At 44.5% G+C, this 61,961-nt stretch overlaps 2 protein-coding genes across 3 annotated transcripts; one reads left to right on the forward strand and one right to left on the reverse strand.

Annotated features, from left to right (window-relative positions):
* Positions 1–8,094: 8,094 nt before the first annotated feature.
* Positions 8,095–18,643, reverse strand: LOC126049520 (astacin-like metalloendopeptidase). Its single transcript, XM_049826011.1, has 12 exons — positions 18,542–18,643; positions 18,285–18,309; positions 15,973–15,989; positions 15,198–15,222; positions 14,186–14,257; positions 13,050–13,184; positions 11,684–11,801; positions 10,706–10,884; positions 10,496–10,580; positions 9,975–10,102; positions 8,829–8,944; positions 8,095–8,406 (listed from the first exon to the last, which is right to left on the reverse strand). The coding sequence occupies exons 1-12, from the start codon at positions 18,608–18,610 to the stop codon at positions 8,095–8,097; spliced, it is 1,281 nt and encodes a 426-aa protein (XP_049681968.1). The 5' UTR covers positions 18,611–18,643.
* Positions 18,644–37,551: 18,908 nt separating this feature from the next.
* SYT13 (synaptotagmin 13) lies at positions 37,552–54,028 on the forward strand. 2 transcript variants are annotated; one of them, XM_049825170.1, is made up of 6 exons: positions 37,552–38,054; positions 43,148–43,370; positions 45,297–45,437; positions 47,024–47,337; positions 51,210–51,339; positions 51,605–54,028. In XM_049825170.1, exons 1-6 carry the CDS (start codon positions 37,872–37,874, stop codon positions 51,907–51,909), a joined length of 1,296 nt encoding a protein of 431 aa, XP_049681127.1. In that variant the 5' UTR covers positions 37,552–37,871; the 3' UTR covers positions 51,910–54,028. The 2 variants fall into 2 exon arrangements, with proteins under 2 accessions (XP_049681127.1, XP_049681128.1); XM_049825171.1 differs by having other exon boundaries at positions 45,303–45,437.
* Positions 54,029–61,961: the final 7,933 nt, after the last annotated feature.

Here is a 61,961-nt window from a genome sequence, read left to right on the forward strand (position 1 = left end):
AACATCCCCAACACCGTGTCTCCTTTCTTCACATCCCCCACGTCCATCACTTCAGACTATGAAGAAAGGAGAAGAAGGAGGAGAGCATGAAAGGTTTTGGGTTAGGGTGGGAAGATTTGGGGTTAGGGCTGATGGGGGAGGAGCGGTGTGAGGCAGCGAGTGAAGGTACGTTCAGTAACACCTGCAGCGCCCGCAGTCTCAGGGCAGGAGCTGCGAGACACTGTCACGCAACAGCCGTCAGGAGCTGTGAGAGACTGAGGTATCCATCTGAAAAAGGATTAAAATCTGCCTAAAAAAAACATCGGTTCATGTTTTCGTAAGGTTATGTAATTTTTTATGTGACTGACTTGGATATCGGGTTAAAACTGGATACCATACGGTTAATGTCACAGCAATTATGAACCAGAAACTTGTGTCGGAAGTCAAATTATATTGATCTCAAGATAGGTTTTACCTCGCAGCTGCAACATGTGGGGGGAAAGAGCAGCTCTCAGCTCCTTGAGCACAGGAGGATCAGTTAGAGAAAGCAGACCGCTACAGAGGAAAGCATTGTTTGTAAAGAACTGAAATTTGTGGAGGGACGAGTGGCATCCAGTATATCATGAGGCTGATGTAAATGGCAAAAGGTGATTAAGACGATGACTGTTCTTAGATCTATCCTAAAACCCAGCTAAATGGGGTTGGCATAAGTGGCCATCAGTGTGGAAGTCTTGTTTGCTTATTGATTGGCATGCCTATAGTTGGTTAATTTTTACTTCTATCTTTTTAGGCAAATAGCTATCTATTTATATATAGTATTACTCTCTATAAGTAACGCTTTATACAGTTTTATTAAGGTGACATCATGAGTGTGTGCATTAGTCCATATTCCTCCTATTATCATCTCCACATACCCCCCTTAAAAAGCAGAAAAAGGATTTTCTGTTTTATCCACTGGTTTGCTACTATCCAGCAAGCCAAATTTTCAAGATATTAAAAAAAGAATAAGCACTTCTCCAGAACAGTCTTTTTCATGCAGAATGGCTGTTTTGTATTTACAGCTTTTTGAAGAACCCGTTTGAAGGAAAAGGATTTTTATTATTGTCATTGTTCATTTCACTGGAATTGCCTTTTGAGTACAGGGCCACAGTTTAGTCAGGTTACTGTATAATTACAGTACCTTGACTAAATAGTAAATGTAATATATGATAAATATAATGGAATTAGGTCAGTAACTTTAAAATGTATGGTTTTCCACATGCTTGCTCCAGGAGTTTATAAATAAATATGAAGCTTACCGTAATATAATACTTCTCAGCTGTAATTCATGGATTGCTTGTGGATTAGAACACTTGCTGCTCACCTAGTACTGGTTGTCAGTGTTTCCAGATGCTAAGCATACAGGCAAAGCTTCGTTACTCTATGAGAATTCAGAAACAACAGTCACTCAAAAATTGTGATATAATCCGCAATATGCTATGCCGAAGTAAATGGTTCTGTCTCACATGATGAAAGCCTAAATGAATTAAGAATAAGAGGAATAAAATGTTTGTGATTTCTTTACGTATAAGCAAAGAAAACATGATAATTAAAATGGAAAAAAAAATCCCAAACCCAAGAAAAGAATGTTCCTTCTGATACTGGCTTTACCATTTTCCTGAAAGAGATATAAAACAGGCAAATTCAGGCAACATCTATTTTGCCCATGAATGCCAAATAAAAATATTTTATTTTTATTTAAATTGTCAGGTCTCTCACTCTTACATCCATCACTTCCTTTAAAAGGACAGGTACTCATTAAAGATACAGAGTGACATTACTGTTTAATGAACTTCTGAATGTGCTTTGAGCTGTAACTATTTTCCTAGATTCTCCTGGTAAAGGATGATACCAATTGCTTTGAAGCTAGAATGAGATACAGAATAGTTGCTATGAAAGACTGTATATGCTAGAAATGCGGGGGGGGGGGGGGGGGAGGTTGTGCTTGTTTGCACTTTTTTTTTTTTCTTTTAAGCATTCAAAGTAGTGGAAAAGGCAGACTAAAAATTACCACTTTTCTATAAAGCAAAAAAAAGAGTTATCCTTCATATAAAATAATAATGTGAAAGGTATTTGTAAAGAAATTTAAGAAATTTTCCTTCTCAACACAGGAAGCCTGTGAGTCAATAGAACTTCCCCTTGATGACCAAGCTAAAATTCTTTCAGATGTATCACAGTGCATGCATCAGTATGTACCAACGAGAAAAATTCAAGGGGAAGATTACAGAGAAAGTGCAGTATAACCTCAAATGAAAATGTAATCTCTATATATAGAACTGACTTTCATTTTTACTATGAAATCCAGATTTTTCCAGTTTTCGTTTTATTTAGTGCTCCATGCCAGACTGTTTACAGAACTTATTTATCCCTTGGGCAGTTAGATAAATTTAGAAGGGTGTTTGTTCTTTTCTAGTTCAGTTAGGTTTAAAAGGTTTATTGAAAGGTTAGCATTTGATCTATAATACAGAACTACTGGTGGTGTGTTTTTTTTTAATAGACATAGTCTGCATATTGATGCTAAGGTATAGAGCACTGCACTACATTTCCATAAAGCAGTATTTCAAACTCCCCCTTCAAGCAGTGTCTTAACCCAAGTGGCAGCTGCTTAAGAAAGACTGGCTTTCAATAAGGTGACACTTTCCACAGAAACTAGTTGCCTGGGGGGGGGAAGAAAAAAAAAAAAAAAAAAAAAAAAAAAGAAGCTTAATCATTTAGTGGAGACTTTAACCTAAACAACTGAATGGAAAGTAAAATTGCAAATAGTGCCAGCCCCACCTTGTGTCTGCGTGTTCCCCTGCCTGGATGCCTGTAGGTGTCTGTGCTTCCTGCAGGTAACACAGAGGAGCCAGAACCTCTCTGCAGGCACCTCTCCACTCTCTGGACACCTATGGTGAGCTCACTGGGAGGAAGGATGCGGGGCTGAACAAGGACAGAATTGGGGTGGGCAAGGAGCTCCAGGGCAGAAAAGAGTAGAGGGTGTAGGTAAAGGATCCCCCACTCTGCGTCGTCACTGCCAGCACGGGCAGCGCGGCAGGATGGTGCCCAGCCCAGGCAGTTTGCGTGTCCCTCGGGACTCTGACCACAAAACCCCCCAGCCTGGGGTTCAAGGTGACGGTGGAATTGTCCCGTGTCTGCATAGTGCCTAGTAAAGAAGAGTTCAGACCGTGGCGGGGAACTACCACTGATACAAGCATGGGAATCACAGCCTTGCGCCTCCCTGTAGAAGAGCCTCTCGTGTTCAAACAACCTGTTTGTCATTGCTGGAAGGATATCTCTGTTTTCCTGCTGAGGTCACAGGAAAAAGGAATGGCACATTTAGTAGCTGCAAACTTGCTGGCATGCGAGTGCGGGATCTTCCACTGAGAAGTCATCTGTGCTGTTGCCTGAGTGGAGTATAGACCCCGTGGTCATGCCATAAACGATGCATTCCTCCGTGATCCTCCTGGGTGCAGTGTCATGGGAGCAGTGTCATGGGAATGACGTCCCTTGTTATCAATACAGGCTGTTCTTGTAACCCTTGTTCGGCTGCTTCTTCCACTGCTTTCTCACACGTGCACTTTTCCATCCCTACAGCATTCCTGCCAATCTTTGTGTTTCTGTTAAGAATCTCTCCACAAGGACTGGCTTGGCTGGATTGCTATGGATGTATTTTGGGGGAAGAGCTGCTACCCTAAAAGAGATTTCCTGCCACATCCCTGGGAGGCATTGTATATGTGAAGGCTTCCCTATGCCCAAAGTGGATTTGATCCAGCACAAGAAGCTTCACCCCCCTGGGGCAGCACCCCAGAAACAGAAACCTGCAGGGGAGCCTGACAATATTCCTGGTGCTCTGTCCTGCTGAAATAGCTTCCAGACTAGGACTGCTTGAGGGAGATGCCCACTACTGTCCCAGAGAAGACTGTGCACACACCTGGACAATCCCAGCTGTGATTTATGACACTGCTCTCCCTGATGAAGTACTCCCTCGCCCAGCAGGCATTTTCTCGGGCAAGACGGTGTCTCTGAAAATGATGTTGCTGCATTATCGGATGTTTCTTCTGGAAATAAGCAAGGACGAGTAAGAAGATGCAGACATGACTGTGTATGTGTGTCTGACAATGAGTGTTTGGAACCACAACTGGTCCTACTCAGTAGTAGCCTCATGAAGCCATTCCTAGGCTGAGGCACTCACCGATAGTCCTGCTGCTGTGTCCGCAGCCTGGTGCATGTCCCTAGAGCTGGAGAGAAACCCCCGCCTACATGAGAGAAGGGTTACACTTGTGTATAGGGCAGTAGGTGGAGATATGATCCCTCAGAACAGGGTGACTTGTACTCTCAGGTTGAAATTGGCGTGGGGGACGTTTATGGTCACAGCAAGGGGATGTGAAACTCCTTGGGCTAGAAATTGTTTCCAGACATGGACAGGCTGCCTGGTACTGCTGTCCCTGTACACTCCAGCTGATGGCTGGGAACCCAGGCTAAGTGGAATCGGTGACTGTCCTGGGCTGCTCACAACATCCAGAGCTGCTGGTATCTCTGGGGAGTTGCCCTGGGGCAAGTGAGTGGTCACACACTCAGGCTGAACCTCTGCTCAGTCTTTATCACCAGCTTTAGCCCTTGGTTTAACCCCAGCTGGCAACAAGGCATCATGCAGAGAATCGGGGGAAAAAAAAAAAAAAGTAAAACTCGCAGGTTGAGATAAAGACAGTTTACTGGGACAGAAAAGGAAGGGAAAATACTACTACTAATAGAATATACAAAACAAGTGATGCATGATACAATTGCTCACCACGCGCTGACCAATGCCCGAGCCGTGGTGTCCCCCTGCCGACTCCCCCCAGTTTAGATACTGGGCATGACATAATACGGCATGGAATACCATTTTGGCTCATTTGGGTCAGCTGTCCTGGCTGTGTCCCCTCCCAGCTTCTTGTGCAACCCCAGCCTCCACCGGCAGGGCAGTAGGAAAAGCTGAAAAGTCCTTGACTTAGTATAAACACAGCTTAACAACAACTAAAACATCAGGGTGTTATCAACGTTATTCTCATCCTAAACCCAAAACACAGCACTATACCAACTACTAAGAAGAAAATTAACATCATTCCAGCAGAAACCAGGACACCCCTGCCCTGTGCAACAGGGATCAGACCAACCCCACAAGGGCCTGGAATCTGCTGGCTGCCTCTTGGAGGGAAGTGGCTCCTCTTCCAGTGGAATTAGAAAGGCAAACCACAGGGTCTTAATGTCCACTGAGTTTGGCTTTTTCTTAACATAGATTACTTTAATTTCCCATAAAAAGAAAGCCTCTTAATTGTTTTAGCAATACACAGATGATCACAGCTTTATTAAATTCTCAGTCATTGTCAACAGTATTTCAGAGCTCTTTCCCACAAAGCTCATCTACTGAAATCACTATCCCTCCTTCAAACATAAGAACCTAAATTGCCTGAAACTACATTTTCATCATCCTGTGGACCACCTTAATCCCACTTGAAATTCATCTCCCACAAAAAGGGCTAGGACGTTGGTCCTCACTGATCCCCCAGTAAATTCTGGCTTTGCAGTATTATTTTCTTCATTTTGCTTTGTAGGGGCTGAGGAATCACAACTGTGAAATAGTTTTCTTTAGAACTGCTTTTTTAACTATATTTGAGGAGGACTACTCCTTTTATGATGTGTTGGTAGCAACACTTGACTGCTGAGAGTAACTAGAACAACATATCAGAAGTTGAACCTGTCTTGCAGTGTCTGAAGAACTGAAGAAATGTGTCTTCTAAAGCAGACTCAAAATTGCTGTGTTTAGAGGCATTTGCACAGCCACTGTGGATAAAGAAGCAATCTTCAATGGAATTAAAGTTTCTCTGCCATCAAGAGGTGACTGATTCTTCATGAAATAGTATAAATACAGAGAGGGCTTGGAGCAAATTCTTGCAAATTAAGTCTTTTTTGGTGTTTTCTTTAACAAAAGAAAAGAAATTAATAATTTGCCATTTGCTGTCTAAATTTTACTCTGAGATTCAAATTCATTTCCCACTGTTCTTTTCTAGAAATGTATCTCTATGAGAAAAATTCCACGGTTCTCAGTGTTTCAGAGTAAGAACAAGAAAAGTATTTGCTTTTTTTCAGACCTAAACATACAAGTATTCAATACCCAGGTTACTCATATGTTTTACTACCTGTCTACAATACAAGAGTAAAAGAGCAGCCTATTTTGTTCTCAGATCTGTTACAGGCTTGTCGCGGTCAAGAGGACGTCATTTTAAAAGCGTGCTGGCAAAGGCTATGAAATGAACTCTCCAGGAGCTCTGCCACTCTCACAGCTCTCTGTCCTCCTTATGAGATCAGAAGAGGAGAGTTTAGCTTCTTGCTTGACAAAAAAAAATTCCTCCCTGAAGAACTGAAGATGAGCATGAGCTCTGGCAGCATTAGCTAGTCCGCCTCTTGTCCCGTGATAAGCTTAACCATATCTGTGGACTAAAAATGGCTTGTGGGTAAACAAGGACCCTTAGCTGTCCCCTACCTACCAGAACCGCACAAGGAAAACTGCAGTAGGAAGCACCAGTCCTCTACTGGCAACCGTTTTGTCTTGTCCAGTTTTCTGGCAATTTAAGGATATAACAGGATTGTTAAGGGAGATGACATTTTTGGAAGCTTGAATGTTAGGCTGGGAAAAGAGTCTGTATCTAAGACATTTTCATGCTCAACACTGTGAAGACCATAAAATGAATCTGTAAAGTCTGGAGCTGACCTCTTCAGCCAACTAAACCTATGGTGATGTCAGGGGTAGAGTTAAGAAATACCCCTGTGGCTGAATGAAGGGGGCTAAGGAGTAAGACCACATTGATAGTGTGTACAGCTGGAAGGGACTACTGGAAAACAGAAGGGGAAACTTTTTTCTTTTTTTTTTTAAGATTTTTATTCAGTTGTTAAATAGAAAGAGGTAATAACTTAACTGTGCAGACAAAAGGAGGAGCACGCCGGATGTATAGAATTCATACGTTTATATGGCTTGGGGAATAAACTTTCTCAGGAAGATGAAAACTTCGATTCTTAATAGAATTAAATTTCATACTGATCCAAGCCAGAATAGGAGCAAAGTAGGAAACACATAATTTCAATATTCACAGAATAGGTTCTTCTTCATTAAGTCAGTTGTGGATACTAGGATTTCTTTTGGTCCTCACTGTAAGTGAAATGAGAGAATATTTAGCTTTCAGAGCTCTCTGAACAAACTGCAGTATCTCTAAAATATGGAAATGTTAAATCACATTTTATCTGACAACTATGACCGGTTTATAGTTGTTGACACATCAAAGTGGCGTGGGAAGTTTTCTTATTCTTCTTTCCTTCCATAACTACAACAAGCAAAAATAGATACTACAGAAAGACAACACAAAATTGCTGTTTTGGTTTGGGTGTACAGATAAATTACTGCATTTCAGTAGATTTATGCAAACTCTGTGTGCTTGTTCTTATCCCACAGCAAATACAAGGTCAGATGACATAGCTGAGCTTTCTTTTTTGCTAACTAAGGCAAGCTGCACCACTGTATAATTGTTGTAGGCTACCGATAGGCACACAGGCATTGCTTTATCCCAGGTGATACATGATAACTTGGAAGCCTGTGGTAACTAAGTTACATAGCTGTGGCCTTAGTTCTTAATTGAATGGGACTGAAGAAAATGTGGTTTAGGTGGGTACATTCCAGGGATCCCGACCATGGAAATACTGCCTCTCTTCTTGCCATGGGGCTGGGTGACCTGGTTCACCACAGTTCTGTCTCGTCCTCTGACCTGCGTGATTGAAAACTGCATCTTTTTCAGAGGAGCAATATATTTAAATACTGCATTATGATTTATTCTCTTTCTACTGTGCTAGCAACACTAGCAGTAACATTAAATTGATGTTACCCTCAATGGCACACACTTTGGAACGGCATGTGTCTGAGAGGCAAGGCAAACAGTGAATCACCTGGCTAACACCACTTCTCCTGAGCGTGGCCCCATCTGCCTGAATGAATAAATGGTATCAGCGTGGGACTGATCCACTATAGCAAAAGCAAGGTAGGAAGTGATGGCTCTTGTAGAGAGTATTTCCTCAAACAATGTTTTTCCTCTGTGAAGAGGAAGGTTGATTTGACACAGATTGGTTTTCTTTGCCATTCTCCTTGTTCTCAGACCTACCAGAAGTAAAGGTGGCTTGGAAACCAGCAGCTGAACCAGCACCGTCTGTGATAAACTCTACGAGCATAAGATTACTAGAAGCAACTACGTCACTGGGTATCTTTGATCCACAGGTCTTGTCCATTAGAACTGCAGAAGACTTGCTGGATCCATCATAAACTTTAACATAATCACCCTGACAGCCTCTGGTTCTCTGCAGCTCAAAGGCTTGAAAGTGCAGGGAAATCTGGAAGGGAAGAGAAAACCAGCCTTTAATATACACGTATGTGACTTCTTTCATGCAGCGTCCTTTAAAACAGACAGAATCTAAGCTGCAGCCAAGCCCAAACTGGAACTGCTTACCCAGCCTTGCCTCCCATCCCCTGAAGCTGCAGGGTTCAGGTCTAATGGGCCTGTGACTGAATGCTCCCATGCTCAGACTGCTTTGTCTTGATTTTGCAAACATGAAGCCCAACCTATGGAGGTTTTTCCAAATCGCAGCTCTGCAGTTGTCTTTGCCCATACCTGGCTTAAGGGCGTGAGGAAGTAGAGACTTGTCTGAACTCTTTCTCATGGAAAAGATCTTACCTGGCAACTGGTATGCAGACAAAGTGCAAAATGCTTAACATAGAGAGAAGGAAGTTCAGCCATATTCTAATCTGTGATTACCTTTCCAGATTGGGTTCGGATGAGCCAGACACAGTTGGTGTTATCTGAGTAATTTCTTGGGTGGTTGGCAGACCTTAGTGACCCAGATGCTGCATCGAGAATAGTGCTGCAGCGACCTGAGAAAGAAACAACGTTTGCTTCAGCACCAGGCTTGCAGAAACTTCCACTAATTTACAATTACAATCTCTTCAGAATGGTCTGGTCTCAATTTCCTGATCTGCCAGCATTAGTTTCAGAGTACTGGTACATCTGGATTAAAATGAAGAATCCTGTTGTCCTAATTTTCACATAATGCATAAGTATCTGCATCACAATGGAGAGTGAAGTAGTGCTTGGAAAAAGCATTAGCTTTTATTGATTAGCTCCATAGTTTAGCCAGGGATCTCTTTCCGCACCTCTATAAAAAGTGTGAGAGGTTTCAATTCATTGCAATTGGTGACATTGTTTTTCACTGAGATGCAGAAGTCAAGTGATGTTAGAAGAGTCAAGCCCAAATACGATGTCTCTGCAATGCTTAAATTCTAAGCTTAGGAGGAGGACTTGGGCTTCCCTCTGTGCAAGCAGTAATACTTTATTCATCAAGATTTTTTCCCCTTGACTGAATAAATTTCTTAGATTGTATGTGAGAATTTCTTCTAGCAGAGGTTAAAATTAAAGAGTTAAAGACACATACAAATTTAGAATGACAGCTTAAACATTTGAAAACTGGACAAGGCATCATGAAACCATTCCAGTTCAGAGAAACCTGCAACTGGTTTGGTTTGGCTCAGGTCTTAAATACAAACTGCAATGAGCAACAGAGATGTCTGGCTCTTTGTGGGGTTTATAGTTGTCTCCTGAAGTGTAAGAAACCAAATTACTCCAGCGAAGCATGCAACATGGTATGCCGTTAGGCCAGTTGCACAGTAGCCACTTATGCCAACAGTGAATGTGTTAATTTGGAGGCAGAAAGCATTTTCTCACTAATCACAATGTGCCTCCAGCTTCACCTTTGCATTCTCTCCCAGAGCAACCCTAATGGGTACCATGAATTTAGGACAATAGCCTCACAGTCTTTGATGAGAAACTGTTGCCTCTGCAGTGTGCCCAAACAACCTTGTGAAGAATCTGAATAGAAGATTGAAAGGGTGGCTTTGAGATACTTACTGCAATTGTAAAGTTTGTTGATTTTGGCCACATCCAGATTGCTCAGTCCCTGCCTCTGTCCAATATGTACTGATCCATCAGGAATTGGTACAATAGTTGCTTTCCCAGTGGTATTAGTGAATGTGTATCTGCAAAAAAAAACCCATGAAAAATCATGTTCTTTAAGTACAATCACTTCTTTCAGGATTTAATGGCATGCTTTGGAGGGAGAACAAGAATTGTACACGTTATTGTTGTGACTAACAACGCTGTTCAAATAGGTTTGGTTAAGATGTCCTGCAGTAAGCAGAGTCAATCTCAAGATGCCCTCCTTTGCTCCCAAGCTCAGCTGTGAATGGCTCCTTAATGGAGAGTTGAAGGATAATGAATTCATCTTAGAGACTCGCTTGTCTGAACTGACTCACAGTGTTTTTCTCAGAAGGGGAAATGGGGAAACTGGTAGTTAGGAGAGATGTATTATAGAAACTAATTCCAATGTAAGATTTGAGTTTCAACAAAAGCGATGCCATGCTGCTACTTACGGGCCATAGTGCATTACTGAGGAATAGTCATATGGAAGACCGAGGTTATTGGAGTTTTCAAATTTCTTGAAGTCTGGTCTGTCAGCTGTAACATATGATACTGTACTTAGAGTATGCTTCCTATCTACTCCCTTCAGGGAAGAAGGAAGAGCTGGGAACAGTAGGGTGTATCTCCATCACTTTCTGCATTGAGGGTTCAAAGGTACTGACCTGGGCTGATGTACTCCCACATGATCTTTACATGTTTATCCCTGTCACTTCGAGAATGTTCGTGCAAAAAGCCCAGAGCGTGGTCCAGTTCATGTTGAATTATTCCTTTCCACATGCAGCCTCCTTTCATCACAGAGACAGTCTGTCCACCTCCTACTTTCCCATAGTTCGACCAGCAGCTGAGAGAGGCATTGAACACCAGCAGAAGACTTATGGGATTTTTATTGTCAGGCAGGCAAAGGAACAGTATAGACAACCTTGCTTCATGCACGTCTTGTGGGAGTGGAAGGACTGATTTCTTCCTGTCCACTGTGATAGTCAGAGTCTACAGAAGGGCAAAACTGACCATGGCGTAGAAAACAACAAACAGTATGATCATTGCTAAAGGTTCCTGGAAGATCTTCATTAGCATGGAGGCTCCTGCATTCTGACTTTCCGTACCCAGTGAATTTAATTCCCTAGAAATAACTAAATAACTTTTTTTTTTTCCAAAATACTGGACACTATGTCAGAGCTGGAGCTAAGATGAATAGCACTTTCAAGCTAATGGGTGTTGAACGATTCTCTCACAGGCTTTAATTCTGACCTTGACAGCCAACTTGTGTGATTCAGAGAACTGTTTATTTCATAAGTTGAAATTAGTTTTGCCTGTGTAAATAAGAACTACAGTAATCTGTTATATGCTGTGCTCAAGCAGGCATTATACCACACAGAAAACATGAGCTTTGACATTCTTTCCACCTTAATGGTACTTTCCCATGATCTGCGTCACTTCTGTGTCTTCTGTGAGCCCCTGATCTAACTGCTGAGTCCTTGCACTAGCAAGGTATCCAAGGAGGATACCTTGGCACTGTGACAAAACATAAAGTTCCTTCTCTAAATCCATTCCCCTTTCCTCTCTAAGGTCACACAGAATGAGCGTAGTAAAGAATTGGAAAACAATGTAGAAATAACTTGTTAATTTATCATTTAACTCACCCATCTGCAGACTTAATGACGAGGTAGTCACGTTCTGTCTTGCGCTTCACAAAATTAATACAAGTCAGCGTTTCAAATTCTGCCATGGCATCATGAATCCCCTTTATGTGGCTTTCCTCTGGAGAAGAAAGGGTTAATTTTGAGGGTCACACAAGAACAATGGCAGGTGCCATTAAAATCTCACATGTGCTCAAAAACAGGGTAAATGAGAGACAGAAACATGAGCCTAGGGTCTTTCTTATGTTTTGCTCAGTGTCGTGGTTTAACCCCAGCCAGCAACTAAGCACCAGGCAGCCGCTCACTCACTTCCCTGCCCACCCAATGGGATGGGGAAGAAAATCAGGAAAAGAAGTAAAACTCGTGGGTTGAGATAAGAACAGTTTAATAGAACAGAAAAGAAGAAACTGATAATGATAATGGTAACACTAATAAAAGGACAATAGTAATAATAAAAGGATCAGAATATACAAATGATGCACAATGCAATTTCTCACCACCCCCTGATCGACACCCAGTTAGTCCCTGAGCGGTGATCCCCCCGACCCCACTCCCCCCAGTTCATATACTGGGCATGACGTCACACGGTATGGAATACCCCGTTGGCCACGTTGGTTCAGCTGCCCTGGCTGTGTCCCCTCCCAATTCCTTGTGCCCCTCCAGCCTTCTCGCTGGCTGGGCATCAGAAGCTGAAAAATCCTTGACTTTAGACTAAACATTACTTAGCAACAACTGAAAACTTCAGTGTGTTATCGACATTCTTCTCCTACCTAACTCAAAAACATAGCACTGTACCAGCTACTAGGAAGACAATTAACTCTATCCTAGCTGAAACCAGGACACCCAGTAATGAATTTCATTTAAGATATTAATAGCCTGGCACAAGATCCTCTTTATCCAGTTATTTGTCAAAATGGATTCAGGTGGGAGCTTTTTTTCTCAACTACTTGTTTTAAATTATAGTGGTGATTGTTGATGTATCTTCTGATGTGACACTTGGAGAGAGCTATGGGAAGCTATTTTGCTAATAAAAAGTAGGCCATCGAAACCACACTGCAATAGGTATGAACCTTATAAAGGCACGTATTCTGGCAGGTACCATTAGAGAGAATGATCGTTCTTGTCTCCAAGAGACCAGACCCAAAACATTATGGATGCAAACTTCTCAAGGAAATTTGATCTCTTTTCTTCTTCCTGTTCAGGTCTTTGTAATTTACAATTCATCCGTGCTTGCACAGTGCAAGTAAATCCTTAGAATTGATTTAATCAACTGTGTGGCCACTATAAGTAGGTTTCTACCTGAACCTTGTTGGATAAAATCCTTTTTTTTTTTAAAAAAAAAAAGAGCATTACTGAAATTTACACTCACCATAAGTAGGATCCAAGACATAGGGAACACGAACAATCCCATCACTGGACTGGGGCCAATTGCAATGGCGACAGCTGATGGCACTGCGACTCCTTTGTGGAACTATGTCACCTTCTTGCAAGTACTGAGAGCTGTCTGTGGTGAGAGAGACAGGGTGGAAATATCTGAGCCATAGATTGCTAAGCACACTTGGAAAAGTGTCACTCTCTACTCATCCTCCTTTTCTATTTTTCCCTAAGCATCTGCTCCTGGCTAGCATGAGAAATGGACTACTGGGCTAGATGGACATTATCTGCTTCCCTACCTTTGCTGCTGTGTCCTTAGCTAAGAGGAGAGGTGGGAATCTCCAACTCTGTTGGATGGGGTTGAGGCAAGACAGGGAATGACCGAAAGCAGTTGCAATAGTGAGAGGGATGCTGTGTTTTGATACTATTTCATCATCCATCGTGTGACACTGAATGAATGGCATTAAATATCTGCCCAGGAAGGGTGCTGGGCAAAGGCAGGAGGTGCCAATAAGGAAAACCTAGAAGGCAAGCAAACCAAAAAGAGAAGGGTGTTGTCTAGAGAAAACTAAGAATGTTTAGTGTCCATTTCTACAGACAGTAGTAAAGCTTCTGGAATGACTGCTGAAGGGGAAACTGTGAGAAAGACAAGCTGATAGAATGGGGAATGTTTGGAAGAATCAAAGAACAGGGAGTCTGGAGCAGGGAGCATGGAACTGACCGTAGCTTATCTAGGAGTCTGTACTACAAAGCCATACGATTGAATGCAAGCATCCCTTGCATTCAGGAAACAGGCAGTTAAATGCTAATGCATCCAAATATCCAAGTTTTCTTTTTATGTCCAAAGAATGACAAAGATGTCAAAGCTAAACCTGAAGAAGCTGCCTGGATAGTTCAGTTGCCTCAACACCTGGTATTATCTTCAGTATTGACACTATAGTTTTGAGATGCCGTAGGGCTTCAGCAGACCGCACAGTGGTCCCAGTGGCAGGTCTCTGGGCGTCTCTTACATGATGGTGTGTAAGATGGGAAAAATATCTGTTCGGATTTTGGTAAGACATTGTACCGCCCACATCACCCCCAAAAGCACCAAAGAGAGACCCATTATAAGCAGGTCTTTGGTGGCATTACCTTTGTTAACTTTCAGAATTCTGTTAAAAATAACTTCGTCCTCGGAGTCAGTCTCTGTTGGCGATGGAGATTCTGCACAGAAATACAAGGGTATCACTTTCTCATTCCCAGGGAAAATACAAATCGTGATTTTTAACCTGGTGAGTTTCCAGGAGCTCACTCAGATCGGGTGCTGATTACAGTGATGCATGTAAAACTCACAGAGCCTGTTTAGGGACTGGCATGGTGTTCAGTCATGTAGATATTTGCTCGGTGCCGCAGTCTTGTGAACCTCCCAGCTGTGGTCATTTTGGCATTAATCCAGACTCAAAAGCTATTCTCTTTCAATCTTTCCCTCTCTCCATCCCCCCCCATACCCATCACATGTTAAGGCCTGGACCTTTGGCTCTTATAAGTCTGTATTGTCCCACTCAAGTGGCCACCTGGCTGCATGGCTCCCTCTGTGCATTCAGACAGCACAGTTTTCCTTCTGCATGCCCACTTCACACTCAAACCCCCAACGTAAGACACCGGGAGCAAAAAAGGAAGGAGAGTAGTCCTGCTGCTTGCTGCTGGACGTGCTGGCCTTTTGGAAAAACCTTGAAACCAGTGAAATCGGAACTGCATTCTTATTCCACGTGTCGGAGTGATGTCCCCAGTAAGCCCAGCATCACAGACTCCTAGGCCTTACAAGTAGAATCACCCAACCCTGAGAATTATGCAATAAGTCTTGACACCAATAAAAAGCACAAGCACATGGCCCCTGCGCTTTCTGTAACCTTTGGAAGTGATTTAAGTCATGACAGAGCTATTTTTAGCAAAAGTAACAGCTGAGGTTTTTAGCAAGGCCAAGCAGTTGGCCACAACCAAGAGAGACTCTGCTTTGCATGAAATATTATGGTGAGTGCATTCATTTAAAATTTCTTCCTTAATATTAATTTGGGTTAAGCATGTGTTATTTTCTGGAGTAACTGGGTAGCTAACAGTCAGTATATCCTATCAAATACTTGTATTTAGATGGAATAATACATACCGTATATATCCTCTTGTGTAGTAACCTGCAAGAATGATGCATTATTATTATCTCACACTTCATACTATAACATAAATGTTAAATAATATAGCATGCAAAGGATCAAAGCTGTCCAGGCTACCACTGAAAGTATCTTTCACCAGCGCAGTCTCAAGCTTTTACATACTGCGCCACGTGTAAAGAAGTACCATGGTGTGGTAGATATTCTTCTTTGATGTCTTGGCAAATATGGATATCATAAAGGGAATCAGAACAGGAGACTCGGGAAATGCAATCTGAAGTGTGAAGTAAGTTTCAGATCTTCCAGCTTTACTTATGTCCCTGCTAGTAGGAGTGCAAGGTTGATGAAATCGCCAATGAAGTCCTCCCAGTATCCCAGTATCCCAGTACCCCCTGTAACAGCAGGGTGACACAGCGGTGAAAGGCCGTGGTACATGCTGCTTCTAGGGAACTGTGGAGCTGATATCCAGCTGTGGGATCAGGTCTGTAGCAAAACAGATTGCCATACTTCCCTTGCCTTGTATAAATAAGAAGCGAGTTTGAATTTTCTCTGTGACCCCAGAGAAGGCAAAAGCTTCCTGGGATGTGAGCTATATGTGGGTATAGCGCAGCAATAAATGGAATAAGCATGGAAACGGCTCACACTGTTACACTGTTGATTTGGGAAGACTTTCCTGCACAGATGGAGTTACAAGTGGAGTACATGAGTCTTGACCTCACTTTCCACAATGCTGAACCCCAAAGTGATCAAAAGCGCTGATTTAGCTGTCCTTACCTCAGTAGGTTCTGTTGCTGCAAAAAAGGAAGGAAGAAAAAGATAAGCAAAAGGGGCAAATTAGATTCTGAATGCAACTTCACAGCGTTCAATAGCATGGGCCTCCTCAGCCACGGGAATGCCTTTGGCAGGTCCCTTTGCTTGGAGGGGAACCGGGTGCACTAACCAGTGCATAGGCACAGAAATTAAATTGATGTTTAGACAAAAATGCTATGAAAATTCTTAGTAGATAGTGCTGAGGTACAGAATCCTGGTCATTTACCATCTAAGAATCAGCAAAGCATTTTATCAGTGTCAGTGTGGAAAATGACAAAGGAAACTAGGGACAAAAATGACGCTTTGTCCCTAAATTTCACTGCAACAGGTGCAGGCTAACCAGCCTGACAATCCTCTCTGGTTTTACAGTGTCAAAGAGTAAAGTTATAAAATGGGATGAAGGTTATAATTTAGCACGGGGCAAACAATCTCAGCTTCAGTATGTACCTGACAGCAGCTGGGAACCATTCTGAGTCCTAAGGCGTCTTTCTAGGGTGACGTCTTTTGATTTCTACCAAATGTCAGTTTCTAGATACAAACATGGAAGTGAAAATCTGATCTGATATAGAAATTGCTGAGCAGAAACTTCTTTGTTATAATGTCGTAAAAGTTTAGAAATTGCAAGGACCTCCAGAGGTCATCCAGTTCGTCTGTTTTCCCCAAGGCAGAAACAGCTTTATCTGTGTTACTCCTGACCACAGTTTGTTTGACCTGTTCTTAAGTGTGATGGATATGCCGCAAGCCTTTCTGGCAATCTCTTCCAGTTTGCCAATAATTGCACTCTTCCTTGTCAACATATAAAGCCATTACTTTTTTTTCCTACCCAACACTGACACAGAGAACACTTATGCAAATAGTTCTTATTTCTAAGCCTATCCATGTTCCTTACTTTTTGACCATGCTTTTTCAATAGAAGATGTGCCAAGCTCTGCCACACCTTGCAGGACCTTTCCCTTTTCACAGCGGTTATTGCCCAAACGTACTGAGGGGACTTCCTCCTATTCAGAATCTCTCTAGAACCTGCAACAGAATTGCTTTTATTGAGCCAAAAAGGGTTCGGTCTGTCTTTGAGACTGTTACTTTGGTTACAGGGCAACAGAAGTCCACTGTAATTATGGTGGTTTATTATAGGAAAGTTCAGTCAGTTCCCACCAGCTGCATCAGAGAGATCCGTGGCATCTAAAAAAATTCTGCAAGGAAGCACATTTTTGAAATGGGTTGACCGGATTCAGAATTCATGCACCCAAGAGGCACTAGATGAATTGGCTAGTCAAAGTCTGTGGAAATTAGGCTCCAGATTCCTAGGCGCATAAAGCCTCCAACCCCTTTTTAAAACCCAAATGAGGCATCACAGAAGGCATCTGCCATGTCCTTGATCAAATGAACATCTGGTGCGATACAGCTTTCAAAATGATACAGTTCACATTTTCCCTGCACTGTAAATACCGAAAGATGTCTCAAAAGGCACAAAAAGCAGTAACAATGGTAAATTAAAACTCATTGTATGCGTTTGTTCCAGTAACTCTGCAACTTTGAGTCCCAGCGACTGACTACTTTAAACTTGAGCAAGCGTGTCCCTCGGCCAGCTCCAAATAAACCCAGCAGTAATTTTACAACAACCCTTTGCTGCCGTGCCATAAATGACAGCTCAAAAGAAGAATTAGTCAGTTTTCATTAGCCACTTAGTTGCTCTGACTATGTCAAGCAAATTTTTCCAAGGCCTCTTCCTCTCACAACACATCACCCCCGACCTGGCAGTTTCTTGTTGTAGTTAAAGTCTGCCTACGGATTTATTTCCGTTGACCTTCTCTGGAGATGTGCAATTACCACCTTCTGTTTTGTGAGTTGACAAAAGCTGTTCAGCTGAGCCTGCACTATTTGTTTTCTAACCCAACACAAAGCAAAGCTTTCTCTGATGCCTGACATCCCTTTCTCTTGCTGCTGCACCAAGGTAGGCAAGGAGGCAAATGAGTAACACTCAATTTAATGGAAGAGTATCAAAATGTCTTATTAAAATTTTATTTTCAAGCCTGTGAAAGCACATCTAAATTAACCTAACAAACCACACCCCTGAAGTATGTGTAAGGCACATCCGTGTGAAAATACATCTGCTCTCAGCCCAATAACAGATGGGGAAACATGGCCTTATTCAAAAGGCCTGAGAGTCAGTACTTTCTCATGCTCTAAAGCCAAGTCACTCACACACTACCAAAGTGTGTGATACACAGCCAAGAAGTAACAGTTGTCTTTAAAAATGCAGCATAAATCCTACTTACTTGTTGTGCTGTTTCCATAGTTCTCCTGCAAAACCAATAAGTAAAAAGCATTATTCTTCCATAGCTCATAAATGCAGCAACAGTAGCATCAAAATCAGGCCAAAGGGAGGAACTAAATTATTAGATTGGCTTTATATATTATTATATTACTAATCTTTTTCTTGCAGGAAATTCATCAAAATGGGGTTCCACAGCTTCGCTCCGGGAAGAACAGGTCGATTAGAAGACAGAACACGGTTGCATGGAGCTGCTCTCACCTGAATAGGGAAGCCCAGGATAGCGTGAAGCAGAAATGGAGCGAAGACTAGGAACATCTTCAGATCCATTCTCCGGTCCTGACAGACTACCAGTGCAGCGCGTGTCCTTATCTCTGCCCGTTCAGGAGTGCTGCCGCTAGATATACCAGCAGAGCCTGCTCTGCCAGGGCTGAAAAAACCTGCACCAGCCAATGGGGATCCTAGCAGGGAGCAAACTTCTTTCACAGCCTCAACAGCCAGTTTAGCCTCTGGGCATCTCCCTGTGCAGTGCTATTGCTGTCACCGTGATCTATAGCATCCCGCGTCTTCATACTGTCACTCATGCTGGAGCAGCCTCACGCTTGTGCTGCCATGCACCACTTCTGCTCCTTGGAGGATCTTTCCTTAAGTGTTCCGTTTCACTGAGACCACATAGGATGCCCTTTGTTCCTGGATAACTTTCCAGAGTACTGTATCGTTGGGATTTCAGATGGTAGGGTGACTTTTTTCTTTATGTCACAGAAAGCACAGAAGGCCATGACAGTATTGCGTTACTTTGGAACATGCAGCACGTCACTACTCAGTGAGTAGTGTCTTGTGTCTTCCCTAAGAAGAAATCCTCCATCCTCTCAGCTTATAGTTCTCTAAGTAGAATTTTTATTTCCTCCTCTGCTTTCTTTCATAGCATCAGGAACATTTCCTGTGTTCCATGGATTCTGGCAGTCTGACACCTGTAGGTGCCCTCGTGAGCTTTGTGACCAGCAGTCAGAGAGGGGGGAAAAAAGACAGCAGCAGCAGAAGCAGCACTTACTTACTCATTTTGAGAATGATTAACAGGTCTGCTGCTCGCTGGAGTGCACTTCTCCAGAAGTGGATGTAGGAAGCAGTGAGCAGACCTAGCAAAAAATGCTTGTAGGAGGTAAACCAGCAACCACTGAGCCTCTTGTCACAGCACCCTCTTGTAGCAGCAAAGCTCTGCTTGCTAAACCGATTGCTGAGGGTGCTGTAGCTGGGGAATTCTCTGGTCTCTGACACACGCTTGTTTTGTGTCAGAGTACATTTTCCACGCGTGGGGAAGGACACTGAATTATAGAATGTATAGATTCTGTCTCTAGACCATACCAGTGCTCAGGTACCCTCAGAGTAAGTTTTGCACACACTCACACTGTTATTCCTTCTTTCTGTATCGAGTAAGATGTTCTGTAAGTTATCCATGTTGGTGAATGAATCAAGAAGCAGCAGAGGGCTTTCTGCCTGTTTGTCTCCAAATCATACCCAGTCAAGGCTAGGAGTTACAGGGAAATGTAATCTGAATTGCACTGGTGGGGATTACTCTTCATTTTAGTGAACAAAAGTTCACGGTCACACACTGTTGACTTATTTTAGCTAAGTCTGGACTGACAAAGTCCAGAGGGAAACTTTCATTACCCCCACAGGGAGGCAGCATAGGGGAATACTACTTTTACCTTTCCATCCCTTCACTCTGGCTGAAGTAAGGTATGTCCTGGGCACCAGACAGTAAAAAGCAGGGTAGCACAGGGTCCTTGCGACCATGAAAGAACAGAGATCAAGCAGGCATTGTCAGCATGCTAATCCTGCTGACACAGGCAGTCTGTGTGTCCTCTGTGCGCATAAATATTTGCGCTAAGCAATGCTAAGTGCCTTTCTTCATATTTGTGTTTCATAGGGATGAAAATCTTCCTTGGAAGCAAAGTTGTGCAGCTCTGGTCTGCAGTCCAGGTTTCTCACTCAATACAGGGGCAAAACAAATCTCAGTCATGCCAGATGCCTTGGTGTGCCAAAACCATACCAAAAAGGCACCGCAGAACGGGGCTTGCGTACAATCTCCTTCTGTTAGAATTTGGGGGGAAAAAAGGAAAGGTCAGACTGCTCTCGGGGAAAACCTGTCCAGGAGCAAAAAGAGGCATCAGAGATAGAGAGGGAATAAAACAAAGTTAAAAAGCAAGTTGGGAAGGTTGGTAACCTTAGCACCTTTGTAGCATGTTATTGGGAAAATGCTACAGTCTCCTGAGTGACTGGTTAACTGCCTGTGCTCAGGAAAGAGCGAGGCAACTGGGCTGGCAAAAAGGATGCTGCACATTTTATGCTGGACATGTTAATATGCCGAAATATTAAGCAGTTCACCAGATTGCCGCATGCCACCTTTTCCATATGCTAACGCTAGCGATGACGGGGGAGACTGCTGTTACGATCAAGAATGCGGCTGTAAATGCTACAGCTGGCAAAGTAAGCACAACAGAGCAGAGCCAGGGGGAGTGCTGACATGCCTGCTGCCTGTCCTGAAGATCCTATCAGCTTTGGTTTGTGCTGGCTATTTAGATTCAATATTTGGTTGTTTTCCTAAGTGTGGTATTCACGGGGGAGGAATTGTCAGAAGTCCTGTTTTCACTAATCAAAAAATATTTCTTTTTTTTTTTTGAGATATTGCAAAAATAGGACAGGGTTTTACCAGTGCAGTAAAGGTGGTACCTGTAGCTGCAAAAGTGCCACAGAAATTGTCTCGAACATTTAGGAACCAAGCTAGGACTTCGCAAAGAGAAGCTGTCTTTGCATGTATAGAAGAAAAGCATGTGGGAAATTTTGTCAAACTCGAGTGCTTCTGTCTGTATATCCCAGTTTCTGGTGGACAGTAGGGACCACACAGATTTTGCAGCTGTGAACAATGATCGGCAGGTGTCCAAAACCAACAACAAAATGTCAAGAACTACTTGGACAGTGTCACAGTCTGCGAGAAGTCTGTCAGCAAAAAGAGCACTGCTCCTGAAAGACCGCTAAAAAACTTGGAGTTATGCCTGAGGACATACGCTGATTTGCAGAGACCTGTACGCATAACCAAGAAAAGACCTTACAGACATACTGCTGAGAAAATGTATTTTCTCTTCTGTTGCAGATGGGAGTTCACTGTAAAGTATACGTAGCCAAAATCAAAACAGCAGGTGTATAAAAGTTGCAACACTTCTGCAGATATCTTTCAGATTATGCTCAGTCGTGTGTCATTTAGTCATATGTGTTGTACAATTATTATTCTCTTTGGAATGTTTCATTGTAAGCAGCTCCCAAAATACAATGTAAACCATCAAGACCTAGTTACAAAAAAGAAATAAAGTGTCTATTACGGCTGTTTACTAACCTCTGGAACTACAAGCTACTAATTGCTGTGTAGTAAAATGCAGGAAAAAAATAACTCGAGGAAATAAGAAAATAGACACGTTTATGTTGAACAGCTTATGAAAGTTATGCAGTAGCTACCATACCCAATTCATGGTAAGATATTAACAAATCTTAAAGGTTTTAAATCATCTGGCTTTACCAAAACCAACCATTGAAGGGATGGTATGGCCCACAACACGTAACTGAAATTGCTGTGGATTGGCGTCACATAAATAAACACCACACAATCGCATTTATACTCTGGGGTTAATGACAAGTCTGAACCAGGAATATATTCTTTTAGACAGAACCGCTCAATATCATCTCTCAGGAATGTCTGCTTTGTGGGGCATTTCGGTATTTTGGCTCACTTTTAGTTGGAAGAGGAATTCTGGTTTCAGCTCAGTGCTGGGCTCATTCGTCCTGAACCCCGGTGCCCTGGCCAGGAAGCCTGCTCCCATGCACTGCTTCCAGCTCAGTGCTTTTTAGTCTCCCTCTCACTAATTCCAGGTGTCACAGCACTCCATCACACAGAGTTCACTTCCTTTTCTGTCGTATCTTTATTATCAGATACTTTTCAGATATAAATCAGTCCTCACACAAGCTTTTTCTATGCTGGCTTAAAGGACTTTCAGCCCTTTGGTCTTTCTTGTAACTCAATTTGTCTTGATTCTACAATCCCATTTTAATTCCTTCCGATTGCCCATACCTTTTTGGTAATGCAGTGATAGGAGCAGATAATTTCAGTTGAATTCCTGTCGGCCAGTACTGCACTTTGCTAGTTGAGACTATTATTGAAGCACTGGCAGCTTCTGAGGGTTTCATAGGTAACCAGCAGAGACTTCAAATCCCTGTACAGAAGACTGACATGTGTCATAAAAGACAACTCTAGATAAGGCAAAGTGCAGTTAGAAGCTCTTTTCCCACACCTGAGACCACACTTGTTGAATCAATAGATTTACTTGTCTTTCATGTCTCTCTCCACGCTTCTTTGGATCCTCCTTCCCAGAGAAGACCTGGAGTTGCTCCATACGATTCCTACTCCGCTTTCTGCTGTGCTTCCGATTTCTGAGGGGCTCCTGAGGGATTCCCATGTCCTTGCTAACACCATCTGTAGCAATGAATCCGCATGGTCTGCAGATTCCTTAGCAGAGCACTTACAACCCCCCCATGATACTAATGACTAGCTCCAGCTGCAGTCCCAGCCCTGGCAGTGTTTCTGTGACACAACTCACACCTGAATGATGAACATCGGCTTGCTATTGATCCGTCAATTTGCTATTCAAAGAGCCAAACCTAGAAACTTGGATGTTCAGTCCGTCATCAGAAGAAGAGGAACAATGAAGAAAAAGATTTTTTTTTTTTTGTGATGGATTGTTCTTTACAGATGAAAAATATGCAGTTAGCAAAAAAAAAAAAAAAAAACAAACCAAAAACAAAAACCCACCCCAAAACCAAAACCTAGTAAAGAAAAAATTGGAAAAGTCAAAACAAAACATTGTAACTTCTAAAATAAATGTTGAAACAAAGTTGATTTTCATTTCAAAATCAGATTTCAAGGCCAAATTTAGCAAAACATAATTTAGCAATTAAACTAGCATTTGTAATGACGTATGATCCATGATTATTTGGGCTGAGGGAGGGGAATGGAGGTGATGAAACTGGAACTTTAATTTGGACAACTCTAGTAATGAACTTCTGATTGTCTTGCAAAAAAACAACAAATTCCTTTCTTTTATCAGGAGAAGCCATCTGATTTGTCTGCTGCCCTTAGGTGAAGAAGGAACGGATCAAAGGTTTTACATGATGTTTCCAGCCTGCAGAACAACGTCGGGCTGATTGCAGAGGAATCCCTGCGATGGGGTAAGGTGCGAGAGCTGTCGGAGAGCAGTGCCTGAGGTTATCTGTGGTCTCTCTGCCCTCTGAAGGGACACATGCCATCCCCCGTCCACGTAGAGCGCTGGGGACGTCTCCTCTCTGCCTCTCCTTGTGACACATTGAGCAATGCCAGCCAGCTCCCCCGCTTGGTTTCACCTTCTGTGAGAATGGGTCTCCTCTTACTAACGGGTAGCTTTTGGCCACAGTAATGTGCCATGGAAGTGACCTTTGTGAACGCTTCTTTCGGGATTTAACTAAGGGAGTCGAAACATCATCTCCTGTCTGCTTTTCAGATGAGTGCATGGGAGCTGGCTGCGTGTGCTGTAAGTGAAAAGCACCACATCTCTGCCTTTACGGGACACAGATCTGCCTGATAAAGTCTGGTGGTTATCCTAGTCATTGTCTCTCGTCCTGGAACAAATATGCTCCCATACACTATCATCACCGTCAGCTAGCCACGCTTCACCGACTTTTTTTTTTTTTTCTTCCTCTTTACCTCATCAGAAGGGCTGTCTGTACTGCCTATCTCAACACCTTTGCCTGTTACTCATTTACTGGCTTCCCAGTCCTCTCTGCAGGACTTTTGCATTTTTCACCGGGAGTCTCGAGAAGATGTTTTCGGACTTACTGTGTTTTTCTGAATGCCAATTCCCTGCGCAATGTGAGCCTCGCCGTGAGTTACACCCATTTACCAGCTTAGCGTATGGCTTTGCTTCCTCTTCTGGGAGGATAATTTGTAGCTCCTGTCATGCCTCCTAGGCAGGTGAGTTTGGACACCTTCCCCTGCTACTTCTGGCTTTATCTGGATCCACAGAGAAGTACTTTAGGAAAAGTTAAAGCATAGCCCTTGCAGCCCCTGTCTTGTTTTAAGAGAGTTGCTATCCGGGCACGCAGTAGTGACTAAATATTGACATTGGAAAGATTGCCTGATAATAAACTTTAAACTACCAAATAACAAAGAATCTGCTTGTTGCTCCTGAAGTCTTTTGCCAAAGAGAACATTTGCCCCCAACGAAGAAACCATTGATCTTTGACAGCCTTGCCCACCGTAAGGGATGCGGCGCGGGTTCCTGGGCACGGCAGGACAGCCTGCAAGTTTGTTTTGCTTGTCGTCTGTCGTGAGCACATTAGCAAAAAACCCGGTGGGTCTCAGACAGCCAGACGGAGGGGCACGGTCTGGCCCGAGGGCCAGGGGGTCCGGACTGTGGACCAGCAGGACCTGCCACCCCATCAGGTCGGACAGAGCAGCAGAGCTGGGGACAGCAGGGCGAGCGACTGGACTAGCAGGTTTGCTCAAGGGAGGCTGGAAAAGGGCTGGAAGAGCTTGCAGTGGGTAGGAGAAGAAGGGTGGGAGGCCGAAGGCTTCCCTGCCCCGTGCCGGCAGAGAGTCCCTGGGCTGGTTTGCGCAGCGCAGCCTCAGCCTGGGCCAACCACCCCCGTCGCCTCCCGTTGCTGCTGTTTAGCTTTTACAAGGAAATAATTCACATTTTAAAATCTACGACTACAACTCAAGATTTAACCGTGTCGTCTGTCACAGGAAACCCCCCCTTCATCCTCTTTCAGTTTCGGAGGGCTTCCCATTCCTCAAGGAGCAGAAAATCACCTCTTTCTTTGTGCCGTGCTAGGGCTTCTGCTATCAGCACATACAAATGCGCCATAAATCATTATGGATTTACCCTTCCAGCACTCCCATCTGGAAAGGAAATAAGATTTTTTTTCCCCGTTTCACAGCAGGAGGACCTGAATGTGTACACATGCGCGTGTACCCCTCTCCCCCTCCCATTACTGATTTGCTCCAGGTCACCCAAGAACTGCAGGGTTTTCCACCCCAAGACCTGGAAGCATCCCGGAGGAGACGGGTGCCAGTCCGATACCTTCACCATTCCCTTCGGGAAGAAAGGACCTAACAGGGAGCAGAGGATGGCTGCTACCCGAACCATGACCAATCTATCTGTGATGCTTCCCAGGGGAGCTGTGGCTCCATTAACCTTGGCTTACAGCTGTGATTACATTAAAGAAAAAGCTTCCAAGGGGGCCTCTCTTTTCCACTCATCTGCGGTGACTCTGCCATTAGTTATTGAACACATTAAAGGGACATTGCCACATGTTCTACAATTACCATTTTTCAAGCACTTACCAGTGTTCTTTCTGTTGCTTGATGAGCACGTCCCTCTCCTTAGAGAACTTGCAGTTTAAATATAGAGGCTGCCTTGAGATCTTTTGCTGGACAGAAAAGCCTAGCTATGGTTTCATATTTCATTTATTTTAGATTTCTGTAATTAGCTGATAGATGTGTGCATGGCCAAACTTTAATCTGAGGGCTTTCAAGTCTAGGCTTTTGGCTTCAGGTTCGTCTTTGCTGTAATTTCAGTTCTCCTCAGTGGACTCAGCTTTGGCTTTCATTTCACAGGCTCGTATGCAGGAAACCCATTTATTTGTACTGGAAGATCTGAACTGCTGCTCTGGTTTCTTACAGGGATGATTCTGTTGTGGATCTGCAAAAGACACAATATGTTCAGCAACAAATCAAGGTCAAGGCACTCTGAGAAAGCTTCTACTTAGAGGTCTGCTCCCACCTTTTACATATGTATCTGCCTTCTATCTCTGATAAGGAATGTCAGAAAGAGGGTCTCTGAGGATATTTGTATTCCTCCTTTAAATAAATTCTTTTTTTTTTGTAGGAAATTGAAGAAGTGGGTGATGTGGAATATTCAAAGTGGTTAGTTTCTGCAAAGGAGAGAAGGGTGGAGTATTTAGCACTTTCTTTATTCTGATAATCTTTTCTGATCTAGAAGAGAGAGAGGCCCATGTGTTACTCATTTTGGACCATCATAAAAGGGAGAAGAGAATGCAGAGTTCATCTCTCCAAGAATTTATGAGGGCCATAGAGGCAGTGTCTGTGGCCTGCCATTAGATGAATTATGGCTCTACCCTCGGACCACTGCAATTCTGGTATCTTGAGATTTGATGAAGAAACAAGCACAAAGGCGCTGGTTTATGTGATGACATAACTAAAAAAACCTAAAATGCAAATAGAAAAAAAAATTGTATGCATCAAATGATCAAGTCAACCTTTTTACCCAATTAACCAGGAAAACTTTGCCATTTTGTGCCTAATGATGCAATTAACTGGGCAGCAGTCTTGACCCACCAGTCCTCCCAGTAGCAGGACCACATGCATCTCTGCTGACGGGTATACGTGATTAAAGCACTCACAGACTGAAGCTCTTTGCTGTCAGTGAAGGCAGTTGGCCCAAATTATGAGCTGTTATGAGACAATGATATCTCTTCCACACGCCTGAGTATGGTTACTGTAGCAGATGGTTTGACTGCTATCCTGGGGTGATTTGGAGTAGCCTTTCATTAAGCAGTATTTTCACTTAAATTCCTCACACTCTGCTGCTTGCACATACATCTTTGCTATCAGCCACTTGCTAGGGGTAACAAACCAAGCTGAGGAAAAGGGAAGCAGTGGTGTTTCTCCAGAGCGATAGACAGGCCCTGTCACACTTTGAGTGCATTTCCCATCAGAATGGGTCATTCCCCCAGGCAACTCTCCTGTCCCAGCCCAGGTTCCTGCAGGTGGTCAAGGGGCTCCCTCACCTCTCTCCAGGGCTTCTCCTGCCCTACGCCACTGAAACTGCCAAGGACTCGCAGCTCTTCTTCTTGGTGGGACCGCAGCTGGGAATGAAGGTCTGAGTCCATTTGGAGCTCATATGTTGGTTGTGTGTCCTTCCGTGAAGTAAAAGTGAGGAAGCGGGGGGGAACAGCAAGCTGATCCTTATACTGAATATCTGTCCGGGTTTGCAGCCCTCCACTCGTGCCTAAATGTGTTCACCTGGCCAGGTCTGGAGGGGAGCGACAGAAAAGCTGGGGAGAAAATGGGACACTGCCACCTCTTTACCTTCAGCTTGGCAGTAGCTGCTTCTCATCTGCCTTCCTTGTCCCTCATCTTTCGTTATGTTGCAGGGCATGGGGGAGGAAGACCTCCTAACTGAGGTCTGGGCTCTGCACCCTGTCTTTAGCCTTATGATCACTCTAGTAGCTGAATTTCTGATTTTGCCAAAGACCATTGCCGTGTTTGGAAATGATCCTGTTTTGTGGCAATGGAGCCAAAAGGTTTTTCTCCTTTCTTGTGACATGCCAGAGGTCTGGGTTAGAAGATTAAGATACAAATTTTGCAGCTCTGGGTGAAGAGAGTCCATCTGAGCTCCTCCTCACCTAGACGACTACTTGGGTAGTGCTGCAGAGTACAGCATTATCTACGTTGTTGTTTTAAAGAAAGTAGCCGCCCCTGAATCTAATCATAGTGTGTCATTTCTGTGTCCTGATCTGTGCAGAGCTAGCCAAACTGGGAAAAGAAGTTGTAGGCAGCCATCTCTCCTACACGCCTTGCCATGCAACTGGTGAAGATTACACAACTGTTCCTGTCCTAGAGGCAGGAGCTGACCTTTCCCTCCTACTGTCTGGTACCAAGCGTGTCTCAACTTTGAACAGAAATTTTGACATAAGATTCATGTATTTTGCCACAATTTAGGTGAAATGCAAAATTTAAACTTTGTTGGAACAAAAAGTCTTTCTCTCCTAAGTCATAGCTTTGGGGTGATTTAATCTTCATCACATATTTTTGTGTGATAATGCCACAAAACATCTCCAGTGGAATTGATACTTCAGAGGAGTTAGGCTGTATGGACAGCAACAACCTGGCACTGACCAAGGAGATGCAAATTGCTGCTGATATGATATGTATGATATGTCATGCTGGGGACATCCAAGATATACGGGCTTGAGTGTTGAGGGCTATTGACATGTAACTGGTGGTGTGACAGAAGATGTTGGATGGTGAAGGCAACTTGGATGGGAAAATCATGAGTTTTAATATGACTGTGTTAGACTTAAGCTCATACGAAGTCTCTTGGGAGAAGTCATCGGTGTCAACCTGAGATTTCACATTGTAAGAAGACAGATCAGTCAGATGTTGGTATGGGGTCTGTAAACTATTTATGAAATATGACAGTGGAAATGGCTCAGGAAAAGATCAGGTGGAGATAAGGTATAGAAGAAGAATTATCTATTCTCTCAATAGACAAGGGATTCTCATATGCTGAGGGCAAGAGAAGAAGACCTACAAAATGAACAGATAGAAAAGCACGAGGAGAAAGAGGAGGGAAAGGTTTACAAAAGTAGAGGGAGGATGTAACTGAGTTTCAAAAGTCACAAATGTGTCCAGGAAAAAAGGATAGAGTGAGCTGGCCAGTGTAACCACAGCAGTGGGGTAGAGACTGTGGAAACCAGCGTGGAAACAACTGAGTCAGTTAAGGGAATTTGCAATAGGGGTTTTGCTCTTCACCATAACCGTGTCAGATTTCCTCCTACTTTACCCAGGGAAGAGCCTCTGACCCACTTTGCAGTTTTGCAGCTGGAAGACAATTTGCTCAGGAGTTTTGAGTGGAATTATGGAACAGCTGAGGACACAGGGCTTCAAGTCAGGGAGCCCAGTGGGGAGAGGACAGTCCTCTCTGAAGTATAATTTGGGCAATTGTGAAAAATAAGGAAACAATTCCCTAGAGCTACTGAAAGGAGCATGTGGATGTAACTTTTTCAGTCTCACGTCAGAGGAAGGTTCTGCCATGACTACTTTGGAGAATGAAAGCTGTGTACAAAGCAAGTACAGCCCTCTGGTGCAGTCACAGGCAATGCCCCTGCGTTTTCCACCACAAAAGTGCCTAAATCCTGAAGGTGGCGGCTATCTCAAGATCGGTTAGATTCGGCCTGACTGCAAAGCTGTCAATAACGGTGCTGGCTGGAGTGTGACCTGTCAAAGACCTGTTGCTCTATTTCACACTGGACAACATTCATTCTGAGTAGCAACTACCTGTCAAACTTGACCAGGATGAGGTCAGATCTCACTATGATCTCAATCTGAAAAACTAAAAATAGCACATATTTTTGCAGACAGCAAAACCAATTCCCAGTCTCAACTATTTCAAAAGAAGGCATGGAGGTCAGGCAGGTCACTGCAGCGGAGCAGTAAGGGTATGGTAAGCAGGGACCCATGCCACTCTTTGCACTTAACTCATTGTCAATAAACTCAATGGAAGGCATCTACCCTGATAGCTGGAGGCTGTTTTCTGAAAAGGCTGATTTTGTAGAGGGCGTTTGTAAGGTCTCTTTGTCTCTTGACTGGAATGTCTGGGTACACGATCATATGTGCCAACTCTTTTTATTGGAGTGCTGTCTGAAATTTGTATTATACCAGCGTTACAGAAAATGTTCCAAAACCAGACAATATCTTGTGGGTCACAAGCAATCGCTAGAGATGAACATGAACAGAAACCTAATTTCTCAACTCCAGAACTAGAAACTGTGAGTCTCTCTTATCTGTAATGACTTCCTCTGCTTTTTTCTCTTTCTCTATGTCAAGGAACAGGATCAAGTGATGTTGTCTAAGGGAAAACTCTTCCTGTGGTGTTCTTGATATTAATAACAGTACAAAAATCACTGCAAAAAGTGATTCACCATTTGGCACTAAGAACTACCACTGCTGAGGTACTTGCAGCTTCTGCTGATGGCGCTACCTAGCAGAAGACCCCAGTAAGCACAGTGAGCGACTAGACAAAGCAGATGAACTCGCAGTCTGTTCGCTGTGATTTTCTACCTGTGCCTCTTGGACAGAGGGAGGGAATACACAAAAACTCTGACCAAGGCTCAAAGGAAACATGGAAAGAAAGCATAAGAGGCCAACAGCTGCTGCCAAACTGCTACTTTACATGAGTCAGTGACTCAAAATAACATTTCCAAAAAAGAAGCTGATTCTCAGGGTTTTACCTAAAAGACGTAGGAAAGAAAATTTGTACAGCATGTGATGTCTGCTAGAATAGCCACCCAGGATTAGACCACAGGCCTCTCTGACCCTGTGTCCTCTCTCTGACAGGGGCCAAAAGTGGCTGCCTAGAAAAGCACATAAGACCAGGGCAAACATATATGATACCTCCACTTTGTTTTGAACTTGGATCCTGCTTGAATCCTCCCTGTCGTTTTTGTACTGGAATCGGGAAGTTGATCCCTAGCCAGTTTCCCCAGTACACTCAGGATTTCAGAGACCTCTTTCTTCTCCCCTTGCAGCATCTCTTTTCCAGGCTGAGGAGCTGTAGCTTGCTCATTCGTTCCTTACACAGAAGCTGTTCCACACCTTCGATCATCCTTTCTGATCCATCTTTGAAGTTTTTTTCAGTTTGGTGACATCCTTTTTTGGACCACAGAGGTGAGAACTGCACATAACATTTAAGGGAAAAGCAATCTGCTCCCAGAACAGAATTAACTCACGCAAAAGCAGATGATTCTTTGGCCATCATGTTGCTAGCTTACTTCTTGCACTGCAGTGAAAAACATGACAGCCTTTTTTAGGAGTCTTCCCTTTCTTTCTCTGAAAGTTTCTTCTGCAGCAACAGTAGTATATCTGTGGTCTGGGAGGCAGCGGGATGAGGAACGCGGCCAGGTGGAAGACACAGACTCCAAGGCTGCTGCAAATCCAGCAGGACTTCTTGCCTCCTTGGGCTTTCTCCCACAACGCTACCTCCTAAAGACCTGTTGTAGGTTATTTTTTTTCAGAATGCTTAATACCACACAGTGCCGTACATGAGCCAGCATGGCTCCCATGGAATTTTGCTGTAGATGCGAGCGCTCAGCTCTTGTGTAAATCAGACCACAGGGTACCAGGTTAGGTGTACAGAAAATGGGAAAGAAGCATGTAATTATTGTGTCTATTTCCAGCTGCTTGAACCGTAAGATCAGCCAACACTCTGGAATCTTATTTTTCTTTATCTACTCCTTCACTGGAGGGGGACACACATAAAACCCAGCTGCTTTCAGTATATAACCCCGATTCATTTCCCAAAAGAGTGCATCTTATCAGCAAACTATTCAGAGTTCATTTGGAAATAAAAGGGTATGTCATCCTGTACTTAAAGATTTAAAGACAAGGCTGAGCTGGAAGTGGACAGAACTAAGGCTTTGTAGGCAACCGTAATTCTTGATTTTCCTGGCTTTGCAGCCTTAACATAGCTAGAGATATAATTTTAGCTAAAAGTATGAGATCCCAATGCTTTTCTCTGCTAAATATCTTTTACAGCATTGGCGTTGTAAAAGATCGAAACTTTGGCATGTATAACCAACTCTTAAAAGAAAGTGTAAGAAAACTATTGTCACCTCTAGGAGGCAGCATTTTATTGCAAATACACAATATATAATTTGGTGTCTGACACTTTAGAAAGTTTTGAGGCTTCTCAACTGTCCTATGATTATAAAAAAAATTCCAGTAGAAAAAAAAAAAAATATACACTTGCAGTGGAACCACCTGTGCAAAAATAAGCTCTGCTTCTCCAGCCAGCAAGAGCCAATTCTCAGATGAAATGGAGATAGGCAGGCACAAAATGCGCCCTGTTTTCCTGGGTTTTCAATAGCAAGTTAGGATGGAAAAGCAGAATATCTGGGTTGTTCATCTGCTCTCAGCAAGATATCCTCCCCCATTGAGGAAAACATTTGCTTAATTGCTTAACTTCATCTGCTAATTGGGAACGTACTTAACCTTTACTGAACACCACTTTCTTTTCAGTTGCATTTGCAATGGGTTTTTTTCTTTCTTTCACCCAGGACTGTCCTGAGCTGGAGCTGACATTTTCTTTCTGAATCTCCGTTACTGAAGTGGTAAAAACTCACACTAAAGCAGTTCACCTGGTGCAGCACGGATATTGTTTTTCTGCTGGCTTTTGTGGTGTGATGTGACTTTTTAAAGCACAGCCGCCTTTCTCTTTGCAGATGGCCCTTTGGTGCACTCAGAGGAATTGTGATTTTTTAAAAACTGCCTCACACATTAATACTCTTTTAACATCCCAAGCAGGCCCTATGTAAACATGAAACGACAGAGGACACCACACTGGTGGTGTCATTGGTGGTTAAACATCAGTTTAACTTGTAACTGAATGAAAATAGATCCCATAAAAGCAAGCTGCACAACACTAGCCTTGATTTCAAAACTACCCATGATGGAGAACCCTCCACAATCCCTCGGAAATCGCTCCTGTTGAAATTATGCCCGTTGTTGGAAATCTGCAACGTGTTTCTACTCTGACTTTGTCTGGCATCAGCTTCTGGCCATTAGCTCCTGGTAATGTGTTGTTTGCTCAGCAGAAGAGGACCTCTATTATCAAAGTTTTATTCCTCAGCTGGATACTTAAGGATTTTGACGCAGCCACCCCTTAGCTTTTTCATCGGTAAACAGCCTGACCTCAAGTCACACTCGGATTCACTGCCTTCCAGCCCTTTATTCATCCATCCAGCTCCTTCCTCAACTCCCTCTAATTTGCCCAGCGAGTTGGTGCTCTGCCCAGCAGAGCGTCGTTCTACGGTAGTCACACCAATGCCCAATTCACATGTTACAAACCCTTCCTATTCCTGCCCGATGTTTTTCCTCTTACCGTCCTGTGGATCGTGTTATTCTTCCTGAACACTTTTGCTTCTCGTCTCCTTCTCCCTGCTTCCTAGCGTTGAGCCTCCCACCCTCCGCCAGTATTCATCCAATGTTGCCGCAAGGGATGCAAGAGCTGTAGCACAGCCAGGTTTACAGAGGTTGCCGGTGATAGGGGTGCAGGACAGTCTCCTGAAATAGGTACACGGCCAGATTTTTTCCATAGATCTCCTGAACCCCCTAAATCTTGGTCTCAGGACAGTATAGGGTGCTAGAACAGAATCATTTACCATGAACCCTACAGTGCACGCGTGCAACCAGCTGTACCCTTTTGCATGCTAAATCCTTATCAACGTCTTGAGGTAGCAGGGTGGCAAAAGGCTGCACAAGCAGCTGGCAGGTATTCCTGTAAGTCTGGAGGTTTCAGGATCTCTATATCCATTAACACCAGCTGAAGCACCACAGCTTGAAGCTCATTTTCTCGATGTTGATCATTGTATATCTCCCTTTTAGAAAATGATTCTTTGTTCTTCTCTTAATTACTTCATTTACTTGATTTATATCTACAGGTCTGTTTCAGTGACAGTGATGGAGGGGCCAAGCCTACATTCCTCTCACAAATCTTCCTTTTTTTTTTTTTTTGCATATGAATATGTAGAGACAACCTCTTTGTCTTAATAGCACTGCAAAAGAATATTTCAGCGGTCTGTAATACTTCACCATCTGGTGGAGGAACACTTCGCCACTTGCAGGAAGACAAAATCCCTTTCTTAAATCATTTACAACCTGAGGCAACATCATACAAAAGCATAAGGAGGTAGATGTAGTCATTGTAAGCACAAGCCTTTTACCTTCACTTTTGTTTTCACCATGCTTCATTTTCTTGTTAAAGAAACGCATGACAGCCATATGTGGTCTTCTGTCGTTAACTGGCTATTTCAGTGCCCAAAGTTGGGTGGTGTAAACACATTGCTATGATCTACCAAGCTGGTTTAGACCATTATCCAGTTCAAACTGTCCCATTTCTGTAGCACAGGATCTCAGAACCTCATAACAAGCCAACACAAGTGAAAACATGAGCTTACACCTTCAGGCTAAGTTTGACTGTTCCAAGGATTTCCCTGAAAAAAAAAAAAAAAAATCTCTTTCCCGTTTCTGTCTGTTAACTCACACTTCTGCCTGGTGAAATGCCACAGTGAGAATCAGAGTATCTTTCACAAATACCAGCCCCTGACAGAGTGGGCTGAGTCAGGGAAAGTAGTCTGCAACCATCTTTCATTCAGATGTACGTTGGCTTTTCCTTCTGACAGTGAGGGATTTGGGAACTTCAATTTGCATCTTCTAATGCCAGAATAAAACTTGCAAATCCCTGACCTGCTTATTCGAGTGGTTGGCAATTGCATTAAAGGGCTTTTTTTCTGGTAAGACACGAATTACAGCCAGGCAATATAAAAGCTCTTGTAATTCTCCATGTGATCTGTACTACCAATTCTTCATTCAGAGAAAGCCTCTTTCATACAGCCAATGGGCAGAAAGGCCCAAAATATCAGTGGAAAAGCTCACAGCAGGAACAAAGAAACTGTAAGCACCAAAGGTTGTCCAGTGCCTTGTATTTTGTCATCACGGAATATCCATGTCCGAAGTATCAGGAGCTGAAAACAATGTATATCCTTTTGTCATTCTTATACATGGTCTTGTGTCAGAATCTGGAGAAAATATGTGGATAGAGTGGCTGTAAAATATGTTGTCAGGCCTGAACCTGCCCATAAAGTTTAGTTTGCAAAAACAGGCTTTCATCTCTCTGCCTTGGCAAGCCTCTTCCCAATGGCAGATGTGACAGATAAAAAAGCTATGTGATCCTGGACGGTATCAGTGTGAATGGCCAGTGAGAAAGGTCATTAGCCTGGCTCCACTTACTATTGCTTTAGAGAAAAAGAAGTCATTTTATTACTGGGTGTTAAAACAAGCAAGTATAAAGCTGACTTTGAAATACATTTATGGTCCCATTTTTTTTAGAACAGGATGTGTTAAAAATAAGCAGCCATGATTGATAGATGCAGTGATAGATCCTGTGCCAAAGCTACAGTTAAATTATGTATCTGTACCAGTTACATGCATCAGTGCACACAGAAAATTCCACAGTCTTTGGTCTCTCGCTTGTAGAAGCTCACATACTGCTAATATTCAATGTTTAGCAAGAGCTGTTTTGTTTTCCTAGCAATAGCAGCAAAAGGCTGCTGCCTGGCTATTATTATTAAAATACGATATCTGATGATGATTCTGTACATCTTACATTGCACAGCATATACAATTTCTGGCAAGGAAAACTTAATCTTCATATATGAGCAGCTGGAAAACATCCTGGAGAGGTATACTATTAAATTATTGTCTTGCAGAGAGATTTTGATGTGGTCTTTCTTCCACAGCCTGTTGTAAGCACTGTTTATATAATACTCGGAACAGCTTATGGAAACCTCGTGAAGATTGCATCTCATGGATGGATTGAATGCCTTCTCCACTCCAAATCTCCATCAACGTATTCTACCCTTAACTGCACCTTCCTCCTTTTCATACGGTTTCCAAATCTCAGAGGCCTCTGATCTGGCTATGTTAAATTTCATTAGCACCTTGAGGAAGAACCCGTCCTGTGGAGGAAACCAAAGGCACCTAAACAGCGTTTCCATCCTTTTTGTCCTCTTTCAGACTCTCCTCTCTTCTGCATCTCTTGAGTGGTGGTAGAAGTCCGTAACAATATGGTACATTCTTCAAATTCAAGATAAGACCTCGTGGCCCTGTGATTATGACGTTACCTGTTCAACTACGGGCTGAACGAAGTAGTTGTTAGGTAAGTCAGCAAATGGTTGCAACAGTCTAAGTGTGGCAGAGAAAGTTCAGATCAGCAGAGGTGAGCACAAGGATGCTGTTCAAGGTTTTGGAAGCTCCTGAGCCACGAAGAGCAAGAAGCAAAGGGAGCAGTTAGTCAGATTTCTCAATTCCCTCTATGTGATGTTCCTCCCACTACTGAGCACAGCGAGAGATGTGCCAGTGGTCCAGCCTGGTGTGGCCACTTTTATGTTCTTGTATAGACAGAAGACAAAGCTCAAGGTTTTTTTTCCGTGGGCTGAGCTGAAAGGCCGGGGTCCATGGGCTCAGCAGTGTATTGGAGGATTGTCTCAGCTTAAGGAGTCTGTGTAATTCTCTTCTTGACGGGGGTCAGGAGGGTTGGAAGTGGAGGGCGAGATGCGCGCCTGATGAGCCTGGTAGGGTGAGGAGAAGGTGAGGTGATGGAACGTGCACTGCATCCATAAAGATGCTGCAGTGTTAAAGAGGAATCTTTAACAATTAAAGTGAGAGTCGGATGTGTGAGGGAAGCTTTGTGCCAGGGAGGTGAACATGTCATCTATAATGGAACAAAGGCTGAGTGAGTTGTCATGAGTGAGATGTGAAACATCAAAAAAAAAAAAAAGTCAAGAAAAATCCATGACAAAACCTAGGCTGCAGAAAGATAAAAAACCCCTGATTTTCTAGATATTTCTGTGCACATAGTTAATTTTTTTCCTAACCCACAGGCATCAACTGTATTCCAAAAAAGAAAGACAAAGAAACTCCCAGTAGAACTGCGTATTTTTTCCCGAGCCTTATAAGGAATATTTTGTTTTTTGCTTACTCATTCCACTCTGGCCCAGATATATAATGACCCAGAATTGTTATCATCTTCTGGTCACTAGGTACTCCTTGTGACATGTACAACCAGAAAATGGTTGTACACGTCACAAGAAACACATCGAAAGACAGCATTTATGCTCCTCTTCGGCAAGCTGGGCAGGCTGAGGAATAAGGCGAAAATAAATGAGTCAAAGTTAATCGCTCCATCACCTCAAGAGAAAACTGAGACGGACATGTAGCCCTTTCAGGTTTATTCGTGTAGGTTCTTCTCCTGTGCTCCCCAGCCCAGCACCTGACGCCGGTGTAGTAAGCACTATGACTAATACCTAGCATATGTTGTTTGCTCTCTCATCCCCTCCAGCGGAAGCAACATATGCACCAGCGTGGTTTGTTTGATAGGATTTTCCGCTGCCTTTTTAAATAGAGGTGCTGCTCTGCATTGATTCTACAGAAAGCCGCTGCAAAAGGCTCAGCCCCTGTGCTTTGAGGGGAAGCGGGGCGAGGTGTGGGACGGCGTTTAATTCTTGCACGTGTTTGCTCGCCAGCCTCTGAAGAATGAGAAAGTTTTGCCTGGCTGACAAGCAGGCTTTACTTTTTTTCTCGTGCTATCGTGCAATGCTATCATAACAGGGCTTCTCAGGCCAGCACCTTTTGGCAATCACTACGTTTGCCTTAAGACAGAAAAATTCAACCTCTTGAGCACATGAGCAAGCTAGCCCTCAGAAATATTGCTAGAGAGCTGATCAAACATTTGGATGCACTTTCTGTGAGTTAGCTAGCAAGGCCCAGCCCCTTCTGCTGACGTCTTTCCTCTCTATCACACATCAGACTTTTCCCAGTGGAGCTGGAGAACAGGCTTCAATGAAAACTGCCTGTTTGCAGCTATATGGGGATCGCAGGCACCACAGTCACTATTTCCTCTACCTGACCTGGAGCAGCAACTCCATCATCAGGATAGAAAGGTAGCCTTGTTGCCTAGCAAAGGTGGGATGATTTATCTCTGTCTCTAGATTGGTCCCTTTTCTTTGCTGCACAAGAGAATTGTTTTCAGACTTCCAAGGAGAATGAAGCCAGGCTAGAAATCGGAGTGGATGTGCGAGAGCTGCTCTCCCAGGGAGGAGAAGGAGTCACAGGCTTTCTGTGCTTTTTGTGCCTGTACAGCGCAGGACGATGGTTTTATCTGCCCCAATTATAGCCCTGGGGGCTACCTTGGGGACTGCAACTAGCATCCTTGCCCTCTGCGGTCTCACCTGCTTCTGCAAATGCAAGCAACCTGGGAAAGGACTCTCGGAAAAGGACCAAGAGGAGGACACGGAAAATGCTAAGCCCAGTGTGCTTCAACCAGCCCAGCAAGTAAGACACAGTCTCTAATTTACCCTGTGATTTTTTCTTTAAAGGCAGAGGGTGGGAATGCAACTTCTCTGTTAGGCTACTCAGCATGTGATTTATGCTGTCTATTTATCTGCTTACTGTGTTCAGGATGTAACAACATGTTAGTGGGAGGAGGAGTGAGGGAAAAAGAGAGATGGGCTGGGTGACCCACAGAATTACGGGAGCAGGAGACAGCTGCCACATTGCCAAAGAGAAAGCTGCTAATGGCAAAAATAGGGGACGAGGACTGGAAATGCTGCTTAGCTGTCAAGCTAGATCACGAGGGAAATCATTTCCTGAGGAGAGAAGACTGGACTTTGCCAGGTGGCATGCAGCACTGTAGAGAGGAGATGACTCCTGCTGGGATCTCCTACAGCAGCTATTTCTCTAACTCTATCCACAATATCTTACGGTTCCTGCGGGATAGTTCCCGGTCAACAGCTGGTTTCTTGTGAAAACCATCCCTCCTCCTCCCTCTGCCCCTCCAACTGAGGGTATTAATTATGGGTGAAGTTAAAAGAAGGCATTGAACTGATAATAAAATGCAAGTGAGAATCTGGAGTGTGATGACTGGACAATCTCATCACACTGTGAATTGCTTTTTACACTTCCTATAAGAGCAATGTGGACTATGGATAATGTCAGGCATCCCTGTGTGGTCTTTCTTCCTCGTTAGAATCCGAAACCCCTGATTTACTCCTGAGCTCAGTGCGAGAGAAAGCAAGGGCTACTATAGGACCCTTCTAATATACCTATTAACGGGAAGGTCTCCTTCAAAGAGAAATGTTTGACTGATTTCCTTGGTTGACTATGGTCTTTAGCATGAGCTATGGCACTGGTCAGTCTCTGAAAGTATTACCTGTTGGCTGTTGCTCTTGATGTTTGTGTGTGCCTACGTTCTTTTCACTTTCCTCTAGCCATTCAACCAAACGCTGTGCCATAGCAGCCAATTCCAAAGGCCAGTGATCCATTGTGTAACAGTCTTTCTTTGCCTTTTAATTATCTGAGCTGCCTATTATTTTTGTATTTTTAAAGAGTGTAGCAGGAGTCCTAATTAAACTTCTCTCTAATGTTTGTAATTACATATTCAGTCTCTTTCTGGCTACCACTCTTCAGCTCTTAGTAGAAAAGAGCCCTGGCACCCTCATGCTCCTGTTGCAGTTTGTTCTGAGGAAAGATGACCAAATCTACTAATTGTATTGTAAGATCCGGTGCAGATACACAGAATCACATTACCAGAGCTTCTCGTAGCTGAGGGGTGGGAGGATGGCTCCACTGACCGCAGATGAACATCTGCACTAAGCTTTGGACTTCTCAAGAGATTGTTGCTAGTTCTAAGAATTCATCCATGAGCATGAGCTGTTTGCATTTTTCTAGGATGAATTTCACCTGCTATTCTGTTTGATAGTTTTGTCATGTCCTTTCCAGGCTCCTTTCTTGTCTTTTCTAGCCCATACAAGGTATTTGCGAACTCCTGTGTATAAGGATGTACAACAATGCTGAGATTTTGCAAGTTTACTGTTAAAATGAATGAGAAATGTGTAACTTTGACAGTCACATCACTTTGCATAGCATTTTTTCTAGCTGTTGTCTGGAACAACACTACCCACAGATAACTTTACCATCAGTCTCTTTCTACAAGAGACTTTTTATTGTTGTAATCTTCTAGCTCAGAAACCTCTCAAATCTTTACTTTAACTCCATCCTTGGACTGGACATTTTTCTTTTATACAGCCCTTTGGGAAACATCTTGGGAAAGCGTTAATCCGTCCTGGAGCTTATCCTCCAGGGTGTCATCCTGCTCGCAGGACTGAAATAAGCACCAAGTCACCGTAAAGTCCAGTTAAGCCTCCAGTACCCAGGAGTTATTAGGTTATGGTCCTCACAATATTTCTACATTCATCAAGTTTTGCTATAGCTTAATCCAGCATTTGCCCAACAGAGGATCAAATTATTCAACCTGCACTCAGTGTATCACTATCACCTGAGTGATTGTATTCTTTTAGCATTGTAGACTTTCTAATTAGAAGTATTATTTCTAATGTTACTGGGTTGTGGGTTTTTTTTAAAGAAATCTGGTCAAATTATAGCAGCCGAATGAACATTCTGTCACAGAAAGTGCAAAATGTTCTTAGTTTGCATATTCCGTATGTTTAACAATTCTTTCCAATTAAAATAGTTTTCTTGCCAGGAACATGCATTCCCCTATTCTGTCACTGATTCAGAATCAGTCTACATACCTTGAAGGAATGTATCTCAAATTGAGTTCTGAGCTTTTATCATCTGTGTCTATGTTTATAAATTGTCCTGTCGGGACTTTTTTCTGACTACATTAGTACATTGTATGTCCTAGTCAGTGCTTGACATACTTAATTATTGAAGCCTGTCAGGGCCACTGATTCTGATAAACAGAGATGACAAAAGAAAGATGAAGCAAGACTGCATTTTATTCGCTTGGCGTGTCTCCCATGACAGTGATGCTTGTATTTACTATAGACAGAGGCTCCCCTTGGACATGCCCTGCATACATGAGGAGGAAGAGTTCAAACACAAAGATACATCTACGGAACAATTAAAATTTGCAAAGCCTCATCAAAGCGTGCAGAACGAAGACTCCTGAACACATCCAGCAATGGCAACAATCTGGTGCACTGTTTGAGAGGCTCCGGGCAGGGACCCAGAAGGGTCAGCTGCAGCCTCCTTGCTACTTTTGGTTCCTTTGCTTTCACACGTTTTAACGCAGAACTAGCTGAACTCTTTTGCTCATCTCTTTATTTAAGATACTGCTGCTGATTTCCAAAGGGAACTTCCATAGGGCACTGCTCCGTCCCTAGATTAGCAGACAGCGCTTGGGAACAGAGCTGGCAGCAAAAATAATAAACAGAGGCAGATGCAGTTGGAAGAGGGGGTGGGCTAGTCCCACTGTGCTTGCATATGTCTCTCATCTCAAATTCTGCGGAGCAGACAGACAAGAGAATATTTAGACCCAGTGGAGCTCTTAGGTGCTGCGTGCTGATGGATTTCCTGACTAAATGTCTGGCTTTTAGCAAGTGGAAGAAAAGATTGTACTAACAATACCTCACGTTTGTACGGTGTTTTTCGTCCCGAAGGATCCCAAAGCGCTTCATGTGCCAGCAGCACACAGCAACGCAGGCATATTGCTCCGGTGTGATGGTCAGTGACTGGTAGGACAGCAGCCTTGTACAGCGGCTTCAGGAGAGAAAGAACGGCAGAGACCCACCACTGTATGCCTGTTAGAAGCAATGCCTTTGCAGAACAAAAGCGACCTGTTTTGTTGGTTTTTTTTTTTTAAGCTGTTGTCTAGTGATTCTTAACATATTTTGCTCGGTTGGTCTGCTTTAATTTTAGAAGAACGGACAACGGCATTTAAGGTTTGGATGAGTAGCTTTGAATTTCCTATCTATTTTAGGACTGATGAGGCTCACGTCTCTAAAAGAGGGATCTCACCTACAGACCCGCACCGAATGACTTACATAATATCCAAACTCAGCTGGATGCTAGGTGGGGACTGCACACAGTGACGTCTTTCGTTCTCAACCCACTTCTCTTTCAGAGCCCCTAAAATTAGACCAGACAAAATGCTGTTTTCCATAGTGGACTTCCTAAACACTGATGCACTGGCTGCCTTGAGAAGACACAGTCGCTGACCTAATTAGTTCTTTACCACTGCCAAGTGCATGTAACTATAGTGCTGTGATCTCCATATGCAGAGTATGACTAAAGAGCTAAAGTCCAAGACTGCTCTCTTTCTTCGGCTCTGTTTCTTGAGGAATAGGTATGCTCCCTCAGGACGTGCGAACTGGGCCCACAAAGTCCCAACACAGACAAGTGCTTCAGGGCATCATCCACATTCATTATTAATAGGAAACAATGAGACTAATGAAAAACTTTAATTACAATTACGAACATTTTCTGGCTCACCCTCGATCTAAACTTGACACAGAATAGGTTGGCAGGCAGCGGGGTTGGAGAGAATCCCACTGCACAATAATCAACCAAAATGGCAGTTCTACTTCTGCTTTTTGTCTTTCCTGTTTTGCAAACATTAATAAAGTCTGTTGCAAGGGTCAGGGTCATTTGCTAGTCAGCTTTTGTTCTTTCCCATTGATGAATCCAAATATAAATGAATCAGGAATGATTTCAGTTGTGAGCAGACAGGATTTTTGGGGGCACGTAAGGAAAAGAGGACCGTTATATTCCACTAAAATATTTTTCAGTGTTTTGGGAGAACAGTAATGCCTTTGTGACAACCTTTGCTTGGGCTGCCTGAGCATTACACCATCTTTCAGGTTCTTCTGCTCAATTGCATGTTCATGATTCAGCAGGGAATTGAAATGTTAAGAACAGACATAAATCCAGATTTCAATCCCAGTATAATAAAGGGGAAATGTGTGTCTGAGGGTCAGGTGGAGCTCTGGTCCACAGAGTCAAGAGATAGTCCAAGAGGCTGAGGTGACCGCTGGATCAACTACTCTTGGTATGCCATTGCAAGGATCCTTTGTTGAACCAGTTCTCCTTTGCCTTCTTACAGCATGGTCGTACTTGCTCCAAGTGACGGTATGATCCATGCCTTTGCCTTTCTAATGCTTACTACACACCCACACGAAATGTACTGAAATCTGTGGGTGGCTATAGCCTCTTAACCTGGGATTTGGCTTCAAAGATCAGGGTAAAAACTGTCATACCTCAATCATAGCAAAATGAACTTCATGGTTGATTTCTGTGCTAAGAGAAAATACAGATTTATGAAAGAAGGATTAAGTGGTACAGGAACAGAGGAATAATCAAACAATAAGAATATATCTTTTTCTCGTTGCAAACAAACATCTGTAGAGGAGTAAATCTGAAAAGACATACACCAAGTAGAAGGGTATCTTTTGGCAAGAAAATCTCTGGACATACAGGCAGTGGTTTCTACAACCCAAAAACCAATGACAGTAAGAATGACCAGAGGCACCATCTTTTCTCCCCTTGTCTCAGCTTATTTAACATTGAGAGAATCATAAGAATTAGTCTAACTAGTGCAAAGTAATCAACAAGGTTTTAATTTTCAGTTCAACGTTAAGAAAACTGCAGAGCCAGTACAGCCTCGAGCACTCCTGAAGTTTCCCAACATTTATGGCCCCAAACCAGTCGTAACTTCACCTGAAATTGTTAACTACACACAGTACTCCCTGAAGACAACCGAAGAACCGGCTACTGGAAAACATACTGGTTTGGATGAGAACAGGATGAAGATACAAGTCAACGAAGAGCTGTTTGTTCTCCCTCAAAACGGTAGGAGAATTTGGTCTTCCGACTAACGATTGCTTTTCTAGGTGTAGGTCTGTAATACCTCTGAGCATAATGTGGTTGTAGTTAAATAAATGTGAAAATGAAGACATGGGGTGCTTTTCACTCCCTTATCATGAGCACTGTGAGTTCTGTCTTCAATGAATGTGTTTAATAGAAAGTAGTTATGGAGCTCATCGGGACATTCAGATAACAAAGTTGTAGTTGTGTCTGGTTGTAAATTTTTTTTTATCTAAACAACTTTTGTGTTGAAGAATGTGGCTCATTGGAAGCAGACATTTTGTAGAAAAGCATGTATTTAGTGTAGTTTTACTGCGAGCAGTTGCCAGAGTATGGATGAAATATTTGGCCAAAACCAGGCAGAGTATCTCTTCCAGGAAAAGTGCTAGCTGTCCAGCCACTGTCCTTGTCGGGGACATCAGCAGCAGGGGTTCAAGCTTCTCCTTTATTTTCTCTGCTGCTGCTTTTTCCACCAGTTTGGTGAGATGGTCCTGGTTTGCTGTAATGTGCAGTGAAACCAAAGGCTGACACCTCAGACATTTTTGCCAAACAGAATTCTTGTTTTCCAGCCAGCCCAAAGGGTAACATGCCAAAGCCTGGAACATAAGATTCCTGGAGCCGAAGAGAAAATGCAATGTTAATTATGTACATCTGGCAGCATGTCTGGGTTGCTTCCATACTGATTTTTACCTTCCTAGCTGTCTTTTAACAGGAAAATTGACTCTTACGGTTACCACATTAATAAAACCTTCCTGAAGATTTGCCAGGGACACAATGCTATCTGTCATGATTTTTTTAAAAGAAAACTCTTTTTAGTTTTTTAAAATCACTTGAGATTACTTTTTTGTCCTTCTGGGAGGACAATTGCTACATTCACCCCTCCACCCTGAGACTTGTGAGTATGGAAAAGAAAGTACCATGGGAAGCAGCTGCATTGGAGGACGAGACTGTCTGAGCCACATCCTTAGGTGTCAGGGAGAAGATTATAGGGTGGAGAGGCTGAAGGATGATGGCTGCATGTAGGCTAAAGCTTTATATAAGTGTGTTGATGTAAGAGCCTCTCTGCACTGCTAATGGCACAAGCAAGTTTGCTTCCTGCTGTGCCTGATTTCATAGCTCAAGTGCTGCTGAAATAAAGCAAGAATCGTTGCGTTCTCCTTTCAGTGCCATGTTGAACTGGTCTGGACCGCGGCTAAGATTTTTAGGAGGACTGGTCCCACTACTGTTTTCTGTGTGAATCAGAACTGACCTTGCAGTTGTCAAAAGTTGACAAAAAACCTGACCTTCTGATGACAAAAAGCTGTGGCTTCCCTTTTAGTCTTGCAACTTGCTTTATTTCAGTAGGAAATATGTATTCAACTTCCAAATCACACGTGGAGATACTGCCTCACAGCTTCCCAAGCTCATAATCTTCAACCTGGTCAAGCACTATGGACATACATGTCTTCTGCATGGCAAAGACCGTACTGTTAAAATTAAAAAACCATTTAGAGAGGTCTGAACTAATGCAGAGTTGCACGGCAGCTGAAAAGCAGACTCATGTTCTTATTCCAAAGAATGCCAGATTTAATTCACCAATGTGGGTTAAAAACAATATAAAACAATATAACAAGTCGTGAGTGTAGTTTAGACACCTTGGCCTAGGCACAAGGTAAAAGAGCAAGTGTGTGAGCCATCTTAGAGCACAAGGTGGTGGGGAGCAGAAGGCTTGTCCAAGTGCTGTAGGAAGAGCTGAAAGTGTGGGAAAACAGAGCAAAAAGGAGATACGATGGTGGAGGAAGAAGAAACATAAATTATATTCCTGCACAGAAGGTGCAGGAATAGTAAGACCTTTAGAAAAGTTGAGTCACGGCAGGGTGGCTTTGTTCTTCTTGGAAGGTGAAGACCTGCTTGCTAAAGGGCTTATTTCAGTTGCAGGTGTAGTAAAGGACGTGTGTGTCACGGAGCACTTGAACCCCGAGAGGGCAGCCAGCTGCAACCAGGCCCCTGAGCTGCGCTACTCCCTTGTGTATGACCAAGAAAAAGCTGAGCTGCGTGTGGCCCTTCTGGAAGGTAAGGGGCAGAGATTTTCCACCGGTCATTCTCCATCTGGAGGGTACAAGACACCTGTTGATTTTATAGAGGGTTCCCCTCCTACCTTAAAATCAACACGTGTCCCCAGGACCACGGGACGTTTCACTCGTTCTGGGCTTGCAGAATAGAAATACCTGGCAATGTCACTGCTTGAAGTGAGCGTGCAGGGCATGGCTTGGGAACAATTGTTTGCACGGCTCAAAAGCACAAGTCAGGAACCAGGATGGGCTCCTCCAGTCCCAAACGTGGTGCAAAGCAACCTCTTCTTTTCATTTTTTTCCTTTGGGGGCAGGGGGAAGGGGGTTGCTATCATCTCCTTCCTCTCTAAAACTTTCATTCTTCAACTTGACCTACTCCCTTCTGCGTCTTCCTCAAGTCAAGTCAAAGGCTGAGCTGGAGATAACAGACTTATCTCGTAGGCCACTGAGAAAGGTCCCTCTGGCTGCGCCTGGCCAGGTTCTGTATCACTCTTTGAAGCAGGAACTGACAACTGTAACAGCTTCTCCGCTCAGGGCTGGAGCATCATCTGTTCCTCTGGGAAAGTAAAATAAGCTGACTGAATAATTCATGCACGGTGCAGATCTCTACAGAAACCTAATCAAATCACACCCTCTGAGGAGAGAATTGCCACAGCTCGCCTCCGGGGAGGTCACCCGTCCCTGCTGGCTCTCACCCCGGCTCTCCTGCACGCCTGGGTCCAGCCAGGCAGGATTTGGCTGCTCCCCGGCTCTGCTCCCCAGCTCTGCTCCCCCGAGAAGCCAGGAGACCCCCGTGAACCGTGGGACCTGGCAGCTTGGGAGCGGCTGTCCTCGAGCTGGCTCGCAGCGATGACTTTGGTTTTGCCCAAAAAGCCGTGCTGTTTCGCGAGCCCCTCGGAGGAAGGTGTGCTCCTCTTGCTGCGGAGAGGGCAGCGCAGTTCTGTTGAGTTGGTGCAACTGAAGAGGAGTGTGAAATGCCATTCTCGCTCTAGGCTTTCTAACATAAAAAGGATATAAAATTAGGGATGAATGTCTCTTGACACAGATCTTTTGGGTTGTGGGATGGCTTCTGAAGGAGTCATTTACCGGAGGTTGGACAAGCAGAATGTAATAACCCTTAGACGTATCCCACGCTGGCCTGCAAGGGTGGATGTGTGCCAAGAGGTAGGTCTCTCCCATCTCTGATGTCTGTGACTGACCATTCTGCTTTTAAACCCTTTGTAAGAAGCTGTCTTTGTGTGCCAAAACAAAAGTAAATAAGAGATGCCCATCCCATTGCCATGCTCTGTCCCACCCCATCGCTGCTCTGCATCTTTCAACAGAGCACGGTTCCTTGAACTCAGCTGTCGCTCTCCCAAACACTAACAGAATCCTTCTGCAGTGGCAGAAGGACAAGGACGTTGTGCAGCGTGAGGAAAACACCGCAGCACAGGCTCACAGCTCAGTCTGCCCCATGCAAGCAGGAACAAGGGTCAATGTCTATGCAGCTCTTTTATTTTATGGCTCTCAAGAAATAAGCAATTTAGCCACAGATATTTCGGGACTGTCTTTTACGGGAGGTCCTTACAATCAGTCTTTCTTTTCCAGCTATGCATGGCAGAATGAGTGGGGACCAAGACGCTGGCTGCCATTGCTACGTACTGGGCACACTGGTGAGCAAGTCCGGTGTTGCTGAGGCCCAGACAGAGCTGAAGAAGAAGGTGCTTCACACCCTCTGGGAGAAGGTCCTGCGATTCCCATTAACAGAGGAGGAGATGCCAGAGGGGACACTGACTCTCACCCTGAGAAACTGTGACAAGTTCTCCAGACACAGCATTGTGGGGGAACTCAAACTGAGCCTTGCTAACACAGAGGAGTCCTTTGGGATGGCCCAGTGGGAAAGGCTAAAGACCCCAGAGAAGGTATGGACTCGGTCCGTGTCAGTAGTCCAGAAACCCTAACGATTAATTGCTGGGACAAAAGATGCCCTCTTCCAAGACGGCTGCATGTCAGTGGGTGGCTTTATTTGTTTGGAGCCAGGTTTAGAGGGGTGATGTGTGACTGCAGAGGTCACTCGGAACTGCTCTGTGTTGGCCTGTAGCTAACCATTTTGGAAAGCAATCAAAGGCCCATCAACCCAGGCCTTCCACCTACAGCTCCTCTCAGTTGCGTCAAAACTCCCTCTCCTCCTCCCTCAATTACATGACAATCTGGCACTGATATCTGTAATTCAAAGCCTATGTCTAGACAAAGTGACATGACTTTCTGTGAATTAGCGATGCAGGACCACGGTGGCAAGAGCTGAAATTCCAGAGCTGAAATACAGAGCAGGACAAGAGGGACTCTGGAGTTTGACTGAAGGCCACTTATCCTTACTGGGATCAGGCCAGCAGTGCTCTTCATTCTGCTTTGTCCATCATCGCTCATTGCGTTGTGTTGGTTTTCTTACATGTCAAAAGCTCCCTTATCCACACCTTCCCAGCTGCACAGACCGGGGGAATGGAGGGAGGGATTCCTACAGTACTTGAAGTAGGTAGAGGGGATGCTTCATGCGTTCTACCTTCTTGCACATTTTCTCAGGATCCTTTTCACTACCATGAACCTGATAATTCTTCTAGCAGCAGCAATACACTTAACAACGTGGCAGCAGGGTGCTGTTATTGTTGCTACTAGTACATCGCTACAAACAGGTACCTATTGTACTCTGGTACGGTACGGGGTTAGCAGTGCAAAACAACACCAGCATTGCCTCTGAGCATGCCGAAATAAATTATTGCCTGTCACCATCAGGGGTTAGGGCTCTCCACTGAGTTGGCCACAGACTCAGCGTACAGAGTTAGCATTTCTGATTTCCAATAATGCTAATCTATGCGATTGCCACTCGACTGCTAATAGAGCTGGCCACTCTAGAAAAACTCTGGCAGAGTGAGAGGCAGCAGAAACAAATGGGTGGTCTGAATCAGTTTAATAAACTTCAAGCACAAGGCAAAATATTTGCCTAATAGATGTAAATTGAAATGAGTTCCGCAGTCTGCTGCTGTGAAAAGAGATGTCCAAAAGAAATTATTCCAATATTATGATTTAAATTCCTAAACCGAGATAGATGGAGCCCCCCTACCCCCTTAATCTACTGTAGTATCTGCTTTGTAAGCAATATCCAAGGCACAGCCTGTTCACAGTAATGGTCAGTCGTCACTGAAGTACACCTGATGGAGTCCTGACATACTGGGGACTCTGCCTTGGTCCAGCTTCACAACTATACCTAGAAACAGGGCAGCATTCATTTCTTCTCCAGGCTGACAGCACAAGGTTAACGCTAACAGTACTGCTGAACAGTGCCCCAGTTTGAGCTGAGGATGTGCAGTGAAAGCTGAATTTGCGTCATCTGGGACCTGAGAGAGCCAACCATTGCACAGATAGCTTATACACAGATCCTGAATCATTCATCGAGAACCAAAGCGCCTCCGAGTGAGGAAGAGCTGATCAAAAAAAGAGGAGCTATTTTCGACAGCATCCATCCAGGAACAAAGTTATTGGGCTTTGTTTAAAGTCTGACATTTCCTTGAAAAGCCATGAGCTGCAGAAATTTCATTCCTACCTTCCCAGTAATTCTCCCCCACACAAGGGAAGGAGCTCAAAGGGGAGCTTACAGCGAACCAGGTAATGTAATTAGTATTCAGGAATTCAGGGACTGCTGTGAGCAATGCAAAGTGTAGATACTGCAGACTGATATCCTTATCTTGTCTTCCTTCCCTCCCAGTGCTTTGCTAATGACAGTGATGATAGTGGTTACTGGCATAGCACCTTCCCTTTTGTGATTTCACGCTGCCCTGCACACGTAATTCATTGATGACCCCCTGATGCTTTTTATCCTTATTGCACAGAAAGGAAGCTGAAGCTTTGGTGGTTGTGTGAATTTGCAAGGCTATATGTGCAGGTTATGGATTTAATAGGAAAAAGGAAAAAAAAACCAAAACAACCCCAACAAAACCCAGAAGGAGGGCGAAGGAAAAGAACCTCTGGGTTGGTCTCTTCACACAAAACTTCAGCAGAGACCAACCATTGTAGGTTTTGGTTTCATGCAGATACAGGCTGGTCAAAAACTTGATCAAAATTTTAGGAGCTAGAAAGCCATAAGCACAAGATGTGACGTGCGGACAAGGTGTGTGTTTGTGTGTGCGTGCGTGCGTGCACGTTTACCGAGCCCTGCCACCCCTCACCTCCCCAATCTCCACTGTATCTATCTGTGCCCGGAGCTACAGGAACCAAATCCTAGCCCAGAGCTATAGAGTGGCACCTGGTGAGATGCAGAGTGGATAAATAAACAAAAGCAGCTTATGGCTTGCCTAAACTGTGGTTTTGTATTTTGAGGTGGTGTTTTTATTTGTCCCTCCATGCACAAAGACCTGTTCTTTTGTAGTGGACATCTACCCATTTGAATCTGCCTCTGTTTGTTTGTAGGTGGGGGTTTTTTTAAGATCCACTTAGATTTAGGCCAGGATTTATGTAAGTGAAATGCATATGAGCCCTTTGTTGCTACCTGAGTGCATGAAAAAAAGATTTACTTGGGCTGATTTGGGATTGAATTTCAGGCTTCCTTGCTAATGGCCTCCCACCTGATTTGTGCACGACAAATAAGTCATTCAAACCAGACAGCGATGACAGCCTTGTTTTCTGGAGAGTCAATCAGCTCACGCGGAGCATACAGGGGCCTGTCCTTGCCTGTTGCAAGTAACCGGGTGAAAACTTAATTTGAAATATTTATGGCTCACTTTTAGAAGCGAGAGTGCAGAGCGCAGAAATGGCCTGGAGAAGGGCTGCCTGTCCTAAAGCGTGTAGATCATGCTAAAGAGTCCAAAGGGAGTCTATTGAGTTGACATTGGCTTTCTGGGACTCTTCTGGGTCATTAACCTCACTCTAAACCAGATTTCTGTCACAGGCTCCTACTCACCCAGAGAATAACTGCTCCCCTTTTGCCCCTCGCCACAGGCTGGCAGCCCTGTGCACACCGGCGTGGGCTTTCTCTCCTTCCAGGACGAAACGGCTCTGCTCTCCCAGGGGGGAGCAAGGTCAGGAGGCTAAGACGCCAATCACTAATGGGAAGAAAGAAATAAAAGGAAAAAAAAAGAAAAAAAAAAAGTGGAGAGAGGCTCACAGGCCGGGAAGGAAAAGTACGGTGCTGAGCTCATGGAGGATTTCAGGTTGGCTGGGGTTTTTTCCCATACCAAGTAACGGTGTCAGAGAAGGTCCAACTCCAGCTCCAGGGTCTGGCAGTGTGGCACAGACCCCGGGATCGCCTACGCTTTCCCAGGGAGCCCTACAGTCCTGCTGGGCAGTGTGGACCGGGGTCCACGTCTGGGCAGAGCCTCCTGACAAAAAAAGCGGCTGAAATGGAGAGTGAATTATGAAAAGCAGCAAGGGAAGTAGGGGACATAAATAAAGGGCAGCCAGTTAATCTCTCAAAAAAGGAGTACCTGGCTGCTTGCATGTAGTTCAGCCCCAAATCCTTGTCTTCTGACTAAATATTTCCCTAAAAGTAGATGTTAGGAAGCAGTTACTTTCCAGCAACAAAAGAAAGCATCCGATCAGGGCCTCATGAGTGGAGGAGCACTCTCGGACATCTTTGCCAGGTTTATTCTCATCCAGTATAACTGGAAAGATCTCCTGTACAAAGACAGGCAGACAACTTGGTCAGTCCACGACCTTCCACCCATCAACTTGCACTATGTAGTTTTCCTAATGTTATGGCCAAGATTGTATAAAAAATTAACCCTTCCTTTGTCTCCATTTCCAGGAGCCGTCTACAGGCCATGGGGAAGTTCTGCTTTCTATCAGCTATTTGCCAGCAGCTAACCGCCTGCTGGTGGTGATTATTAAGGCTAAAAATCTCCATTCCAAGCAGCTGAAAGATCTACTTGGCAATGGTGAGTAGAATAGCAAGCAAACAGAGACTGTTGTTTCTGCTATTAAGCTAATCTAGAAAGCAAGCTGGAAGGGTGGTGTTTGGCAGAAAAAAAATAGATGTTTGGCTTAGGAAGCCAAGGAGATTTGAAGAATTCTAAAAAGTGAAAACCAAGGTCAATGTTTCTTATGTTCTCTCTCTCAATCTGATGTCACCAGTTAAAATTATCTTGCATTCATTTTGTTGCATGCTCATCAATATGGTGTCTCTCTCCACTTCCTATACAGATGTTTCTGTCAAGGTGACACTGAGGCATCAGTCCTTGAAGCTGAAGAAGAAGCAGACCAAACGCGCAAAACACAAGATCAACCCCGTGTGGAATGAGATGATCATGTTTGAGGTGCCTCACGAGCTCCTGCGGGCCTCCAGCGTGGAGCTGGAAATGCTGAGCCAGGATGGCGCTGGGCAAAGCCACGTGCTGGGCAAGTGCAGCCTGGGCTTACATGTCACAGGCACAGAGAGGAGCCACTGGGAAGAAATGCTGAGGAACCCCAGGAGACAGATAGCCATGTGGCACCAGCTCCACATGTAGGATCATTATGATCACTGCCAGCCAGATTTCCACCAGGCCTCCGAGCCTGGGGGAATAAGCTGCATTTCACCTTCCACCTTCCTCTCCACAAAGTTGCTCCGCACAACATTATTTCTTACACCACCTCCTCTGATTTTCCTGCCTCATCTTAGCCCAGGAAACTGTCTGGGAAATGTATTTAAAGGACAATCTCTCACCAAATCAAGTTGTTCTCAAACAAGGGGTTTGGCTGCCTGGATGATTTGAATTCATTTTATTACCCTGCCCACTGTCATTTCTGTGAGGTCCCTGTTTCTGTAGAGGAGCGGAGGGGAGCAAAGGTATCATGGACATGTAAACCACTCCTCGGCTTCTGGCACTGTCGCCCAAGTCCCTTGATGAGTGCTGGCTCCGTAATCACAAACACGGGGCAGATGGTTTACCAGTCACTGTTCTTCACAATACTCTACAAGGCTGTGAAAAATGAAGATCACAAAACCAACTTTCACAGCAGACCCCAAAGTATCAGTATGAAAGAGAAAGTGAAGCCAAGGTGCAGTAGATGGATACCTAGAAAAAGGTACAGACTAAGGGAGAGAACAGAGGAAGAAGAGAGAGTGAGACGGTCAACACTACCATCCTGTGTAGCCTTTGAAGCAAACACTGCCAAACAAGAAGTCAAATACCTTCCTTTACTTTTGTTTCCTGGAGTGTTTGATACCTTGTATTTAGGATTCATGACAACTGCTGAAAATATGAATGTTTCAGGATCCTTTGGCAGAATACCTATATCTTCTATCTTTCTACAGTGTCACCCAGGAAGACCCTATGCATGGACATAGGGTCCATATTGTTGGTGTTACCTCCGAAAACTTGGACCAAATCTTTCCGCTTACTGCCACCTTTTCTGTTTGGGTATTTCTGAGCTAGAAAGTTTCAAATACTCTAATTATATTCCAGGCAACATCTAAGACTAGGCAAAAGAAGTGGGATCATCTCATACCTTAGCAGTTGATTGATGGTTTTGGTTTGACAGTTAACTATCGCACTCAAATCCTCATACCAGCATTACTCGAAGACAACCCTTAAGAACTGCCATGTATTTCATCACTTCCAGACAGAAGGAATTCACTGACCAGACAGACTCTCCAGGGCTTGGTTATTTGCGTGCACTTTCAATATTTGACGTGGCTTAAATGTTAGTGTTTACTGTCCTTTTTTTGGTGTCTAGTTGGACTGAAAGTCTGGTGTTGGCAGTGACGATGTTACGACCCCATAAGCACGTTGCTTGTCCTACAACTTTATTTCAAGTAGTAGACACAGCTTTAAGGGACTTCCAGGGGGACAAGGCATCCAAAAATCTGAAAAGAGAACCATATAGTTTGTAGCACTGAAAAATTCAGAGCGCTTCATATTGCAGGGTCAGCTTGATCTTCTGTTTAATTCAAAATATTAAGCTAGGCTTAATCTAGTACACATCCCATTTTGATGGCTTAGTCAAACAAGTCTAGTAGATTATCAAGTGAAGGCTGCCATCCTGTTTGCAAAGGGAAAACCACTAGAACCAGTGTCTGAAAACTGGCTGAAGCGCCAGGCACAGATGGTTATGGACAGGGGAATGAAGTTCAGCTGGAAGCCAGTCACTAGTGGTGACTGGGGCTGGCGGTGGGACTGACACTGTTTAACATCTTCATAAATGACCTGGACAATGCCCTCAGCAAGTCTGCAGATGATACAAAGCTGGGAGTAGTGGTTGATACACCAGGCCGTTGTGCTACCATTCAGAGGGATGCGGAGAAGCCGGAGAAATGGGCTGACAAGAACCTCCTGAAGAAGTTCAACAAGGAGAAGTGCAAAGTCTTGAACCTGGGGAAGAACAACCCCATGCACCAGCGTGGGGCTGGGGACTGACCATCTGGGAAGCGGCTTTCCAGAAAAGGACCTGGGTGTCCTGGTGGACACCAAGTTGAACATGAGCCAGCAATGTGCTCTTGCAGCAAAGGTGGCCAACAGTGTCTTGGGCTGCATTAGGAAAAGCATTGCCAGCAGGTCAAGGGGGCTGATCCTTCCTCTTTACTCAGCACTGGTGAGGGCACATCTGGAGTGTTCTTCTAGTTCTGGGCTCCCCAGTACAAGAAAGATATGGACTTACTGGAGAGAGTGCAGCAAATGGCCATGAAGATGATTAAGGCACTGGAGCATCTTCTGTAGGAGGAGAGGCTGAGAGAGCTGGGACTCTTCTGTCTGGTCAAGAGAAGGGCTGGGGGGAAACTTATCAATATGTATAAATACCTGATCTGGGAGAGGAGAAAAGAAGATGGAGTCAGACTCTTTTCAGTGGTGTCCAGTGACAGGACAAGAGGCAGGGGCACAAATGGCAATACAGGAAATTCCATTTGAACACAGGAAAAAAACAAAGAAAAAACCCCTTTTTTACTGTGAGGATGGTCAAACACTGGAACAAGTTGCCAAGGGAGGTTGTTGGGAGTTCCCATCCCCATCCTTGGAGGCACTCAAAATCTGATGGAATACAGCGCTGAACAACCTCCTCTAGTTTACCCCGCGATGCTGTGATTCTGTGAAGAGACTGACAAGGCTGACGCACACAGACGACTCTGTTACCTTTCCACTGCTATTCCCTTTATAGGTGGTGTAGCCAGGAGTTACAGGATCATTTTGAAGAAAGTGATAAAAACAGCTTTGACCAAACAAACAAACAGAAAAGCTAAGTATGCCAATGAATCTTATACCCAATGTTTTAATCTCTGATATTGCTCCACTGGCTAGAGGGGATTTAAACAAAAAGAAAATTGGCTTCTTGTTTTGCTCTATGGGCTGTTGTTTATTAGCAAAAAGCTTTAGGATACTGTGAATAAACTAGGCACAGGGGTTTAGTTGATAGTGAATTCTTAATAGTTGCTGTGTTCGCGATTTGCCTGTAGATATACCTATAGATTTGGAACCCTTATTTCCGTTTAAGTTCAAAATTCATTGTAATGTTGACCTACTCTACATACAGGTTCCTGGCAGCACTGTGATTCTTCCTTCGTTTTAGGATAACGATAAGAAGGATAACTTCATGGTATGATGCTATTTGGCTGGCATCGGAAAGCCTGAAGGGCCAAATATTTGCCTTGCTGCCAAGAGACTTCTCTAGTTCTGCCTCCTGCAGATGAGCTTTTTCTAACATCTTGGTGACTGAGTGTAAACAGCATTATCTGCCTCTGCCCCTGGTGGTTTTGGCACACCCTGTAATTAGATAGCAATACTACAGCATCTAAATGAATAGCCCCTCACAATCTGATTTTGCTGCGACAAAATCAGGTCCTCTTTTACAACAGAAAAATACGTGTATACACGTTACTTAACCACAAATCTGTCTTACAAGCAAAGTGGTGCCATCAGTGTTAACGAACGGTGTTGTTCCCTCGTTTGCTGCAATGGGATTTAAATGGGGAAGAGAGGAAGAGTGAAAATGCATGCATCATTCCCGGCTGGATCATTTTTGTTGTCTGGCATTTTAGCCTGGAAAGAATGTTTCTCGCATTCAGCCTAGCCTGAACAAAGACTGCCAGGTGTTTATTTAACGAGGCAGCCATTTGCTGCGCTGGGGCTGAAAGCAAGCGCAGTTATGGGTGCTGGCTGTCCTGACCAAGAGGAATGCTGCGTACGTGTGCTACTGGAGGGGCTGGGATGCTCAGCCGGGGCCCTTTTGAACTTTGTTAATCGGAGCTGTTTGTCATCGCATTCCAACGCCTGCCCTTATCCCTCTGAACCTCCTGTATTGCCTGTTTAGCAATGCTTTTATGCCCCTGAGCCCCAGCACCCCAAGGGCCGGAGGTGCTCAACTGGCCCAAGCAGACGAACCGTGGGGAGTTGTTGTGGTAGATGACAACCGTCGTGAATATAAGCACAAAGTACTTGGGAGTGCTCGGTGCCATCGTACCAAGCGGCTTCGGCAACGTGAGCTGCAGAAGTATCACTTCAGTGCGATATGGCCAGAGCACAGCGCCAGACAGATTTTCAGCTCCTGGAGCGGTAAATACAGGAGCATCAGCGAGCACCACAAACAGGTCTTAAATTAAAGGGTGCTGCTTATAAACTGCATCATAAGAAAAGAAGGAAAAAAAAATTATAGCAATTAATGTTCTTAAGCTACACGCGTGATCAAAAATAGCCTTTAGATTCCCCAATGGCTATTCAGTGGTTGCACTGATTATTTTTCCTACTATAACCCATTAACATGAAGAAGCTGGAAGCAAAGAGACTGTAGGGAGGAAGGAAAAAAACCATGTGTGTGGGGGGGGTGTCTACCTGGTCAGAATGAACAATCCTTTTCACAAAGGGCCAGAGAGCTGCGAGTTTAAGAACAGGCATTCACAGTCCCTTGTCCAGTGACAGAAACCAAACAACGTGACTGCTGTATAAGAGAATGAGAAATGCAGCTCCCATATTGCATCCAGCATCGCCTGCGAGAGGTGGTCTCCTGCTGTGGCCTCTGTTCAGAGGAGGGGACTGAAAGGCCAGAGGAAATAACTCCTGACTATATTAAGGAGTTACTTGGTTAAAACGTAGATTGTAGCCATATGTTGCTTTGCCTTGACCTCCCCTCAGAGCTAGATCTTCCCAGAGAAATGATCTAGTTTGATTTTAGGCAATGTGTGCTACAGCAGAAGAGATTAAAAAGCACAGATCATCCATAGTCACTAAAACATTTCTGGAATGTTTTGGACTCATTGCTACCCTCAGCCTCCTTCCCCAGTTGTAAGGGGCAGGGGCTGCAGCTGGTTTTCTGTAAGGGTAACACTTTTTCGTGCCGTTTTCCCCTCATTTCTTGTCCCAAATACCCTTGCATGGTGAGAGGAACCGTGTTTGCTTTGCAAAGAGGTATGTCATGGTTTAACCCTAGCCAAAACCAGCACAAGGTAATACATCAGAAATTAATTGAAAATTCCCTTCAACGGGGCTGGGAAAATTTTCAGGCTCAACTATTCTCCCAGGCATTACTGTGCTTTCAACACCTTAAACAAAAAAAGTACTTTGCATTTTGCTAGCATCTGTCATCAGTATTATCTGGCAGTAGTGTCCAAAGACATCCTTTTTTTTTTTTTTTCCAGAAATGGAGGAGGTTTTAATTTGGGCTCTAGAAATACAGCCCAAGGTTTGCCCAGATGTTCCTGATGTCTAAGATGAGTTGAGCACGATGATGTTTAGTAAGAGCTGGGAGCTAAGGTGGCTTGGACCATGCCTCTTGCACTCTTTTGAAGGTCAGTTTGAAGTTCGACTGAATTGAAGCGCAGAGCTTTGGCAGCATTTTTGAAGCGTTTCAGAATTTAACTAAGTCTCAAAATGTATTTGGTTCATTTGCTGAAAGATAAGCATGATGAGTAAATACTAATACTTGACACTTTATATTGTTTCTTCTGTTGGTAATAATCAAATTGCTCAAGGATATCGTGAAATAGTGCTTCGTGGCCTTCCAGCATGAGAAGGTTTTTCTGCTTACTTGGTCCTTTAGTGTCCCAGTGTGTTTATTGTACAGAGACAGGTATTGGCTGTCAAGACTCTATATTGTTCGCACTGTCCAAAGCACAAAACCAGAGCATGAGGCTCCGCCATTGTGTCTAATGTAACAGCACAACATGTAAATCACCACAAGTAAATAATTTCAAACTGTATCAACAGTGTGTCTGCATTCTTTACTCTAGGGTAAGTCCCCTCTGCTTGCAGCTCATGTCAGGGGTACGAAATACTGGGGTGAGTCAAGAGAAGGTCCTCTGAGGGGTGTCATCAAGGGTTGGGTGTACGATCAGAAGGGGAGCAGTCAGCAATGGAGTCCTATTCTGGCCAAGCATAGGAAATCTTTTGGCTTTTTCAGCAAGGCGGCAGCTAAACAAAGCTGTAAAGGCTTTCCCGCAGCTGCGAGGAGGTTAGGGGATAGGATCTGGGAATCAGATACCGCCCAGATCCTGGCTCCATCTCCGAAACAAAACTAAGAAGTGAATTCGGAGTCGGTCTTTTTGCTGATCTCAGTACTTTCAAGGTAGTGCTGATGATACCCTGTAAACCGCGCATCTGTAAGGAGGAATACCTACTTAGCTGACCTAATACTATCACTGGAATTAGCTGGTTCCTAACAAGATATAGAGATCAAAAACTGCACATGAAAGTAAGAGAAAACAAGATTTTGGGGGCAGGAATGAGAAGCGTTTGCCTCATTGACAGTTTGGGGGCACTCTCGCACCCGTCACAGTCAGCGGTAAAGCACAAGGAGAAACAACAAAGCGAATCTGCCGGGGCCGCAGGTTGCTCCTGGCTTTGCAAAGAGGGCTGCCACCAGCCTGTCAGCTGTGGAGGTGGAGGGAAAGAAGCTGTATTTTTGCCGCAGAGGGAGTTGAACACGGGTGGTACGTTTGCCAGGGACAAACGGATTAGTGGGGGGTTACTCCTTAATTCCCAGCCCAGTGTATCCAAAAGCAGCAATAGCCGCCACAGAGCCATTCTTCTCTTAACCCTGCTGTTCATTGTCACTTCAGATTTATTAGAAGCTTTTTTTCCCCCACGGTATTTAAAAATTAAAACGGGACTGGCCCGTAATCCTCTGTCTGCCACGAGAGAGCGGCACCTAATCCAGCAGCTGTGTCGCAGCCATTACCAGCGCTAGCCCTGGAGGCTTCCAGCCGGTTCCTCCGCTTCCCTGAACTCTTAGTGACCGCTGAACGTGGGATAAACCCGGCGAGGAACGGGCTCCAAAACGCCCCTGAGAAGACAGCTCAGACCTGAAACTATCCGGTTTTCCAGGACAGCTCTCCCGAGCATCACGAGGTGGGATGGCAGCCCGGAACGTGGCTCCGCGAACTCCATCCCTGTCCCGGCTCCGGCCCCTCCGAACTGCTCTCCCACCCCCAGAGGGACCACCAGCCTCCCCAGAAACGAGGCGGCTGACGGCATCGCAGACAGCGCACTTGTTTTTCCCCCTTGGATCAAAACGACTTCAAACGGGGGACTTCAGAGAGCCGAAAAGTCTGGTTAGCGCATATGCTGTTCTGCGGGAGCCTTTGATTATCCTTCAGATATTTTTAGAGCCCCTATAAACGAGCTGTGGCTCCACTCGTGTGGCAACAGCTCCGTGAGAAGCAGCCTCTGGTCCCCTGCGCCCGCTGCTCTGTGCCACCGCGGAGCCCAACCTGGCACCGTCCCGACGCCTGTTCCAGCCCTCTGATTTAAACAACCCCTGGGGGGGGGGGGGGGGGGCACCCGCTTAAAACCACCGATGTGCTTCGGCTGCCCACGTTTTCCCTCCCGTCTCAGGAGAAGCAGATAGGGAAGACAGCCCCCAGCAAGCACCGCAAACCCCCTCTGGTTATGCCTGCAAGTCCTCGGCATCGCAGGCACCGCAGCCCTCCTGGTTCCAGGAAGAAACAAGGCGTTGGGTTTTTTTGCTAAATCAGGTTTTAAGTGCCAGCTGCTAACAGCAGCCGTCTCCGTGGAGCACGTCCAGGACACCAGCAGAGCTGGGGAAGAGCGTGCCAGGCTTTAATGCTATGACAACCAACACGGAGGAATTTTTCAATTTCCTTTTCACTCATATTGACATAAGGATCAGCGGTCCTAAAAATGACGGACACCTCTAGCCCTTGATCAGATAAATTTGTGCAAGCTTCCCTTCCTGACACCGACTCAGACCGTGCACTTTGCTTGAAGGGATCTTGCTTTTAAGTCTGCAGTTTGAAGTTATCAGCAAGGAGGCTGATCACTGCCGACGGCGGCAGTCAAGTGTCCACAGCACAAAACCACTTCTAGGAAATTAATTGCAAATCAGCAATGCATTTCACACGCTGCTCTTACTCTTTGCACGCGGTTGAGGTGCTGAAAGCGAAGCATTGCCCTGCTTTGTGCGCTGCTAATTGACTAGCAAAGGCAAAAACCCCGGAGATGAGGTTTCCACCACTGGCTGCCGGGTGCCCAGCAAACCCAGAGCTCGTGAAGTTGGAGCCAAGCCCTGACAACCACTAGGATTTTGCCGGGCTTGCTTACTGCTCAAAAATAAGCGATTTTAAATCACTACAGTGAATGCTGCCAGAAAATGGCAACTTGTTTGTAATACTTGGACTGCTTGATGACTTCGAGGAAGTCACTAACAGCAACCTTTTCTATTGGATCACTACTCGGGGCTATTCTCACTTCCGAGTCTAGAATTTGCCTCTCGCTTCCAGCCCCTGTGACTACTGTCCCTGGTTAAGATTGTGGGGCATTAATTCTGAACCCAAAATTTCTGCACAGCCCATCACCCATGGGGACTGAGGCGTCTGCACACATGCTTTCCCCGGGCCCAAGAGCCCTCTAAGCCCAAACCTGCCTCGAGGCCAGAATTTCCACCCAAATTTCCTTTCCTTCGGGAGGGCCAGCAAGCTGTGTAGCACTGGCACCTTGCAACCAGAGCAGCCACAGCTGGGCATCAGGTTGAAGTCCTAGACTATAACTAGCATCCATGTGACAGTGGAGCTTCAAAGAAGGAGCAAAAAACTGTTGATACCATATGCATCCTTTGCATTAAATATTTACTAGAGGGCTAAACTGCTCGTACACTTCATCTAACACTGGCTTACCTGCTGGCATCCATTCCCAGGGATCCATACCCAGGATCAGGTGGAAAACCCTCCAGGCCCGGTTAAAATAAAGAGCCAGTCCTGTTTATGAGAGCTTTCACCTCTACGTACGGAAGCTATCGGTATCAACACTGGCAGTACGCAGTGCCACATACAGGATCCATACAGTCGGCCGCACAGCTTCCTCCTGTGTTTTCTGGTTCCCCCCACCGACACACAGACCCGCTCGCAGCTGAGCAAGCAACTGTTGGAGCTGGAAGGGTTTTTTTTCCTGCCTGTATTTCTCTCTAGCTGCGGCTGGCACCCTGTAGCAGGGTTGGCTTCAACCTTTGCAGCGTCCTCCCTGCTTGTACTCCTGTGCAAACCCGAACTGCAGGGAAGGAAGGACAGCCCACGGTCCCTGCTGCAGCTTCGCTGTGGGGTCTATCTGTCTCCAGCAGCAGCCAGGCTGAGCCCCAAAAAGCAATTTTGACAGCTGTTTGGTCAGAAAACACAACTCACAGCCCAGCGCTAATCCACGGACACTTGTACTCGTTTCAGAGGCTGGCTCTCTCGCCCACGCTGATTTAGCAGATGTTAAGAACCTCCACATACAAAATTACTCTTATTTCATTGAACTGTTTTAAAAGTCGCACCACATTGGACCCAGCCTTAGCCAAAACTTTCATGTCGAAGAAGAAGAATCTAAAGTTAAACCAGCTTTTTCTTTTAAGGGTAGAAAAAGCCGAGCTTCCCCTTGGCTTTGGAGCACGGAGAGCTCAGGAAAAGACTCTCCATCCTTCAAACTAAACCGGGCAGGCACGCAAGGTTTTGTCAATGTGCGCTACAAGCACAGCCCACCGCAGCAAAGCCAGCGATGCTGTCACCCTACCCAACAGAAAGAGAACGCGGAGGCTGCAAGGGCACCCACTCCGCATCCCTACCGGACCGTAGCACGTGCCGATATACCCGTGCCGGTGCCGACCCAGCCTCGGTCCAGCACCGGTAAAACCCAGCCGGCGGTGAAACGATGCAGATCCATCGCAGGACACGCCGGACCTTGCTCACCAAGGTGAGGACGTCGAGGGTCTGCAGTTATGCCCAGCGTGCGAGGGAGCGAGTCAGCCGGGAGGGAGAGCTACCAGCACCTCGGGGGGCTGCAGTTGTCCCGTCTGGATAAATTAGCGCTGGACCTGGTCCTTACGGTCCTGGGCTGGGGAAGAGAGAGTCCATCGGCTTAGATGGAAAATGACATCGCCCCGGGAAAATGACATTAACCTCCAAGAACGATGTAAAGAATAAGCAACCATACTTGATAAATTTAAATGTTTTTTTATTAACAATCATTTTACATTACAAGGATAATATGACAAAAGGAAGGTTCTCGTGTACATACTATGATATATCAACATAGCTCTATTCGTATCCAGTGTCCTAGGTCCTTTCACACAGGTACTATAAAGCATAGTCTGTAAAGTAATAACA

Source organism: Accipiter gentilis, chromosome 22 (assembly GCF_929443795.1).
Source record: "Accipiter gentilis chromosome 22, bAccGen1.1, whole genome shotgun sequence".
In the NCBI taxonomy this organism is placed as follows: Eukaryota; Metazoa; Chordata; class Aves; order Accipitriformes; family Accipitridae; genus Astur; species Astur gentilis.

Coding starts and splice junctions, on each gene's coding strand:
- LOC126049520 (XM_049826011.1), bottom strand. CDS start 18,610: ATGGATCTGAAGATGTTCCTAGTCTTCGCTCCATTTCTGCTTCACGCT. Junction 10,885..11,683: donor GTCATTAAGTCTGCAGATGG/GTGAGTTAAATG, acceptor TGCCTCTCTCAG/CTGCTGGTCGAACTATGGGA. Junction 10,581..10,705: donor GTGGGAGTACATCAGCCCAG/GTCAGTACCTTT, acceptor CATATGTTACAG/CTGACAGACCAGACTTCAAG.
- SYT13 (XM_049825170.1), top strand. CDS start 37,872: ATGGTTTTATCTGCCCCAATTATAGCCCTGGGGGCTACCTTGGGGACT. Junction 38,055..43,147: donor TGCTTCAACCAGCCCAGCAA/GTAAGACACAGT, acceptor TTTAATTTTCAG/TTCAACGTTAAGAAAACTGC. Junction 51,340..51,604: donor GAAAGATCTACTTGGCAATG/GTGAGTAGAATA, acceptor CTTCCTATACAG/ATGTTTCTGTCAAGGTGACA.